Source organism: Trichogramma pretiosum, unplaced genomic scaffold (assembly GCF_000599845.2).
Source record: "Trichogramma pretiosum strain Unisexual culture from Peru unplaced genomic scaffold, Tpre_2.0 scaffold17, whole genome shotgun sequence".
In the NCBI taxonomy this organism is placed as follows: domain Eukaryota; kingdom Metazoa; phylum Arthropoda; class Insecta; order Hymenoptera; family Trichogrammatidae; genus Trichogramma; species Trichogramma pretiosum.
This window is the reverse complement of record NW_019641225.1, coordinates 820,851-892,939: the sequence shown is the minus strand read 5'-3', so window position 1 is coordinate 892,939 and position 72,089 is coordinate 820,851. Positions and strand designations below refer to the sequence as shown.

The following is a 72,089-nucleotide window of genomic DNA, read 5'->3' as shown; positions in this document are numbered from 1 at the left end:
ACTCGATTAGATTTCATCATTTATGTTCCTTTGGAAGTTTTTTTGCTTTACACTTACCTAGATTGTTCCAATCACTTTGGCATATTTTTTTTCTGAAAATTTGGACAATTTCCAACAAAAAAGTTGCTGGGCACTTTTACTTTTGAATCATTCTACTTTATTCCAGGAATTATTTTAATATTTGTGATTTTTCATGAATTTCAAAAAAACCCTAAAATGGCCAACTTCGGGCCCTTGAAAAAGAGTGATAGATGGTCCCAAAAATTCTAATAAAATTTGGGGACATTTCTGACATCGGAAACAGCAAGTTTTTCATATTTGCAGAAAAAAAAATTTTTTCCCCACTCTAACCTAAAATACGCAACTTTGCCGCTAATTTTAGGCTCTCGTAGGAAAAAATAGTATCTCAAACTGGTGCAGATATGGTTTTTTAACAAAACTCGTTACAGCACTCGCCTTCGGCTCGTGCTATAATCCCTCGTTTTGCTAAAAAACCATATGTGCACCCGTTGAGAAATATACTATTTGGCCATTCGATTTCACAGAGAATCGGCCATATATATAGTAAGAAATTTAATCTTACTCACTTTTTAATCAAATCGGTGATATTTTGTCACTACGCGCGTTGTTTTTGTTGAATCTGAAGCATTTCAGTGGAGCTAGACGCTCGTCTTCTGTCTTACGCTTGACCATGTTGAGCTGTTCACTGTACGAACATGTCTCGACATAGGGCCAAATTTATTTGCGAAATGCTGAACAAAAATCGAACGCGTGATTGCTTTAAATTAATTTATTAATTTAATAATTTAAAATTTAATAATTTATTTAACGCAGGATGTCGCTACTTCAGAAAAATTCAGAAAATTTCAGAAAAATAATCTTATCTATCGTCAAAGAGATACAAAGTTATTGTTAAGCTTTAAAGACTGAGACACGTTTTTTATGATGAGTGAAGCCAATAAAAGCAAGTTTTATCAATCAAAAGTTTGTTTACTGAAATAACATTGAAATTCGCTACTAAAATTAAATATCATTACAAGTAGGCGTGCTTGCACTCGTTCTCGATGCGGTAGGTATCATGAGAGTCGATTATGGCTGCTAATGATAGTTAACACCAAAAAAAAACTAGCGTCGGCTTCTAATAAAATGTTTTATAAAATTTAATCAATGGAGGATGTCGCGGCTTCGTCCATGCGTTCTATCAATGCATGTTGGCTATTTCTCGCGAATTCTTCTATCGAGGGTGGTGTACGAGTTATGTATCTTCGTGCACGTAGCCTTGGCATCGATATTCGGAGTTAGGCTCTAATTATAAGGATCTGACTGTCATACTTGCCTCTATTTATACTTTTGAAAAAAGTATTACCAAAGTTTTTAATTACTCATAATATAATGAGCGTCGGTCGGTTAATTCGAAATTTCAAATTTCGCTTCGTGTAGTGCGATACGTGTTTACATTATTGCTGAAAGTCTCTCAGCTCGACTGGTCTCGAGAATATAGTACCGCGACACACGTCGTTCGGATCGCTGCTCGATTTTTAAAGGCGCCGCTGAGTGAACAGTTCAGGACGATCGTATCGACCGGTGAAAATATTACATAAATTGATCGCGATGGGTGTAGACAACAGAATAAATGTTTATCTCTTGAGAATCATGCGGAATAAGATTGTTTGGGAGAACGAAGACAATCGACTCGAATTTATCGGGGCAATTGAAATTTTAATCCAAGATTGGTTCGATTCATTGCCAAATCTCCGAGATATCTTTCCAGGAGACGAAATCGAGCGTCTTCTCGTGGATGCCATAAATTACGCCGAACGAGATGCGAGTAAGAACGCATTGGTGCATAAATTCATACGGTTCGTGATAATCAGCGGTTACAGGGACGAGCCCAAACTCGACGCGAAAGGCAATGTGGTACTGCGTCGGAACACACCGGTGCACTTAGCGGGTAAAAAAGCGAGCACCTGGCTCTCCCTGTTGTTTCAAATCTACAACAAGTTCGACGTGAATTTGATCGACGAATCTGGATTCACGCATTTTCACGCGGCCTGCTTGTCCGGCTGCGCCGACGTCGTGAAGAAATTCCTCGAACTCGGCCAGGATCCCGATTGCCTTCCTGAAAAACCCAACGAGCACGATCCGCCGATACACTTGGCTCTGAAGCATCGCCGGAAGGCCGTGTGCGAGTTGCTGCTGAGCTACGGAGCCAATCCGAATTTTATCGGCCAGGATGGACTAACTCCTCTGCACAGGATTTGCCGATATCACTCCTACACCGACTGTTTGGAGCCATTTTTCAAGGTCAAGTGCAAGCAACCGCTGCAGATCGATGCTCGGGACAAGTTCGGCAACACTCCGCTGCACGTGGCCGTGCATCGGAAATTCCTGAAAATGATCGTTATCTTGCTGAGACGAGGCGCCGATCCGAGTTTGGCCAATAAGCTAGGAGTGACCCCGCTGCTCCTTATGGTCGAGGGCCGGGACGCTTCGGGCCGGACCCTGTTACACGTGGTCATGGAGCGAGGATCCCTGTACTTCATGGGATATCTACTGACGAGAGGCACCGATCCGAATGCAGCCGACAACGATGGAGATACTCCTCTGCACTTAGTTTCTAGGTATGCCTATTTGAATTACGTGGCGAAGAACTTCTTCGAGAGCTGCGAGGCGAGGAAGTTAACGTTGAAACTCGACGCGAAGAACAAGCGGGGCTGGACACCGTTGTATTTGGCCCTGAACAGCGGATCGAGATTCGTAGCCGAATTACTGCTCGCGAAGGGCGCCGATCCTAATCTGGCCAATGACGATGGAGAAACTCCTCTTCACTTGATTTGCAGCCAAGGCGACGACCAAACGGCGAAGATGTTCTTCGATATCTGCGACGAGAAGAAGCGAACCGTGCGACTCGACGCAAAAGACAAGTTGGGCCGTACACCGCTTGGATATGCCGTGTCGAAATTTGAAGTGCGTCTGGTCGATTTACTTTTGGAGCGTGGCGCCGATCTGTCCAGCTTAGTTTTCCCCGCCGTGCACGAGATCAGCGAGCAGTTGAATGACTTTCCCGCTGCTCTTCGAGTACTCTATCCCCCCGATTTTCAGGCCAAATGGAGACGAGGGTCTCGAGTTGCGACCGTAGTCGAGAGTCTGGCGAAAAGAGGATACGCGTTCGACGTAAGCCAAGTTCTGTCCATCATGAGAGCTTTTATTCGTCGCGGATTGTTGGGGATATCGGTGAGCCCCGTTAAACGTTCGCTTACCCTAAGATATTTGTACAGTAGCAGTGAGTTCACTGTAAAAGCGAAAGAAATCATGATGACATCGAGCCTGTCGATGTACGATCTGCTAAAGTTAAGACCCGCGGAGACGAGAAAATTACTCACGAGCGCGCACTACTTCAGAGTCGCGGACTCGGGTGATTTGGAACTGCTCGGTACAAAGAGATTAGTGCAGATTTGTGTTGTGTTGCTCTGCGAGATGATGATGGAAAGATTTTTTAAACTATTGGCCTTGGTGCCTTTCTTGGAACTGACTCGTTATCGACTGCCTATTTCCCACTGCGAAATCATCCTCGAGAAGCTTCCGAACACAGATTTGTTTAATTTATGCCTGCTTGCTGACCAATGGTCAGAATTGAGAAAAAGTATGTAAAAATTACTTTGACTGATGGTGAAAATGCGATTAACGACAGTGGAGTTATTGTAAATTGAAAATAATGTAAAAAACAAAATAATTGTAATGAATTATTTTCTGGTTGCCTTTTGAACGGCTTTTCAAAATCTCTGTACTTCCAAAATTTGAATTTAGATTTATTGAAATTAATTGAAATTAGTATGTAAAATCAAAGCTTAATTTACAAACAGCAATTTATTTATCTTGACAATACATATTTAAAAATCAAAAAATAAGACGTTTTCAACCCTTATTTCAACATTATATTGTTTAATTTAAAAACTGCAATGTAAGTGCTCACAGGTACAAGCGTAAAAGTAAGTTTGAATTACAGAGCTGTTGATCAACAAGAACTGTTGTGAAATAAACAAAGGTCCCCAGATCCGACTCCCCTGTACATAGTTAGAGATTATATAAAAATGTCTTTAGAAGTTAACGATCGCAAGTTTTACTACATAAAATCGATGAAAAATTTCAAAATAATATCAAGTTTTGGTAAGTAGGTCACTCTTCTTCTCATCTCGCTTTGTACCTGCGATATGTTTACGTTATTACTTATAGGCGCTTAGCTCGGCTCATCATGAGAATATGACAAGTGGGTGAACAGCTTTTATTTGGCAGTTTATCGTCCGCGGAGTCCAAATACGGTACTCGCAAGACAAACTAATTGAATCATAAATTCAACTGTGCACACAAACGAATGTACAACTTTCGTCAGTTCTATCGTATAAAAAGATTATATACTTATCGAACAATTTTTTACCATTTGCGAGTTTAAGATTCTCCATCTGTCGGTGGAATAAAAAAGCTCGCATTCAAAAGTTGTGCGACGCTGCATAGATATTACAACGGCTCGAGCGCCAATCTACCATATTCCTAAATGATTATCGCATTTTCAATGGGTTCACCCTACAAAGATTTTTTTCGATGTTTGACTGAAAATGACTTGTACTATTGTGTAAAAAGCGCAATATTAGATTTTTGAACCGGTGTACACGATTAACGAAAATCTTACTGATGAAAAAATATACCCTTCGTGTTGTTTACTGTTTTATCTCTTTTTCATAAAATTACATAACACGTCGCTCATTCCATCTCGAGAAAATTTTTACGCGAGACGCACCCTTGATTCAATTTCGAGCTTCTTCGCGTGCGAGCTTCGAGATACGCTCACATGTATCATCCTCGAATCGATCAAAGTCATCACTATTTTTTCTAAGGTAAATAAAAAAATAATTAAAGAGAGAGGAAAAAAAACAAAGAAGGGGGAACCATCGTTTGTGAGCGAAGACCTTCCTTAGACACATACACATTCTACGCATTTGGCGCGCATTTTGACACAATCGTTTCGGAGTGAGTTACGATTTATCGGCGCACGCGAGAATATGGGAAGAAAAAAAATCGCTTAACCAATAAACGAGAGGAGCTGCGAGTAAGAAGCTCTAAGCTGGCACCATCAGCAGCTTGGCAGAGTTTAATTAAAATCTCGTCTATATACGCCACGAGGTAAAACTTTCTACGGAATTTTAGAAAATATCGCGTCAAGGTGCAATACGTCCGCGCGTGAACTGCGTAAAGGATAATGTGCACGAGCACGAAGTTGAAATAAGATGCGCACAGCGACGTGTCGAGTGAGAGCTAATATACACAGGTCCGGGGCTGCTCGTGTCGAGTCATTTCGCTATTTTATCAATGAGAATATCCTCACACATGTACTTTTGACTCGCTCTGTGGTTATTATTACGCAAAGTCCGAGTGAAAAATGAGGAAAGCCACTGGTGTAGGCGGCAATCAAACTTTAAACTCTTAAATATTGGATGTGGGACATCGTTTAACGACTGCACGCACCGAGCTGATTAAGCCTTTTTTGTGTGTACGCGAGTTGTGGATATGTATTTTTGTGAGTGAAAATCGCGCCGAGTGCAATACGTCGTTGACAATCATCACTTTAGAAACTTTCTCGGTCATAAACGCGGTAACGAGAGTCACTGTGCGTGATTGATAATAGCGACGCAGAAAAAAATGACAATCGTCTCTCCTCTTCGGTGTACGAGCGGCTAAGTAAACGTCGTTATCAGTCTTTAGCACTTCCGTTTGTTTAGGTGCATTAACTCGAAAAACACAAAAGTCAACTTTTCGAGCTGCGAATCGTCAATTATCTTATGGCTATGGAGTACAGTGACTTTCTTGGATGATAGAGCCGAGATTGCACAGGTGTATAATACGTACGAGTACAGTAGCTCGTATAAACTGAGGTGAACTCGTCGAGCTAATGATTCAATCCGTTTGTTTTGTGACCGGCCGATCGGAGCCGGTATGTATCATTGGTATTCTCGATGCTTGAGCTGCGACTTTGCTCGAGCTAATTAGAAGCAAACTGGAAAAACGTATTATAAACGACTAGTACACAGACTCGTATTGATAAAAAAATAATTTCGCGTAGGAACCTGTCCTCGTGACGTTGACATTCAGCCGATAGTCACGCGTATAAACGGCTGTGTTGACGGTGCGCGAAGAAAGTTCAAAGTTGCGTGTGTGAGTCCGTGCACACGTGTATTATTCATTCACGCACTTTGATTTATGCTCGATGATTACAATGGGCGAATGTCGCGTTGCAGCCGCGAAGGTACATATACATTCGAGTTTCAGTTTCAAAGTCAAGGAGTGCCATTCGTGCACCGCATCGAAAACACATACACACATATTTACAGCCATCCCGCATGAAATACATCGATAAAGGATCGAATCGCAGTTTAATAGTTTCTGCGGCTGTATATAACTCCCTCCCCGCACGTATGGCTATTTTTGCACCCTCCCGAAAAAAAGAACAGCAGGCGATAATCAACCGTATATCAAGATACACAGGCTCCAATCCCCTCTTGTGTCTGTATTTGTGTCTATATACGCATAAAAAGCCACAGCTGATGTTGCTTCTCTCTTTCCACGAGTTGCCGCAAAAATTGAATTAGGAAACGATTATCCTCGCACTTGCGGGTCCTCTCTCTCGAGCGGTGCAGTTCAATTTTTCGTTCGAAAATGAAAAAAAGCTGTCGATTAGAGTTCACGGTAAATTTAATATCGCTGGTGCAAATCTTCAACATTAATAATGATCAGAAATTGATTTTCAGTATATTTTCAACTACGCATCAACTTGAAATCGTTTCTCAAACGTTTTAATATTAAAATTGTCTACGTAATGAACTACTTTAAATATGATAATACTTATAATTTATACCTTCAATTACCCTTAATTTATGCATTCACCACTAGATGGCGAGCACCTTGATTCGTAAACTTGCCAGTCGCAAAGTAGAAATATTTGTATAAGTCGAAGCACGGCAATCGATGTCGATGTCTGAATTCGTTCGCATCGCGCACATATAACACGTTCGAAACGAAGTCGATTAATGCACGCGATGCGCATCATTCATGTATTATACATCATCGTCGTCGTATACATATAAGCGACTGGAAAGAAAGAAAGAAAGAAAGGAAAACAGGAGAAGCGAACTTGCACAAGGATGCGACGCGCTGAGACGAACCGGGAGCTCGCTCTCCCGAGCCACTCGTAGGTATGTGTGTGTGTAAATGTGCGATTTAGGTCCCTAAGTTTCTCATGGTTAATTGAGAAGTCGGCAGCAGCAGTAGTGCACATCGTTACAGATTAAATTAACGCGCCGCCGCCGCTACCACCACAGAAGCTCCGCGCGACTCTCCGTAAATTTCATAACGATTCAAGAGTACACACGGCAGCAGCTGAGTAGTAGCTGTGCTATAGACTACCGTGTGCTCGCGCGCTTAATCACGCACTATCTCTTTTTTGCCAACACACACACACACACATACATACATACACTTGACTCGCGTTCGTTCGCTCGCTCGCGATCCATGGGAATGTGGGTTACATTAGAATTCATCGTTGCTCGAAATAAAAAAAAAAAAAAAAGATGAGCGTGACGAAAGATTCATAATATGTGTATATAAAGGTATACGCTGTACTACGTACACACACGCTCGTCGATGACTCGTTCGCGAGCATTAAGATTTTTTTTCTTTCTCTTCGCTTCATTTGCTTTGTATCGATAAGTACGTATACACGCGTGTGTACTGTGCGCATCTCGTAGCTGCTGCGGCTGCTGCTACCGATCGACGCGATGCATTATTTATTGGCGAATCGTTAATCCACGGCTTTTTCATAACCCATCCTCTCGCGGAGCGAGTATCGATTAACGAAATTAGACGCGCGAGTACGTATACGAATTCCTCCTGCGCGCCACGTTGGAGGATGAAATTTTCGTTCATAAAATCTGCTGCTCTGGAGCTTTTAATTCGAGGCGCACTCCGTGATGGAGTCTCGAATTATATTATGGTATACGCGCATGATTACACGTTCTGTGATACTCAACTTCGACATATATAATGCAGAGAATAATAATACGTACGATACGTAGTGCTCTCGTATAGTATACACGTGTATATAAACAAGCCAAAGATCCTTCGTGATTATCATCCAGCGTCGTTTTTCAACAACAACAACGACGACGACGACGCGTGTCTGAGTCTCGCGACTCTCTCATGCTGGCTCTGCAGCACGTGGTGATATACGTATATAGGCACCAATGTGATGTCATGTTTTACACACTTATATATATTTACAATCTGTTCTGCTGTATACATCACATTACTTTTATATTATATGACAATGCCACACGGACCGCGCACGATATGTATTATTTGCCCATAGGGTTTTTGTGCTGCGCGCGGCTCTTAACACGTTATAAATACGTCCGATCGTCGCGAGAGGCTGTTAGAGCGCAAAAAAAATTATCCTTTTGTATTGTAATTTCGTTCGCAATAATGGGAATTCGTGGAAAGATTTTGTTTTCTATATACATCCCCGCGTACATAATGTAATGAGACTCGCGCGCGCAGGGAGACGTGTACTGATGTCACTATAGTACACACACACACACGTAATGTAATAATATACACACATAATGTACGCGCGTATGGATACGTGAATGAATATACGGTGATAAATTTTTCAACGAGATTGAGTAGTTTTGCCGCGTATGCAGCGGAGATCGAGTAATACAACGGCGACGATTATAAATATATATCTTTGTTTCTATTTTTATATCGAAAAGATGCGATACGTGTTGCAATATAAAAAAAAATGTATATAAATACGGATCGCGTCATTGTGATTGACTAGAGTTTACGTGTGTGTGTATATAATGTGCCGAAGTGTGCGAATCGTGATGCTATGCTTTATACGAGACATCTTGGTATACAGTGATTTTTTGCAAGTGCGGAGTACTATATGCATATAATACACACACGAATATTATTATTTTTTTTTCTTTCTTTCAACCATCCACCGAGAGAGAAGAGCGCAGTTACCTAACATTTTTAATATACAATAATAATGTCGATCACGCGCGCACATGTGCGGATGGATACATTTCTGCGTTGGGTTTTATTGTTACCGTTGTTGTCTTTGCCCGTCGTTGTTATAATAATTTCTCGAGATTGATAATGATACACATAATAATAATGAGCTTCAGCTCGAGCAAAATCAGATTTTCGATCTGTACTCGTACATATTATATGCAGCGATCATTACCTCTCTCGCTGTCTGTCATTCGGTCTCGCAGTCGGCAGCGATATGAAGCTTCGACGATATATTGTACATATAAATGCGCCTCGCACAAACAATATAATTCTCGATATTAAACTCGTATTATTATATCGATGTATAACATCGCGTATCGCGTTCGTTTCTCAACATATTAGCGCGGAAGCAGGTACGTATCATACATAATATAGGATGACAAAAATCGCGTAGATAAGAAATAAAAGCTCGCTCGATGTCAAGATTAATTAGCTTACGCTCGATCGTTTCCCGTTATAACCCCGCTCGAGGCGAGCGCTAATTTCTTTTTGTATGCGAGTGATATTTTACATACATCGACATTTTTAACCTATATATCGAAGAAAAAAAAACGGATCTTCCCCATTGATTAACTTATATTATATAGTTTAGTGTGTCGAAGCGTATATAAAACTCCGATTGACGTTCGATTAGGTAATGAAGCGTCGTATGGAACATCGACGACACAATTAGGAGCAGCTATACGATGGAAAAGTACAAATTGTGACTTGGCAAATACATACAACATATAACTAGTGAGAAAAAAAGCTCGCGAAAGAAACGCGCGCAAATCGTGTGTCTCTTTGATCTTTTCTCAAACGATCACCTGCTCATTTGTACCTGCCTGACAGATAGGTCCCCCTTAAATATTCGTTATAAAAACACACTCGCGCGTACGTGACGTATATATTGCATCACTGTGTACTTGGCGTTCGCGACATCCACTCACAAATTACGAGCACACGAATACTTAACCCGGCGAACATCTCGAGAATTTTAATTTTTCCTCCTCGTTCGCTCGGTGTATTCTCTCAGGATCCGCCGATATATCATATATTGTACGGTATGTATACACGCGGAGGATCCACTGCTACGGCGCGCGATCTCTCGCTCGCGATAGATCGATTGTGCGGCGCGGGGCACGATTCATCCCGAGTGCAATGCGTTTTTCTCCCCCTCTCTTTGTACACACCGAAAAATCGGACAAATCGTGCAGTCTTTATGTGCTGCTGTGCGCTTGCATAAAATAAATTTCCATTTCGCTCCAGAAAACTTTGGCACTATATGTATGTATGTACGGTACGCAAAAGTTCGGCTTCGATACACATTTTAAATGTATATGCTTATCGGCAATACATTTTCTCAGGGTCGAGGAAGCACGCGGGCCGCATCTTCCAGGGCTTTTCTCTCTCTCTCTAAAAAAAACCGCGACTTTGAGACTCGGCCATACATAATACTCCGCACAAGTCTGTGTACGTGTGTATACGTATGTGTTTGGCTTCAAAGGCCTACTTTCTCTACAAAGAGAATTTTTGTGACGTGTGGCTGCGCTGCTCGGCGAGCACGCGAATCTCCTTTAGCTCTTTAGAGGCTCGAGCAGCCTTTCCCCTCTCCGGGGCCCAAAACGAGCTTCTTCGTCGTCGTCGTCGTCGTCGTCGCCGTCGTTGGCTTGGCTTCGCGGCAGCAGCAGCATCGAGAGGAGCTGTGCTCGCGCGCCGGCTTTAATACCTTTCGACTCTTAAAAACTTTTAGCTTAAAGAGGAAAGATTTCTCTTTTAACTCGTTTTCGCTTTACGGCCCGTATGCGCGAGTATGTGTGTGTGTTTATGTATTTAAACGGCTTCGATGTGTCTCCCGATTGCCCCTCGCGACGAGTATGTGTATGCACGATACTTGTGTATATATATTTTGATATTGGGATTTTTTCCCTTTCATTATATGAATTGACGTATCTAAGAGAGCAGCAGCTCCACATATTATATACACAAGAGAGACTCTGTGTGTGTATGCCGTGAGTGTTCCAGGTCACACTCGATCTCGATGTCCTGTCGTTTCGCGCGCGGCTTTTATAAATAATACGATGATCGATCGGCGTGTCGTATTATATACCGATTCACAGGTGGATCTGGCTACGCGGACACTTGTCGCGGTGTTGAAAGGTGACGTGAAATTTTTCGACCAAAAATTTCCTGTCCAGAGATTTTGAGATGAAAACACGAAATCGATATCACTCGACCAATACGATTTATATCCGATACAAAAATAAAGCTCGACGTCATTCCATTAGAAAAAATTTCAATTATCTCTCTCTCGCTTCATGCTCACCGAGCGATGAAAAATTGCCGTTTTAGGTAAATAATAAGAGCTGCCGCGCGTCGCCGTAGGCGTCGATATAATTTGCATAATCGATTCATAATACGATCTGCACGCATTGTAAAACCGCGCGGTGGAGCGGAATTAGCATCGTATGCGCAACGCCGATACATCGTTGTAACCTTCACCCTTCGTATAGGATCGTTATTAGTCATCGAGGAGCACGCGTTTGCATATTTTTAACATTCGCAGCGGCAATGATTCAAGCGCATACAATTTCGCTCGCACTTTCGATGCGAGTAGTAGTAGCCCAAGTATAGTGATTCAGCTGCCGATTCGGTAATAAAGTTACCGATTTTACGAACGCGTTCGTTTTGGAGGAAGTAGAGACGACGACGCAAGGAGGAATTACCGGGAGGGAAATTTTCTCTACCTCGTGACGCGTTATTTGTATTAATTAAATGCCGAATATTTATTATAATTGGATCTCGGCGACGAGGCTTTGACAGAAAAAATTTGCCAAGAATAAAGAAAGAAAAGAACTTGCATGGCCAAAAATTGCATCTTCATCTTGTTCAAAGGCCACCGGCAGTAGTAGCAGTGCGGCCCCTTCCAAAAAAGCATGCATCCCATCGCGAGTGTCGTAAATCGTCGACCGAGCGCTATACGCGGTTGCCGCACTTTCCGTGCTGGAATTCATCTCCTTATCAGAAATGCTTTTACTTCTCTCTGCATACACATGCTCCGCTCACACACATGCACACGCGCGTTCTCGACTCGGTGCCCTCTCCTTCGCGGCCCAAAGAGATTCACCTGGCGCCTCTCACGTGGAGACAGTAGCAGCATCAGCCGCCGCTGCCGCCGAGCGAGCCGGTGAGAGTACACCGACGTCGTAGTCTGCGTCGTCGTCGTCGAAGGAGGAGGTAGGAGAGAGTCTATAAAACCAGGCCCAGCACACCGTGGGCCCAACATTTTTGTACGGGAGTTCGCGTCGCGTCGTCGTCGCCGTGCGAACCCGCGACTTGTAAGAGAACCGATTCCGCGTAAACACGTGCGTGCGCGTGAGTGAGTGCTCGCGAGTGATAAAACGAAAGAAAAAAATTTTCTCTCCTTCATCCATCGGTGATAACATGACGTAAATTGGCCAGCAGTGTTTCATCAAGAGGAGGATCGAGACATTTTTTTTTGCTTGGTAATTCGTAGGATTTCCTCTACCGATTTGGAAAATTGTGCAGCGATTTTTTTTCTCGAATTTTGAGTTGAGCAGCAGAGGAGATCGGTGAACATGGCGTGTTTAAAGGTAGGTTTCAAGCCATCGTCGAGTGATATTGTTGCGAAGTTTAAGAAATAATGATACATAGTGAAGGATCGATTACGATCAGTGGTGCAGTGTGGTTTCTTTCTTTTTGTCTGATTGGTGGATAAATATACATGACCATACTTTGGTGTGATTCATCATCGAATTAGTGAAAATATTTTTTTTCCATGCACATGCTCTTCTGGGTCGATCGGAAAATTTTCGTGCGTGCGTTGCATCGTGTTTTTGGCGAATCAAAAGAAGCCGTATCTTTGAAATTCGCGCAAAAGAGACAAAATAAAAAAAATATGAATAAACGTCGTGTCGAAATCGTAAAAGTTCGCACACACGTGCGAGCAATAATTCAATTTTCCCCATTTAAATATCCATCGTAATTTTTCCGTGGCAAAATTTGCCTACCGCCACTCGTACGTACGTATTTACGTATAGTTGTGCAAAAGGCGCGCGCGCATTTATCCATCGACGTGAATGAGAGAGAAAGAGAGACATCACCGGGCGAATGCACATAGAGAGCCGCGCGCGCGCGTATCCTTTGCAATGGTCTTTCGAAACGCAGGTATATACCTACCTATCTGCCTCGGAGTCCGCATTTGCTCACGTACACACACACACACACGGGCTCTGCTTATAGTTTTCCATCTTTGTCTCGATAAACGTACGCGAGCTCGAATGAACGCCAAGAAAATATATTATATATGTTATGGCGTTTCAGGAGCACATAATAAATCGGTCAATCGGAGAGACGAGTGAACGTTGAAAAAAAAAAATATAAATAAAATAAAATAAAATAAAAAAAAATGCCGCGAACAAATGTATACAAGCGTCGATGGAGTCATCGACGATGCGGGCGAGAAAATGCGTGTTTCAATTTTTATCAGCAAAAAAAAATAAATAAAATTCGCGTTTTCACTCTCACTCTTCTCGCGTGCGCCCAGCCGCGTATAAACAGGCGCTTTTGCGAGGTGCTTATATACGGCATATCGATCCAATCTCTCGTATGTGTCGTGAGAATTACTGTCATAAAGTATTATAGCGTGTCAACACAAATCCAAGCGACGATCGACGCGTCGTCGTGCGTCGTTTTTAGAGAGAAATTTTTTTTCATACCGTATCGCGCGTTAGAACTGGTTCTCTTGATGAATCGGCTCGCGCGGACCGAATATATGTATAGTGTGTATTCGCTTTTCTCGGGAAAATAAAAAAAAATATAATAATAATAAACACGAGAATAAAAAAAGATAAATAACGCAATCGATCGGAAAGAAAGAGGAAAGCTTTGTACGTTTCAAAATTACTTTTTTTTTCCTCTAGCGAGTATAAATGAAAGACTGGTGCGATCGATGGTTTTCGGTCGTCTTATCGTTGCGAAACCGATGACGATTTAGGTCGTATTTTCGGAAGATTAGATTCTTCCTAAAAATCGAGAGCTGTCTCATGGATCGATCAATCCCACGTAGAATTCATGAATAAAAAACCAACAAAAAACTTTCGCTTTTTCATCCGGACCTCCAGGTATTATAAATCGTCGTCGTACTTTATATATACTACGGTGTTAAAATAAAAGAGGCATAATAAAGAAACAACTTTCGATTACGCGCGCGAGAGAGGAAGAAGACGCACCGCGCGGGTAATTCAAACGCCGCGCCGCGACTCGTATATTATTATATCTTTACGACGCTCGCGCTCGCGTGAACCGCACTCGCAGCTCGAAATGAAAAGTACCCGCAAATCTCGACTTTATATAAATTACACGTCATGGAGGTCGATCCGCACGAAAGCGGAAGACATTTTTCGCTATAACGCGTGTGAGATGTACGCAGGCATTGTGTCATTATTGCAACGAGCTGCTGCTGCTACTATAGGTGTCTATTAATTTTTCGGCGGGCGACGATGTATCAATCACGCGCGCGTACAACACTTCTCTCTTCCGGTGCAATAAACTCCGCCACGGCGGCAGGAGAGTTCATTGGCGCGAATTGTAAAAATGTTGCACGCGAAGAAATTGGCATTGGACCGTATATGATCGTTTCTCCGTCTCTCGAAAGTCGCGCACTTAAAAAATTCTCAAACGAGGCGAGTGCCACTGCTGTACGGATATTTTCTCGCGATTTACGGAATCGCAACTTTTTCAACTGTATATATAATATAACGCGAACTTTTTCACGAAATTAACATTACGAGAGAAAAGCAGCGCGCACCCACGAAATGAAGCGGTTTTCCCCCCATTTTTTTTTTGTTTTTCAGCGAGACTAGAGCTTGGCATTCGGACGTATAATGTATATACTTTTTTCGGTTCAGAGTATTATATGTGTGTGGGTCTCTACGAAGTAGGCCAAGTTTGTATTTTTCGCGCGCGCGCAAGAGAGAGAGAGAGAACATGCCACTGCAGTCGCGGGAGTTGCTGCTGCACACAGTTTCGCGGAATATTTAAAAATGGAAATTTTTCGCTCTTTAGCTGCTTTACAAAAGGTGGGGAAAGTTACGGGAAAAACGCGGTTAAGGATCTGCAAATGAGTTTGGAAAAAAAAAATAGAAGCAGAAGAAGAAGGAAGAAGCGTGTTTTATTGGGACGCTTTGCTCTTTTTTTAGCTATCGTTAACTCGAGCGAGAGAAAATTCACGCGCGCAAAGTATCAAGTGTGTGTGCGTGTAACATCGCGTTCGGAAAATTACATGATATTAAGTAATACGAGAGTAGGAAATATAATCAGGTGGCGAGCAAGCGAGCGAGTAAGCAAGCGAGCAGTCGACTGGAAACGGGTATTATAGAAAGTAAAATGCGAGTGTGTTTATATACGCAGTTTATTTGAATATTTGCCATCGTAAATAGCCTGTAAACGACCATAATAGCTACTTGCTCGCTCTCTCACTGGCGCGTGCCCGAGTAATTACTTAATTCGTTCGCGGCGTTCTATTATAAGGATATTATCAGTACGTTTGTGATAATTTGTTGCAATATACACGTGAATTTTTTTTGTTATTCAAAAAAATCTACGTATTAAATTACATACAGGCTCGTATGCGGCTATATCCTTTTGAGCCGGGCATATTAGCGAAGGAGTTCTCTCTCGTCGAGTCGAGTCGTCGACTCTTTTGCGCTCTGCATTTCATGAGGTGAAATCCTCTCTCGCTGCTGCGCACAGTCTATACGGCTCGCAGTGTACACAGCCGAGCATTAGGAGCGTAGTGCGATGACACCGGTGTGTACTCGCGATGTTTTCTCTTTTATATATAGTATAAACAAGGTACATCTCTTTCTCTCTCTCTCTTGCTGTTTTTCTCGGGACATCTCGACGAATACCAAGTGAAATCACTGACTGTATGCGCGCTGTCGATAAATAACCTTTTTTACTTTTTTGTTACCCGATTGATATCATTGTTTCGCGTGGATATATCGCGCTATAATCACCTCGGTAGTTTATTTATAAGACAAGAGGGGAGAAACCAAAATCGGAATTACGTGTTCGCAAAATCGAGATATTATAGAGGGTATATAATACGAGCTGCACGTGCACACGTGTGCGTGTTACACCGTTGGGGGCAAAAAAGTAATATTAATAATATAATCGACCAACGAAGACGATAAGAAAAGTTAAAAGGAGAGCAAGATGAAAGTATTTAAAATACCCGCCAGGCATTTTGAATTATGCGCGCGTGACGCTGTGTGTGCAGCACACATAGTTTTTTATGTTTTTTTTCTCCTTCGTTTACGTGTACGTACGTACGTACGTATATATAGCAGGGGTAGACGCGTGATTATCGCCGTATACGAGTGTATGACTATTCATGAGTTATATAGACCGCCAGACTGGCTGAGCTTTATACAAATATAAAATTATATACACACACGCGGCAAATACACACGTTTTGACCTACTACGTCCCAGACGACGCGAGGGTGGAGGAAGGAAAAAAAAATTTTTTTTACCCTACCCTCTCGTTTTTCATCTCTTTCCCTTTATTTTTTCAAAAAAAAAAAAAGGAAAAAGTGGGATAAGAATTTGCATAGAGCGGCGTGGCTCGCTTGCACACGTGCACTGCACTGCACCGCCACTGCACCGCTAGTAGTAGTATTGCACTGCTACCACACAGCCGGGTCAATATGTGCGCGTACATTTTCCGACTCGCGGGAGGGCGTGTACACGCGTGGCAGAGAAGTTCGGAGTTTATCAAAGTTATGTCGTACACGCGAAAAGTTTAATCGCACGAGAAAAAAATTACGCCGAAAAAAGGAGGAAAAAAACAACAACGAGATTGTCGAGAGGGGGAAATGAAAACCTATACATAGCCAATCGGACCCATATACCTTGGTAGAAATACTAAATATTAATAATGTATAATGCATAATTAATAATCATTTTCCATCCACTTTAATTACCATCATACTATTTTACGTCTCCGCCACTAGATGGCGAGTACCGTCATTTGTGAAATCTGCAAGTGGTAAATTCAAAATAATTGTATAAGTCACAGCACGGCTCTACTACCTGAGTCTGACCACTTCGTCAAAGTGTGAAATAAAATATTCTATGGCCAAAAATCTTCCCATAACATTAATAAAATATCGAGCATTTCTACCAGGGATACTACTCGATTAATTTCGCTCTTATTTTCAAATTATTTATTTATTTATTCGCGTCGATCGTTTCGCCGCGATAAATCATCGCCCTATTGATAATACCCCTGTTAATCGCATGAAATGAACGATATAATCATCGCGCATTAGCCGACTGTGTATTGCGCTAATAAATAACATAATTAATTGAGTCGTTTCAATCGCGGCAACGGTGGCGTCGTCGTCCGTCTCTATATCGGTGCTCGGCGCGGAATGGATGTACTCCGCTCTCGCGCGGCAGCATGCCTAGTTGAACACACAATGAGGTATTTAATAGTGCATCAGATATGCATAATAAACAATATAATATAATTTTTTAGATATCCCATTGTTTGCGCGACTGTTCCGCGCGCGCGTATTATTATTCGTAATGTATGTATGTATGTATGTGCGCGTCGCAATCAAAGCTCATCATCATCGGCGTCATCCGAGCGTCTCTCTCTCCCTCTCATTCCGCTGCTGCTCGGTAATATGTAACTCGTGATTTGGAAAGTGTATGTGTATGTGCGCAGCGTATAGCACTTCCTGTTATAATATCGGCTCGACACGCGAATTCGTGACTCTGTAATTGTTGATTTTTGTGCGAATTTATCTTGTGCCTTCCGCACACACACACACACACACACACACATACTCTCGCGTGTTTCACCTATATATATATATCTGTAGAGCTCCTTCTCTCCTTCTTTTTTATCCACGATTCGTTGGGATTTATGGAGGCAGATTTGTGTCGGCTAATTGGACTCTCCGCGATGCATCTTGCGCGAGTTATATATTTTCGTTTTCGCGCGTTGCATACACTGTGTGAGCCTGCCTGCCTGCCTACACGTGCGCGCGATGGCCAAATAGTTTCGGAATTTTTCTCTCTCTCGCGGTTTTTTCACTCGCGATCGTAAACGGAATCGTCGGACATAATGAGAAATAATAAAAGCAAAGGCCCGTAAGCCACAGCAGCAGCAGCGAGCGGTGTGGCTAAACGATGTAAAAATAAAAAATAAAGAATAATTGCCTCTTTCGACAATATCATCATATTTAAAACTATTTGAATGCTCGCGCGCGCAGTACGTTTCACAATGAATTTTCCATAACTTCTATTTTTTTCTATCTGTCTCTCTCTCTCTCTATTGCCTACGCCGATGCGGAGAGGATCTGGCCTGTACGTGTAATGCAATATCGTATCTGTACGAACGAAAAGAAAACTACAACGAGGTTGGGTTTTATGCTAATGTTAATTTCGTAAAGCGTAATAAAAATTTTATTATTATTAACATCCAGCCGAGCTGATTTAAATTACAAATTTGGGTCTCTCTCTCTGCGGGTAGTCGCGATTTTTTTGTTGTCGTCGTCGTCGTCAAGCATTTCTCAGCGAGTGTAACCGCGTTTATAACAATGTATCTATAAAGGTATTATACATACCACGTGTAAGTAGACTCTGTCTCACACACAAACACAACACAGACATGAGTCAAGCAGCAGCTTACATACCGATGTAGGAGATCTGATAGAATCGAAAAAGTAAGTAATCGGCCACCTTGTTAGGCAATTCAATGCTGAATTAGAACAGTAGCCTCGCGGCGCCTATGTACAGAGAGGCTCGAAGATTCACGTGGTGTGTATACGTATGTATACATATGGAAGTGCCACAATAGTGTGTCTGTGTTTTTGTGTATATATGTGTTGTATACACGTCTGGTACATTTCGCGAACTTGAGTGCTTCTTATTTCCAGCGCGAGTGTGTGTCTGTGTAAACGTCCCCGATTGAGTAATACTTATATTGCCACGGTCGTAAAGGCATTGTGGAATAACGTTTCGCAAGTTTTCGTCTCGAGCTGCTGCTGCTATTTCGCTCTGAATCATATATGTATATACGTGCATTATTATCGTATATATAATATATGTTTCTCTATCTCATCGTTTTGATGTCTCCGCGCGATGCGCTCGTGAAATGTTCATATCGCTCCTACGTTAGAAACGATTGTTCTATTTTTTGATTATTATTTTATTTATTAATTTTTGTCAACCAACAACAACTCGTTGTTGTTCTGTTCTGTCCTAGTTCTGAGTAATTAATGTAATAAGATTATACCAGGAGTCGCCTTGGAAAATGGTTTACGCCGGGGCGCGCATAATCGTTGGAAATATTAAATAATATGAATTTTGCAGTCGAACGCGTCTGTCGCGCACTTGGCTTTCACCGCATTAAGAGAGAGAGAGAGACAATGAATAAATCGCGTTTCGAGAATCTTGGAAATCGCGCGCGAGATTGTTTTTACCTCGTTTTCGCCGATATCTCATGTAAAATTCGTACACAACCGTACTCGGCGGATAAACTCTCTTCTCGCTCGTTGGCTGATTAGTGATTAATTAATCATTTGTAAAAGGAAGAAGAGAAAAACTTCAATCGGAGATACTTATAAATAGGTGACACACTGATTAAATTAAATTGTATACGCTGGACGCGTCGGTCGATAGTCGTGTCGCGATTTACAAAACAAAAAAAAGGAAGAAATAATCAATTTGACGAATTAGAATACAATGGGTCTGGCAGCTCGGCCGTAATTATCAGCGCTCGTGTGTACCACTGTTAACAGCGACGTGTAAGTCTGACAGAGAGACAGATAAAAAAAAAAGATGCAAGCGAGATCCATCGGTGAAAGATGCACAGACGCATACACACACATCTCTTCTCAGTCGTACGTCCGATTGAAAACTCACTCGCACATACACGTACATACACACGCAGACAATCGTCCTTTTTTACAATTCAGAGACGAGCGGAGAAAGTACGCGCGCCTCTATGATATACTCTCGCGAGTTATTATGTTATTCTTGCCACGGCTATCTTCTATACATAAATATTTCCGACTCTCTATAATAATAGCGTGCCTTTCTGCAGTGTGTGTGTGTGCGCCGATCGTCGTGCTCGGCTCTTCTTCTTTCGATGCGTTGACAAGTTCGTGTTTTTGCATTGTCGTCACAATATATTATGCCATGGCGCACATACACACACAGCTCGTCGTCGGTTTCTTTTTCCTTCGGGATATCATCGATAAATATGCTCAAGCGTTCGATGCTTTTGATCTAATACCCGTCGTAATTGTACTTTCTATATTTGCGCGCGGCTACGGTTTATTTTATTGGTTGTAATGTACGGAATTATGCCGATAAATCTGATCGCCGTAGCAAAAGTAAGAAATGCGCCGTATAAAAAAGACACGTGTTTTTGTACAATTATCGATGGTGAAAATGGCAAATTTTCTCGATACTTCAAATTTTTGCGCTGCGCGATGATCTGCGCACTGGAATAACATCTTGGCAGAATATCATAAAGCACGGGGATATGCATGCGAGAATTGGCCTGGGTGCACTCGAGCGATGCACATGCAAGTTTACATAATTTATCCGCGACTAGGAGCTTCTCTCTCGTTTCTCTCTCTCTTCATGCTATATATTTCGCCTCGCGTGCCTAAATATGCTCGCATACAGATGCTTAACATACTTTCTCACGGCCTTTGATAAAGTCGCACGTACCATAATTGGGGATGCATTTACACGCATTAGAATTTTGCACGAGTGAATTCGGCTCTTAACTTGTTGTATTTACTTCTTTTTAAAAAAACGTTATTGATATCCGATTTTAATATCTTATTTTTTCTTGTTACAGTTGTCGGTGACGCTACTATGCGTTCTCCTGTTGAATCAACAAATAGCCGCGGAAGCGAGCAACAAACAGTCGACCCAAGAGATCGACGACACAAAGGACGACTTGGTCGCGGCCGAGGACAGAATAAGCGACTCGTACCTGCCACCGCCCAGTTCCAGATACAGCGGTCCGAAGCCGGTCTACGGACCGCCCGAGCTGACGGGCGTCCAGCCGCAGCAGGTGTACGACGCGCCGCCGGCGGAGCAGCCGCCGCCGCGCAGCAACGCACCCATCCCGTTCTCGTCGTACGGACCGCCGAGCAAGCCCAAGCCGCAGTACGGTCCACCGAAACCGCAGTACGGACCGCCGAGCAAGCCCAAACCGCAGTACGGGCCGCCGAAACCGCAGTACGGTCCACCGCAGAGGCCGCCCAAGCCGCAGTACGGTCCGCCTAAGCCGCAATACGGCCCACCGTCCAGGCCCCAGAGGCCTCCCAAGCCCCAGTACGGGCCGCCGAAACCGCAGTACGGTCCTCCCAAGCCGGAGTACGGACCGCCCAAGGTGAGTTCTCCCGCGCCCCAGTACGACGTTCCGGTAAAGATACCCCTTACCGTCGAGACGTATGGGCCTCCAACAAAACAGTCTATCGTTGATTTCCAGCCGAAACCACACGACACGTATGGACCGCCACCGCAACAATCCCAACCGTCTCTTCCGCAACAGCAATACGGTGCACCGAACAACGATCTGTACGGTCCACCGCCTCCGCCACCACCCGGTGTAGCGGCTCCTCCGACTCCGCCGGAAATCAAGTACGACGGATGGCAACCGATCGCTGGTCAAGCCCAAAGACCATCCGATAGCTACGGTCCTCCACCGTCCGCTCCGTCCAACGAGTACGGACCCCCCGAATCTCAACCTCATCAGGAGTACGGACCACCGCCAGCACCATCACAGCCGGCACTGCCTCAACAGCAGTACGGCCCACCGAGTGACGAGTATGGTCCACCACCTCCACCGTCCCAGCCGTCGTTCCCTCCCAGGCAAAGTTTCAGGCCACCGACCGACGAGTACGGTCCACCGCCGCCACCGTCGCAGCCGTCGTTCCCTCCTAGACAACAGTACGGGCCACCCTCGAAACCGCAGCAAACTTACGGACCACCTCCGTCGAGACCGCATCAAGAATACGGTCCACCACCACCGCCACCCCAACAGCAGCCATCGCTTCCGCAACAACAATATGGTCCACCTGCTAATGAGTACGGTCCCCCTCCACCGCAACAACAACCATCGCTACCTCAACAGCAGTACGGTCCACCAGCCAACGAGTACGGCCCACCACCACCCCAACAGCAACCGTCACTACCTCAACAGCAATATGGTCCTCCGGCTAACGAGTATGGTCCACCACCGCCACAACAGCAGCCTCAACAACAGTACGGCCCACCAGCCAACGAATATGGTCCACCGCCACCACAGCAGCAGCCGTCGCTCCCACAGAACCAATACGGCCCACCAGCCAACGAGTACGGTCCACCACCGCCTCAACAGCAGCAACCGTCGTTCCCACCATCGACCATCATCACCGATAATTTCGCCGCACCGAAACAACAGTACATCCCCACACCGATTCAAATTATTTCCGATCCCAAGGTACCGAGCGATTCCTACGGCACTCCACTGAACAATCCAGAGGATCACAATTTGAAGTCCACCGTATCTCAAAGTACCAAGACGCACGACGGCGATGGACTGCCACCACCGGATCTACCTCAATTCGAGCCGCTGCACAACAATCAGGGACCGATCGACTCCAACAACATCGGTTTCGGTGAACAACTCGGCTTGCACACCGACAACTTGGCCGTAGTCAAGAGCGGCTATCACCTGGCCCCCAACGGCGGAAGACCGGGCAACTCTTACGCTCCACCCTCGTTCAACGACTTGTCGATTCAGCAGCTGCCAGCTCCATCGGGAGGTTACAACGCACCCGCCTTCGCTCAAGGAGGTGGCAACAACTACTTCAACCGATTCAATCGCAAAGGACTGCGTCGCGGACCGTTCCCACCGGCGCCGCACAGCGTGTTCACTCCACCTCGCCGCCCACCGACTCAATTCAGAGACTCCATTCCCAAGGGTATCTACAGCAATCCGCAAAACACGTACGCGCCACCATCAGCCAATCAGCAGGTCTACCCCGTCTCGCAGTCGTCCGTGGCGTTCTTCGGATCGCAGAACTTCCTCGCCGCTCATCCGGAATTCTTGGGCAAGTCGAACAGCAATTTCGGATCTCAGTCGGGCTTCGGTAATTACAATTCTCAGGCCGGAGGTGGCAACTCCTACAACTCGCTGGACTCGCATCTGGCTGCCTCCGTTGGCTCGGTGGCCGTCCAAGGTGTCAACGATTGCGACACCAACACCCCCTCGATTTATCATCAGCAGAGTAACAACGATCACGTGGGAGACTCGCAGAGCGCCTACTCGATGCCCAACGTCAGCGAGCTGGAATTGCAGCAGCATCCCCAGCAGCAGCAGAGCAGCGGCAGCCACGACCAGCCCAAAGACAGCTACGGCAATCCGATAGTTAGCGCAGACAACTTCGGAGCACCCGATCAATCTGGTGTCCAAGCCGTGACCGCTGACAATAATAATCAGCAGCAGCAACAACAACAATCGGAATTTTCCGACGTCAACAGTCAGAACTCGCTGTCGGGCAATTACGACGGTCTGACCGCCGAACAGCTCACGGCCGCCCTGACGGCTCAAGGTTACGGCGAGGCCAAGAACATCGTCAAGTCCAGCGAGATCGATTCCGCGCAGTATCTGTCCTCGCAAGAGGGCCAGCAGGCCCTGGCTCTGACGCAGCAAGCCAACAACGACGGTTTCCAGATTCAAGGATCGCAGGGCACCTACACCCTGCAGATTCAGGCCGCGGACGGTCACTTCAACGCCGACGGCTCCAACGGCAACGGCGACATCAGGCACGAGCAGATCCTATCCAATGGTCTGCTGCAGAACATCCTGGCGGCGATCGAGCAGCAGCCCGACGGCGCCCAGATCGAGCTGCAGGGCGTGCCCCAACAGTCGGGCTACGACTTGTCGCACGCCGCCAGCTCGTCGTCCGTCGTGACGAACCAGGGAGAGTCCGCCGAGCAGCAGCAGCAGCAGCAGAAATCGTCGACGTCCGACCAAGATTCGAGCGCGTCGAGCAGCAACGTCGATCAGGTTATGGTCTTTCTCGGCCAGGCAGGAACGAGCGGCGAGAAACAAGAGGAGATCGCGTCGAGCGATAAGGACAGCACGGAAAATATGAAATCATCGTAAAGCCGGGCAACACAATAGGAGCTAGTTTGTAGATTTTTTTTTACACAAAGTGCAATCAAAAGCGGGGATAACATCGAAAGATTCTAATCGTTATATAGGGGGAAGGTATCATCGAGCTTGACTCGATTGATCGATGCCCGGTAATAATAGTCTCTCGTAGAAAATTTTCAGTGAAAGTGCCATTGAAAAAAAAAAGAAGAAGAAAAATAAACGAATGATTTGTACGGATTTTAGCCATTTATATTCAGAGTATAATATATGTGTGTGTCTGTGTAGTATCAGCAATGAAAGAGATGAAAATCATCATCTCGCCAAGAGAGAGAGAGAGATCATTCAATTAATTGGAAGAAGCAAAATATTGATGTTATTAGTCGAATGCAAGAGAGGCCGTACGTATACTGCTGGCTATATGTATATATATACCCGCGCAGTTGGAGTGCTGATTTATTAGTGCATTTTCCCTTTGACATAAAACAATCGCCTCTAAGCAAAAGAGAGGTGAAAGTTGAAAGAGGGAATCTTCTCTTCTGCTTCGGGATGCTGCTGCCTGCGCACATTTCACTCTCACGATCTTACAGTAAATATTAAGGAGCTCGAAGATTGTTGAGAGTCACGTGAATGTGGATACACACACGCGCGAGCGCACGGAGTATACTTACTTTATATATACGCGAGAGAGGAGACTCTCTTTCTCTCGGCCAGAGGCACCGACTCGACGAAAGTGACGCTGACCTCTCGTGGGTTGCTGTCCTCCTCCTTCTCCTCCTCCTTTTTCTCTCTCGTATGTATGTATGTATACTTTCCATGAGCGCCGGTCGCGAGAAATCGTGTCGCGATCTTGACACAAATATCATCGATGGACCGAAGACAAATGGTACATTATGTGTGTGCCCACGTTCATATGCTAGTGCTAAAGCGTCGCATTATCCAAACTCGCGGGGGGAAAATTTACACCATCAGATTATATGCAGTGGTATATGTACGCCGTATACAGTAGAGTCGGGGCTTCGATTTTACATACGTAGATAGCATCTTTTTTCAGGTTCCATTGTGACTATGACTTTTAATTAATTTAAGTACTTATTAAGGTCATTTGGTTAAAAAGTGCTTTTCGCCGAAGTTGTTACATTGTTTTTTTTTTGTCTTTTTTCGCGTATGAGAATTTTCGTTCAACCATACGTAGCGTATCTTTAAAAAGTCTCTTTCTCTCTAACTCCCGCCTTGAATTTATTACTATCATTATTATTATTATTATTACTTTGTTATCATTGTATCGAGTGTTGGTGTTACTGAAAAATGTATTAAAAAAAAAAAGGTTTTTTTTGTATTACTTTTTTGTGTCGTGTAAAAGTGTGATGGATGAGTGGGAGAGCGCATAACCGTCCGTACATATAAAATATATTAATAAGGTTAATTTAATAAATGTAAATGGACCTCGGGCCGGGGGTGGAAACTCGGACCCGGGGACAGAGTCAAGAATTACAATTTAAATAATAATTACGATACATGTAGTACGTACGTCGCAGATCAATAGAATTACATGACATACAAATGCAACGTGTCGATGTCTGTGTTTTTCGCATCTTTTTTTGTTGTTTTTTTTTTGTTTTTGAGATATATATTGTAACTTCGATGGAAAAAATGTTTTTACTCCGTTTGTACATCTATCAATATAAACGTGTAAACGAATGCAATTATCACCACAATTGTACAGTGACTGCACACTCTTATAAGCCATAATAATGAAAGCGTTCGACGGTATATGTATTTTGTTTTTTCATGTTTAAAGAGACCATGTATTTTTTAACTAAGAAGAAGTAGGATGTACTGAAAAAAAAATTATTACCATTTTTTATAAAAATAAATAAATAAATAAATAATATCGTTATATCCAACGAGCGATCGATGTCGCCTCTCCCTGCGACGCGAATTTCTCTCGTTGGATATAAAGTATCGACGCGTAAATGTGTTGTGTAGCTGCGTATACGCTGCTCGAGCTGTAATACACATTGTGCGCCATCATACGCATGTAAATATATCATATATGACTGTATATATACATAAAGAGAAAAAAAAAGAAAGAAACATCTCTTTGCACTTTATTCGCACTACCATTCCCCACCTGCCGCGGAAAATCCGTATCGTTGTTTTTCCTCTTTAACCGGTACTTTTCGTTCGCGCAGGGACGAAATACGCGTGTATATTATTATAATTCAAGAGCTAAACGATCGACCTGTGTCAAGAGGACGCACTACAAGAGGGAGGGGGGCAGGTGATAATGATGATTGAGTTTAATAGTTAACCTAATGAGAGACTTCGCTGCTTAACACCGCGCTCGAATCAGCGCTTATTATTGCTCGCTCTCTGTCTCTCTCTCTCTCTCTAATTGTTGTACCGGAACGGGAGGGGAAACTGCTATATCTGACATAACTTTACACGTTCATTATGATAAACGATTTGGCATTATTACATTCGAGCAATTTCTGACGTATTAATTTTACAAGGAATAAAGCGGGGGGGAAGGGTAAAAAATAAACGACATAATTTACAAAGATAATGCGCACGGCGAGAAGTAAAGGCCCCGAATTCGAGCTCTCCGATAAATGCACTTTTGGATTGCTTCCGCGTCGCTCGAGTTTAACGCCCGCATCCTATGTACACATGCCCAGAGAAGGAATCGAAAGTTAACGGGCAAAAACTCGTTTAATCTGCTCGAGGTATAATTACGTATGTCCCAAAATGCGACCGCGTGGTACACGCAAATTTTCGTGAAACACGAGAAATATTTCGAATGCCGAGAGATGCGGGTGCGCGTTAATTTTTTTTTGTTGTAAAGAACGTACACTTGCGCGACTCGATTCGTGGAATTTTTCAATCAATTTATTTATAGAAAGCAAACAGCCTTATTACACCTGTGTGTTATACAGCCGGGGGGACTACGAACTTGACGTGTGAAATTATCGTCCCTCTCTCGTCGTTCACTTTCACGTTCGTAATTTTGATTGGTTCGTATCGGGGGGTCTTATCCGCGAACGAGAGAAATTCGCGCCTTCTTCAATTCTCTTGCAGTCGTCATAAATTCATAACTGGCCGTGTGTATATATATCTTACGTGTGCTTATTATACCGATCGTTCGCCGCACGGAACAATCGTAAAAGTTAGTAATTTTCAAGGTCAACGTATAAATTTTTTTCCTGCCAGCGAATTATGTTAATTAATATATCGGATATTGTATATTATATACGTTTCGATTCATTTTAATAACGAGAGAGAGAGAGACACCGACCGATTAGACGAAAATATACTCGCGCGCGAAAGCCACACGACTATTCGCATTGCGTACAAACTGTATAGGTAGTACCGCAAAACAAGCGAGCGCAGCAAAACTCTCACTCAATCAAGCACGCGTATAAATGGGGAATTGCTTTTTCTGCTCATCGCTTTCTCTCCAAATTTGAGCGAGGAAGCGGAGGAAAAAAAAAGGATCGGTGTATACGCGTGGGGAATGCCTATATATATTAGGGTGGTCCACTTTTTCAAAAATTTTTTGTATCTCGGGGGATCCATCGGAATCAGAAAGTTTGAGGTCTAAAATGAATTTTCCCGTAAACTAGAACTCAAAAAAATGATTTCAGATGGTGTCGATGGATTTTTGAAGTTTAAAAACGCGCTCTAAAAAAGAAGCAAAATCGGGCTATCATTCGATTTATTTCAAACTCTGTTTAGAGTGTAAAAATAATCTTGACAATACAATTTCTTATGTGTTTTTGTCTGCAGAATCGAATGCCGTAGTCAGTTTTGACCTAGGAGTACAATTTCATTCAAAAAAATACACTTTTTCGATCGTTCTTTTTCGCAAAGTTCATTTTCGAGCGAGTGGCAAATGAACAGAAAAAATCTAGAAAATTTTTTGACACCACCAAAATTTAGGATTTTTTATGACGAATCCAATGGTATAAATGAGTATACACTTTGAAATTATTTTAATGCAGAAAAATACAACTTTATCCCAAAAAACGACATTACGAAAAATTGAAAAATCGAAAAGTGTATTAGTTTTTTCCAGGAAATGGCTAAGTAGAATCAATTATGGAAAAAATTGCATGAAATTGTCTGATAGGTTTTTTTCTCACCTTTCCGACGCCGGTTTCAGAAGTTAAAAATTCGCAAGATTCGCTGAGATGCAGCTATTTTTGTAAGATGCATTTTTTTAGCTTAAATTCTGCTTCGCAGGTTTTTTAATGAATAGAGCTTGCTCAGAATTATTGAATTTTAAGCCTAAAAAATGCATCTTACAAAAATAGCTGTATGTCAGTGAATCTTACGAATTTTTAACTTATGAAACCGGCGTTGGAAAGGTGAGAAAAAAACCTATCAGATACTTGCATGCAATTTTTTTCATGAGTGATTATACTCAGCCATTTTCTTGAAGAAACGAATATAATTTTTCATTTTTCCATTTTCTTAATATCGTTTGTGGGATAAAGTTGTATTTTTCTGCATTAGAATAATTTCAAAGTGTATACTAATTTATACCATTGAATTCGTCATAAAAAATCCTAAATTTTGGTGGTGTCAAAAAATTTTCTAGATTTTTTCTGTTCATTTGCCACTCGCTCGAAAATGAACTTTGCGGAATTTGCGAAAAAGAACGATCGAAAAAGTGTATTTTTTTGAATGAAATTGTGCTCCTAGGTTAAAACTGACTACGGCATTCGATTCTGCAGACAAAAACACATAAGAAATTGTATTGTCAAGATTATTTTTACACTCTAAACAGAGTTTGAAATAAATCGAATGCTAACCCGATTGTGCTTCTTTTTTAGAAGGCGTTTTTAAACTTCAAAAATCTATCGACACCATCTAAAATCATTTTTTTGAGTTCTAGTTTACGGGAAAATTCATTTTAGACCTCAAACTTTCTGATTCCGATGGATCCCCCGAGATACAAAAAATTTTTGAAAAAGTGGACCACCCTAATATATATACGCACGAAAAAGAAAAAAAACTGCGAATGGATTGTAAAAAGCCTTATTGACTGCGTAAATTTGAATTGAGAAATAAAAAAAGGAAAGAAGAAGAAGAAGAAGTAAAAAATAAGTTTCTCGACTCGGCGCAGATGTCGCACTTTATTTCCATATATCGGAGCGCTCGGGTAAACGCAATCCGCGAGCGTAAGTATACGCATATAAGAAGGAGGAGCAAAGAAAAAGTCTATATTATTCGTTGTCCCTGCGGGCAAAAGTGCAGCGCGAGAGGCACTGATACGGTACGCGTATATACGGTATATACGCGTGTATTTTTGATGTAAGGCATACACACACACTTGCACGCACAGAGAGAGAGACACGCGTTGAAAAATATGCTGAAATAACCGAAAAAGTGAGCGAGCCCTGCGAAGTACTCGCACCGAGATCGCAGCCGATACAGAAATTCTTCGAGAAAGTTTCGCTGCGCTGCACTTGTACACGGTATATATTATTCGGGAAATGATTGATTCGAGCTGTATACGTAGCTGCGCACAACGGCACTTGTGCAAAATCGAAACAGGTTTTTATTTTTTTTTTAAGGCACGCAAAATTAAGTAATCAAGTTTTTCTTGAAAGACTTGCCCTGGCCGTTGGTTATGAAGCGTGCGTGCACCTGAAACAAAAAATTACGGATAATTTTACTTATCGTTGAAAAAACACGTTAAAAATTGAACAAAAGCTCGAGACGTGCACTGTAAGCAACTCTTTGAATTTATTGTAAAATTGGTCAATAGATGTAACCGGTATTGAATTTTATTCGAGTACTTTACATGAATATTATGACTATAAGTAAAAGTGTGATTTTTCTTTACTGCATTTTTAATGCAAGAATAAATTAAAATGATTTAATTCTAAACTTACATCGAAATATTTGGGTTTAAAATTAATGCTGTAATACGAATTTAATTTTTGGTTTAACTATACAAAAAATGTATGACAATTCAATGATAATTGAAGTCAGCTTCCACCGCTAGATGGCGAGTACCATGATCTGTGAATCTGCAAGTGGTAAAGTCAAAATATTTATTTAACTCAAATGGTTTTAAAAGAAATTTATCTCAGGCGTTCAGCAGGTTCAGTAGCTCCTATTAAAAAGTTTGTTAATGGACACAACGTCGCGCATGTCCTAAAACTTATTTTCGCAATGAAAAAGCCGAGAAAAATTTCATCAATATACATTTATAGTCTAACGCAAACGTGTCGTAATTAGATTTACATTTTTCATTACAAGTTTTACAATAACGTTATTAAATTCAAATTAACCAATCCAACCAAACGCGTTGATTGAAATGATTTTCCTCAAAATTGAATTCATCCGCCCGGAGGAAAAAGCTCTTACAATTATCTCAACGTTAATATTTTTAACATTGTAATCATAGATATAGGAGTTGCAAATATGCGATCTGCCGCTCGCGTACCGGTGTGACATTCAACGAGCTCGGGCGGTACGGAAGGACGAACATCGTCGAGGTGCATGTATAGGGCCGCACAATCAGGAGCTGCGATCTCGCCAAACTTTGAACATTATTTAAATAAACGCTCGCATGCCGTATTCCGAAATCCTGTGTAGGTAAAAGTGTACGTCGCTCTTATATGTATTATATACATATACAGCGTGCATATAGCGCAGCTGTGCAAACTGCACGTATATGCTGCATTGTAAAGCCCGAAGAGCCGAGACTTTAGTTGAGAGAGAGAGAATCCAGCGTCTCGGTAGCGCCTCGGAGGGGAAATTACGTCCTCCATTCCTGTCTCGCGTACATACACGCTACGGTTACTCTGGGTCAAGTCTATGTACCTTATTTCTTTACTCTCTTTCTCCGTGCACAGAGAAGGTCGTTTACGCAGCGCGTCTATTAAACGATCGGTGTCTCTTCTTCCACGTGCTCGAGACTATCATCATCGTCATCATCGTCGTGGTCGGCGCAAGTTATATTTTATACATACACGTCGAATGCTCGAGGGTAGAAAGTAATTTTTTGTCGTCGTCGTCGTCGTTGTTGTCTCGAATTTGGATTATGCATCGGAAACTTTCGCCCAAGCTCACGGCTCTGCGAGTGTTTATATAGATCCATGTTGTACATCATATTTTAAATGGCGACGGAATTGGTTCAAGCTAGATGGTCGCGATTTTATGCTAGATCGAAGATAGCTTTGGTGCTACAGTTCGGTGGTGTCAAAATGCACAGCACCTCGATGAAGAAAGGGAGCGAGATAAAAAATTAACCATTTCAATTCGAGTATATTCCGAAAGATTCGCGGTATAACATTCGCGTACGTTACGTGCGATGTACACGAGTAAACTTACTTGGTAGAAATGCTCCAAATTTGATGGCGACTTTTTAAACAGTTAACTAAACGATTTCAAAATTGAGCGCGGTGACTTATACAATCATCCTTACTCTGTCGCTTGCAGTTTTACAAATAACAGGGCACTCGCCATCTAGTGGTGGTAGCTTGAATCGGTATTATCGTACCAAAAGTGGTTGAAAAACAAACCCGATTGATGGTAATACTTTTTATAACATTTTAAATAGTAATTTTTTGGTTATTCGACTATATTTGACGTCGAGCATTTCTTACGGTTCGTGTAATAATAATAACGGAACGCGACCGCAGATTCAATTATTCGTCGTCATTCGGTGTAAACAAGCCGTGCGACACGACTCTTGATATATATTTCAAAGTGTATACATTCATTACGAACAAAGTGTATAATATAATGCGCCTCTCTGCCTTATAAGAAAGCAGCTCGGCCTCGTCGAGATTTAAATTTCTTTGCACTGCAACACATACACAAACACATGGGGAACTCTTTGAAATATTACGCCTCATTAAACGCCATTTTCCCTTGAAAATGTCACCTCATTTCGACTTGGCTCTCTTATATATATACGAGAACGAACGAGCGACATATACGTGCAAGTGTATACATATAACCCGTGAGTGATGCGCTCGAGTCGGGCATATTACAGGGTAAACGCGATGGTTTGCAGTCAGCTGGCGGCGCTTGTTTTTCATCATCGACCGATGCATCAGCAGCAGCACACCACCACGCGATAATCAAAGCAAATTAGAATTAGCGACCTCGCGGGAGAAAGTCATCGTCGTCGTCGTCGTCGTCATCGGTCGTCAGGTGTAGTATGTGTACAAGCGATTATCGTAATATATATTTTCGCATCTCGTCTATATTATACGCACTTGTATACGTATACGTTTACAGGACGAGCTCACTTTTATCGGGCAATAAGTAAAAGTGTATAAATTCGCTTCTCCCCCGGCGCAAAATTAATCCCCAACGACGTGTATGTATACGCGTAATTGATTGATCGCTAATACACAGATGCGATATTTAGAGGTATTAAAGGGGAAAGAGAGACAGAGAGAGAAACGTGACGGCAGATCAGACACGCTCGTGTCATGTTTGAAATTCCTTCGACTATACTCGACCTCCTCCTCCGTAAAGTGAAAATTTTCCTTCTCGCGCGCGCAACCGATTTCGAGGAAGATGCAGACAGACGTACGGCTACGCGTAAAGTAGAACGAAAAATGCCTGTGCATCGTGTGTGTGCCCATACACACATACACACACACACACGCACACAGCGAGTAAAGAGCAACGATATAATTGTTAAAGAGAAAGGACACATACACATACTGCGCGTCGGTGTATGTATGTGTGGATAATTCTCACGAGTGGTAATGACGACGATAATAACAATCAACACGACGCGATGAAGCGGATTCGTTAAAAAAGTGTATGCAGCCTTATAACGCGTCAATGAGCTTTTTTCAAGTGCCCGCGTGCGAGCATAGAATAACGATCGACGCGGATATATTAAAAGCTCGAAGATTACATTCAACAGCTCTGAGCTATGTGCATAGATCATCAGTGGTAATCGCGCGTAGGTGGCACGTGTAATTTGTTATAATGCAGGTATGCATTTCGAGAAAGAAGCAGCGAGAGTGAGAGTTTATTATAATATATAACTGCGCACACTTGCGTTATTAATTCAATATAATAGTAACTTCTATGTATTATGAGCAGCTCTGCGGTGCAGTGTCGTGTATGAGAATAGACCGAGTCTTTATATATACAAGGCGGCCAACGCTACACACGTTGATTTATTTAATTAAAGGGGACTCTTTAAATGTGCGATCGTCCGCGCCGTATGTCTGTGTGTGTGCGGCACGCGTTTAGTATATAATACTGCAATGTCGAGTATTTAAATTGAATGCGATGGTCGGTTAAAGGCTTTTATACCCGTTTGTGTGTGTGAATTTGCACGTTTTTGAGCCGAGTTATACAAAGGCGCGCGAAAATCTCTCTCTCTAGCTGCAAGTCCGTGTATATGTGATTGATTTCAATGTCACGAACTGTGAACTTGAAAGCGTAATATATATTCGCAGTTATGACGTTTTAGAAAGTCCTTCTGCCAGTTGTATAGGATCGTACCTAGGCACACACGGTTAAACAGTGGGGAAAAAAGGCGCGACAGTTTTTTGCTACTCTAATGAGTTATGAAACTTTAATTACGCGCGTTAATTGAAAATTTAGATTCAGATTAGTCGGGGAACATTCGGTGGAGAAGGGGGAATATGATTTTTTTTCTTCTAGGCTCTAAGAAAATGCTTGCTGCTGTGCACTCGAGGCATTTAAAGTGGATTAAAAGTAATGACTTTCTAAGGATTTACGCGCCTACGACACTGGATGCAAAATAATTTGCGAGCGCGCGGACTAATGCGTACTGATTATCGAACGAGCTTGAACAACAACGTATGATACATAAAAACACTTTCTTCGTACGCCGAGAATATAATGGTGAGAAATTATGAAACGTCTTAATCAATCTCAATCAAACGTTGAGATGGCGAATCGCTTGTGACTTTGATATAAATGGAGAGAAAAAAGAAACGAAAACAGGCAAGCGATACGTCGGAAATGACACGCTCACGTGTAAGCTGGATGATTTCTTCATTTTATCCGACATTATAAGCTGCGCTTATATGAGGAATTCTATGAAAAAATGCTTGTTATTGAAATGTTTGTCACTTGATTGGATAATAAACGTTAATACTTGCTGATTGAAATCGAATAAAAGGTGTGAAACGCGAGAAGCGTCAAAATTTTAATAGGTTATTTGTCCACAGGTATTTTTGTATTTCGCGTTTTTCTGCCTCACATTAATACTACGGAACGAAATTATTTGAAACTTTTCTTTGGTTTTCCTTCTGGATTTGGAATGCTGGATATTTTGGATTGCTTTAGTAATTTCGAAATTGCACCAGACTTTGAAAATCCAAAATTTAAAAAAGAAGTTCTTTAAAAATTCACGCGTATTCTTGAAATGATTTCAAACGCTCTAGCACCATTATCAGCAGTATAGAAAAATTACTTTTTGGAGAATAAATAATGGGAAAAATAAGGAGACGTAATTAGTGAAATCATTGACTCGTCTACCATGATTACTTCAGTAGCTCTAATGAATAATTGAACTTTAGTCAATTCTGTCAAGTCGTATGTACACTGGGTTAACATCGATTCTATCCGATAGAACGCCAGAATTTCCTATGCTTAAACACGTTTCACCACTCTGTTGGACCAGACTGAATCGATGTTAACCCAGTGTATAAGTTGACGGAGGAAGGGGAAATGTATCGCCATTAACGAGTTATCATAGACACGTGTGGCAAGATTATTTCCTTAACAGACATGTGTTGTAATCAGTCGACAAAGTCGTAGGCGAAAAATAGAAATCCTCAGTGATAAAGTGTTTCCAAATAATATCTGTAAAGTATCATATAGTATCTGTAATATAGTTCTCTACTTAAAATCGAGGTTCATTGTTGGCTACTCGAGGCACATAACCTCAAAAATTTTCTCAGTGCATATCGTGCAAATGCACAGTAATTTTATATTTTATATAATCAAGTGAGGGATGGAAAACAACGAGGTTCTAGCCAGGTATGACTTGCCTCGTTCGTACCATGATATTTTTTTTGCTCCTTCGTTTCATAGAATTCGATTATTTTTAGAGTGAAGGAGGAACCGAATCATGCGTGGCCAGATACGGGTGACGATAGCGTATTCGATTCGGTGGACTCTTGCGAAGTCAAAAACGTTAAAATGTTCCCACTCTATGAATTACAAGTGAGTTCAATAATTTTAAAATTATTTTCTAGTTTCCACTATCAAAAATTACAATACAAGTTTACTTTTATAGGTGAATCACGTTAATGAGGTTATTGGGTCACAGGAAATGTTGGACGAAAAAATATTCGTAGAGCTAGAGTGTAAAAATGTTAAACTTGAACCGACATCTCTATCGACAACCATAAGCAAAACTGAAGATCAAAGTTGTTTACCTATTATAAAAATAGAAAACAAAACTCAAACTAATTGTCATAAAACTCATAAAGGAAAAAAGAGTCTAAAAAGACAAGTCAATATAACACATAAAAGCATTAAATGTTATGAATGTGATATTTGTCACAAATCATTTGCACGCAAAGGCCATCTAAATGTTCACATAAATGCAGTACATTATAGGATTAAACCATTTGAGTGTGGTATTTGTCATAAATCATTTAAATACAAGTGTGAAATCAAAGTTCACATAAATGCAGTACATGATCGAATAAAACGTTTCGAATGTGATATTTGTCATAAATCATTTGGATACCAGAATGTACTAAAAAATCACATTAAGGCAATACATGATAAAAGCAAACCCTTTGAGTGTGATATTTGTCACAATTCATATAGATGCAGGTATAATCTCAGAAGTCACTTGGATAGAGTTCATTATGGTATCAAATCTTTTCAGTGTAATATTTGTCACAAATCATTTGCACGCAAAGGCACTCTGAATGTTCACTTTAATACAGTACATAATCGCATTAAACCATTTGAGTGTGGTATTTGTCACAAATCATTTAAATACAAGGGTGAAATTAAAGTTCACATAAATGCAGTACATGATCGTATAAAACGTTTCGAATGTGATATTTGTCATAAATCATTTGGATACCAGAATGTACTAAAAAATCACATTAAGGCAATACACGATAAAAGTGAACGCTTTGAATGTCATAATTGTCACAAATCATACGGTCGCAAGGGTGATCTCACAGTTCACGTAAATGCAGTTCATAATCAAAGCAAACCTTTTTGAGTGTGATATTTGTCATAATTCATATAGCTGCAGGTATAATCTCAAAAGTCACTTGGATAGAGTTCATTATGGTATCACATCTTTTCAGTGTAATATTGGTCATAAATCATTTGGATACAAGAGTGACCTTAAAAAGCACACCAAGGCAATACAAAATCATAGCAAACCTTTTGAGTGTGAAACTTGTCACAAAACATTTGGATTCAAAAATCACCTTGAATATCACATAAACGTACTACATAATCGAAGCGAACTGTTTGAAGACAAAAAATTACTCTCACAAGACACATAAATGATCGAAGCAAACCCTTTGAACATAAGATTTATCAAAAGGCATATGATCGCAAGGATCAGTTCAAAGAAGACACACTGCACTAACATTACACGATAAAAAATCCAAACATCTCACATGAAATGGAGTATACCCTAAGAGCTTGAAGTTTGTCCAAGACATTTGGATCCAATGCAAACTTTCACACTATAATTTGAAAAATCTTCCACACAAATATCTTTGAATTTCTGAATAATAAAATATTTTAAACTGTTAATAGTTTTATCGTAATTAAAAAAATCTTCTTGTCACCTTACTTATATTATACAAAATATAAACAATGTTTGCCAGTTACCTAATCCATATAATCGATAAGAAAATCCTGGTTTTGGACGAAAACGAAATGTTCGCGCTTACCTCTTCAACTTATTTCCGTGCGCATGGAAGATTAAATAATGAAAAAAGCTTTGCAATTAGTAACAATTCAGCTCTCTTAAATACAAAGTATATCATGTATCTCACGATAAAAATATATTATTTTGCAATCATCGATAAACTTCGATCAACTTAGGTAAGTATTACTTTATATGCTGCATATCCATATTCGTATATGATCTATGTATAATTTCATTTTCGCGAATGCAAATTCAGCTCTGTGTTGTGCAAAGAGTAATTTGCTGTATAACATCAAATCGATTTTTCATATCGGTATGTACGAGGTAAAAAAAATACCACTTAGAATCTCGAAAGCGACAAAGTCAACGCACTCGTGTGCAGTGAGGTAAAATTTATTATCACGTGAACGAGCCCTATCCGCTTTTCACGCAAATATCACTAACTCTGAGTACCAAAAATTATAATAATTATAAAATTATAAAAAGAGGAAATTTTATTTTATAAATTTTTTTTCGTCAAATTGTTGCTTGTTGAGTAACATATTGAATTTGCACATTTGTAGATCGAAAAAAAATATCCTAAAAAATGACTATGTTCATAGTAATTGTAAATTAAATTTGTTCATAGTAAAGTTCATCGTAAAGTGAATTCAATGCTGTCTGTTAGAAGTTTGTTGGTAAGAGCTTTATTTTAGATAGCCAAAAAATTCCTCTTAGAGATCTTTGCTAAGTTAGCATTTTAAATTGTTTCAAATACCGTTAAGAAAATCTACGACTGATATCGGTAGCTTAATTGTACACAATATGATCAGAAACAATTTAAGCAGTCCTTCGACACACTAATTATGTTTATAATGAAAACAAATTAGTTTGAATGTTGTCTTTACTGATGACACAACTACAAAATCAAAAAATAAATTTTACTTATTCAATTTCTGTGGCACTAGATAGAAAGTTCCATTGTTTAATTTGGGCAACAGAATGGATATAAGTAATCAGAAATCCAAAAAAGTTGTCTTTCAAGATAATTTAAGTGGAACCAACGTTGTTGTTTCAGACGACAAAAAATACGTTTGTGATATTTGCTGGGAGACATTTACACAAAAATCAAGCATGATAACACATCAAGACACGATTCACGATGATTCTACAGATTTCGCCTGCGACAAGTGCGCAAAGAAATTTGCGAAAAAATCAAGTTTGTTGAAGCACCAAAAATTAGTACACAAAGATCACAAAAATTTCATGTGCAATAAGTGCGAGAGAAATTTTGAAAATCAATCATCTTTACTCCAGCACAAAAGAATATTCCACGAAGTTTTCAATAATTACTTATGTAACAATTGCGGGAAGAGATTCGGAAATAAAAATAGTTTGCTCCTTCACATAAAAAATGTTCACGGGGGCCGCAAAGATTTCGCTTGCGGCAAGTGCGAGAAGAAGTTTAGAAACAAATCACATTTGCTCTTCCACCTAAAAACAGTACATGAAGGAGGTAAAGATCATTCATGCGACAAGTGCGATAAAATATTCGGGCTAAAATCAAGTTTGCTAATTCACATAAAGACAGTCCACGAAAATCGCAAAGATTACGCCTGTGACAAATGCGTAAAGAAATTTGGACGAAAAAGTCATTTGCTCTTCCACCAAAAAACAGTGCACTAAGGTCGCAAAGATTATGCATGTGATAAGTGTGAGAAGAAATACGTAAGTAAATCAGATCTGTTGAAACACCAAAAAACAGTCCACGAAAATCGCAGAGATTATGCATGTGACAAGTGCGAGAAAAAATTTGGACATAAATGTACTTTGATCTCCCATCAAAGAACAATACACGAAGGTCGGAAAGATTTTGCATGTGAAGTATGTGAGCAGAAATTTGGAGTAAAATCAAAGTTTTTAACCCACATAAAGTTAGTACACGAGTTTCGCAGAGATTATGCATGTGACAAATGCGAGAAGAAATTTGGATTGAAATGGACTTTGCTTTCGCACCAAAAGACAGTACATGAAGGTCGCAAGGATTTCGTTTGTGACAAATGTGAGATGAAATTCAGAAAAAAACAAAATTTGATCAATCACCAAAAAGTAGTCCATGAAGGTCTTAAAGATTTCCCATGCGACAAGTGCGAAAAGGTATTTGGATCCAAATCACAATTGCGCATTCACCAAAGAACAATCCATGACGGTCGGAAAGATCACGCATGTGACAAATGTGATAAGAAATTTGGAGAAAAAACAAATTTGAATAAGCATCAAAAGATAGTCCATGAAGGTCGTAAAGTTTTCGCTTGTGATAATTGTGAGAAGAAATTTGGACAAAAATCAAATTTGTTTAGACACCAGAAAACAGTCCACGAAGGTCGTAAAGATTTCGCGTGCAACAATTGCAAGAAAACATTTAAGCATCGAACAAATTTGACCAGGCATCAAAATTCAGTACATGAAGGTCGAAAAGATTTTGGTTCTGCCAAATGCGAGAAAAAAAGATAATTGACAGTTGTAAATATACATATGTATAGATATTTATGCAGATGATTTCTAAAATTGTAATAAAAATTGTGCTAAAAGGATTATGTAGTACACTATACGGCGTTTGATTCTGCAACAACCTCTAAAGTTGATTCCAGCGTAAGCAGGGAGATGGGAGGAGTGAATGCGCGCGCCGAAAAAAATATTATTACAATCAAAACATTGCTCTAAAGAGCAAGAGCAAAACAGAGACACTGTTCAAGGAATCGAGCACTCAATTTCGACGGCGGATGAAATTTTCTAGGAAACTCAGTCGTTGCAGAATTTCTCGGCTGCGAGTGTGCATCCGATTGACGCAGTCTGGTCCTCTCTCGATGATCCGCCTCGTCAAGGTCGAGTATGCCGCTCGCAGCTTGTCCCAAGTGGCCTTGGGTTCGTAGGGTGCTGGAACAGAAATGAAAAAAGGGAAAATTAGTAAGAGAGAGAGAGAGAGAGAGAGAGAGAGAGAGAGAGAGAGAGAGAGAGAGAGAGAGTAGAGTAGAGTAGAGTAGTATTTATTCGGCTAAGGGCTCAGACTGGCCCTCTGTAGCCTGGCTCAAAAAATTACACCAACAGGCATATACATAAACAGCGCACAATAACAAAAAAAAAACAAAATACGTGTGAACAGTGAACTCGTGTCAAGAAAGTAAAAGAAAACATAGAGCAAAGGAAGACAGAAAAAAAAAAGAAAACTTCACAATGGTAGTCAATAAAAGTCATCCGAGCATGTGGGCGAACAGGTACGTCCTGAAGGTCTCGCCGCGGTACCGAGCCTGCAAGTCCCGAGGCAGATCATTCCAGAGCTTCGAGGTGTGTATGAAAAACGCGTTCTGCAGGCAGCTGGTGGCAGCCCAAGGGATTTTCAGCTCCAGCTGAGACCGACGGAGCGATCCAGGGGCATCACGATGGACGAAACTCAAACGTCCGGCCAAGTAGGCAGGACCTCCCCGCCTTAGTGTTGACGCCAGTAAGCACAGAGCGAGGTAGTCGCGGCGTCTCCTGTACTTGAGGAGCCCGCACGCGACATAAGACGGCGTGATGTGGTCGAATCTAGATACTCCAGTGACGAAACGCAGCGCCGCATTCATGCATCTCTCCATCCTAGTGGTAAGCTCCCTAGGAGAGAGAGAGAGAGAGAGAGAGAGCGAGAGAGAGAGAGAGGCACAAGGACAGATTCGATTTCGATTCGAATCGCTTTAAAATTTGAACACTGTAAGGCAATATTTTTTTACCCCGAGAAAGAAAGAGAGAGAGAGAGAGAGAGAGATGTATCCGCCACCATGATAGATCTTAAAAACTAGGATAAGTCTTATAGCTAAGGTAGAGAGAGAGAGAAAGAAAGCGAAAGAGAATTACTCACCGTTCATTTCCCCGTGTTGCTCGATTAAAATATCCTCCATTCGCATAAAGGCTTCCCGGCAAATGCGCACCTTCAAGTTGCGGATATCCATTTGATTATACAAAAGTGGTTCGTCGTGAACCAGTCCAACGATTTGCAGTTCAATGGGCTCCATCTTCACGATCACGACTTAGTACTTAGCAGTTCGGTTGTTCGACGTAAAATGATTCGGAGTCGCGCGGCAAACCGAAGATCGGAGCTGACCGCAGCAGCGCTACCGAGCGAAAACGAATGTGATTAGAAGAACTTCGCAAATTTGACCGATAGCAGTAACAGCAGCTGCAGCAGCAGCAGCAGCCGCAAGCCTAGCAGAAAGACGGGGGATTTCGAGCCGCCGCGGAATCGTCCGCAAAGGCAGGCAGGCGCCGTTTGACGACAGCGAGACTCGAGAGCAGTGTTTCGAATGTGAAATTAGCTAATTCAATCACCAAGCGCAATTTTTTCTTTGACTACATCTGCATAGAAGAATCACCCAAGTCTAAACGTCAGTTGAATGTTCCATTTCCAACCACGAGTAACATTGCAACTGAATCAACAACGTTAAAGCAGAAATGTAAACATTTGGAATTTGAATCAAAAGAAAGGCTTACAAAGCATGTTTGATGCTATTTCAGGTAAAAGTAATAATAATTGCTTAAAATTATAATATTACAGTATTATTTATGATATTAATAATTTTTCATTTTCGTTTAGCAACTAGCAAAATCAATCCGGATCTTGTTATTCAAGCAGATGAACTTGATACGCCTTCAGAAACAACTGCTTTCACAAGTTTAACCTGTACAACATCAACTACGACTGTTAACACATCACCGATAAGGGCTGATATTGTTCCTATCTTTAAAAGTGATGTGGAAGTAAAATCACCTATCAGAAAAACCGTAACGTTCAACTTACCAACTTCAAGTGCCACAAGTGATTCACAAGCAAGTAGCACAACAACCACAACAAATACCAATACAGATTCAAAACCAACACTTGCTCAAGTACGTAAGACAAAAGGATGACATTATCATTGCTGGCTGTGGTAATTCTACTCTTGGAATGAATTCATACGATGCCAATTACAGGTTTGAATTGATACTTTGGTTTCTTACTTATACGATATAATCATGAAAAAATTTTCAAGTCGATAATATTTATGCAGGATTATTGTTAACATTGACATATCGCCAGTGGACATTAAACAAATGAAGGAGTTAAATAAAGTTAAAAGGCCAGATTTGGTCTTCCAACAAATGGATGCGACAAAACTTGAATATAACAATGAAAAATTCAGTGTTGTGATAGATAAAGGCACTTTCGATGCACTTATGACTGACAGTAAAGAAGAAACTGTTGCACTACTTACAAAATACTTTGAGGTACTTATCTTTTTTTTTATATGTCCCTGTTACATTGGCAATATTTATTTATTCTGATTTATCTTTCTTTACAGGAAATTAAAAGAGTGTTGAAAAGCAATGGTAGATACATATGTATTTCACTGTTGCAAGAACATATCCTTAAAACTGTAATTACCAATCTATCACAAAGTTGTGCAATTCGCATTATAAGATGTCACGATGTTGAATCTAAAGCTTTGGATCAGAAGGAAAGTTCCATGCCTGTATTTATGGTCGTTGCTACAAAATTTAGCAAATTACATGCACCTGTAAGATTGAATGATGAATACAATTTTGAATATTTAAATGAAAAGTAAAAGTATACATTTCAATTAAATCTGAATTTTTAGGTTTTAGTGACAATAATGTCAGGTTTTTATTGGCCACGGATGTATATATGAAAATATTTATATGAAAATTGATCTCTGCCATAAATGCTGGTGGAGATGCACATATTGACATTCATGGCATACGCTATGCAAGAGATCCACTGATGGGAAAAGTGGGCACTGCTTCTGACTATGGCAAACAATTGATCATAGGTCGAGTTGATCCTGCTGCAATCAAATACTTTATCGAACTGAGAGATATCATCATAGCACATTTGGCTATGACATACCTGTAAGTGAAGATGGAGACTATGTATTGATTCTTAAGTTTTCAGAAGTTTATTTTAACTCGACGAACATGAAGGTAATTAGATCATTAAAACTTTCATTCTGATTGCATCTGATTTATTTACTTTTTATTTTATAGGTATTTGATATTGTTCTTAATGGAGATCATTTTTGTAACTGAACTAGATATATTTGAAAGAGTTGGTCGAGGTATTGCACATGATGTATATGTACCAATTAAATGGTGCAAAATGGAAAACTGATTTATAATGAAGAAGAATCAGATATTCTAGGTGGTAAAATAAGAGTTGAATTTATCAAGGTATTTTGAGAAAACAACAATTTTAATCTATTCATTTATCAAAAAGTTAAAAATCAAAATTTTATAGAGCTATCAAGATAATCCTAAAATCAATGCTATTGCTGTGATCAAAGAAACTCTTGATGGTAAATTTTTAGCATTCAATGAATGAATATTTTTGATCAAACAAATTAATAATTAGCCATTTAATTATATGTCAAAATATTTCTAGATGATCCACTTCTGGTGCCAATGCCTCAAGAGCCCGATGAAGACCAAGGAACTCAAGAAGAAGAAGAGGAACCAGTAACAAGACACACAAGTGGACCTCGCACACCAGATCCATATGAATCTGTAGATTCATCATTTCTATTGCAATCATTACCTATATGTGATGCAATTGGAGCTTTTATACCTTTATTATTTTGCTTATGCAAGTTATAAAATGTTTCAAGTGAAACATTTTTGTTGAGTTGTACTTAAGTACAAGAACTTGCACAAACTCAAAGTAATCTGTTTCACTTTATTTAAGTTGAGTTGGCAGATGTATTATTCTTGAATTTGTCTGATTTTGATAGTCTATGTAGTAACAAGTTATATATATTTTACTAAATTTACGCTATGTATGTGTATTCCCATGTAATATATGTAACAGTTGTTTCATGTGCAATTTCTGTTTAATTATAAGCTTATATAAAGACTTACTGGCCTTTCTCTGTAAATTTTTATGTAACTAAATAATCTAAAGACTAGATATTAAGAAGATATTAAGCTTCAGCTCTTTTTCTTATCCTCCATTGACTGTGAACTATAAATTAATGATATATCATTGAAAAAAAAATTAGATGAGATACATAATACCATTTCTTAGCTGTTCTCGTTCTGTTGTTTACATCGTGTAGTGAGTATAGCATGAGCATGACCTCTCCTGTATGTAGTTTTGCCGCACATGCCACGATAGCGCTACGCAACGTAGAGGACTATGATGAGCTGGTCGAGCATAAGCTGGTGTTTTTCGCAAAGACACAGTTTTTCAAAATACAGCGAATTCATCGCAGCAGTCTTAGCCAGTCTTTCCATGTTTCACTTGATACGTATTACGTTTTATTATTGCAGACAGGTTAATTGACAGTGAGAACGATGGAATCCAGTGATACAAGAGATTGTGCCATCAGGTATTTTTTATTTTATGAGGATAAAATAGTAAAAATATTTTGACAAAATACTTCATCTGATTGAGGTTATTTCAGGGTGAAAGAGGAGCCTCGTGACGAGTCACCTATTTATAATGATTCCGAGACAGTTGAGGAAAAACCCGATCTGAAAAACTTCCAACTCTTATCATTTCCTCGAAAAAATTCAGTAAGTTTTGATAAATTCGCAACACATATTTTTAGTTTTTTCAATCAAAATTCTTACGTAACTTTAATGTTTCTACAGATTGATACCCTTCGAAATTGTGACATTAAACTTGAAAGTGAACTTGATAAAGATATGGAAATAGTTTTTGAATGTGAAGATGTGAAGCCCAAAATCAATTCTCCAGTAGTCAAGAAAATTGATGATGATTCACAAAATTGCGATCTGAAACAAGATATTGTCGGTGACGTGGCAGAAGGAATGAAACTGAATTTTGATTGCGAACTTAGTGAAAAAAATAAAAAAAGAAGAATTGCAAAAACGGTGAACAAAGAACATAAAAACAAATCAAATATCAATGCAAATCATAATGATACAATACATGCATGTGAAACACGGGGAAAGAAATTTTCACATGAGACCAGACTGAGTAGGCATGTCAAATCATTACATCATTGTTTTACTTACTTTTGTGATATATGCAGTAAGGCATTCACACAAAAATATAATCTCAAAACCCACATTGACTCGTTGCACAATGGTGTCACATACACGTGTCATATATGTGGAAAAACGTTTACTCGGAAAGGTAGTCTTAAACTCCACATCGATTCGGTACACAAGGGTTTTACTCACCCATGTAATATTTGCGGAAAGTCATTTAGGCACAAAATTAGTCTTAAAATCCACATCGACTCGTTGCACAATACTGTCACACATACGTGTCGTACATGTGAAAAAACGTTTACTCGGAAAGATAGTCTCAAACTCCACATCGATTCGGTACATAAGGGTTTTACTCACCCATGTAATATTTGCGGAAAGTCATTTACGCTCAAAATTAATCTTAGAACCCACATCAACTCGTTGCATAATACTGTTACACATACGTGTCATACATGTGGAAAAACATTTACTCGGAAAAGTAGTCTCAAAAGACACATCGGTTCAGTATGTAATCACCCACACCTGTGATACATGTGGTAAAACATTTATACAAAAAAGTAATCTCAAAAGTTGCACATAAATTCGAAGCGTAGTATTATTACACATAATACTATTTAAGCGATAAAAATTTTCACAGAAGAATTATTCTAAAATTTACATCGATAGAATTCACAATTGTCATTAAGCGTGAATGTAATATTTGCGTAAAATCATTTTAATAAAAATGTTATCTTAAAAGCCATGTCGATGTGGTACAAATTCATATCAAATTAATATCTACATCTAAAATTAAATGTATTTCATTTATACGATTTTTTTTATTTCCTTCAATGTTATCTTATTATGTAAAAACTATCTTTAAGATTTGAAAAAATCAATAAATTTTTTAAAGAAAATAAAGCATACTCTTTGAGTCCTTTTTTTTTTAAAAACAAAATTTTTCATCCCCTAGAACGCAAAAGTTGCTATAGACAAATAACTTTGAAAAATTTCTCTTAACCAAACTTGAACCAAGCGTACTTTAAATGCCCATTACACGCATAAAATAAGAAGAAAAAATTTTCGATCGCGATTTTAGCCTCGAATGTCGAGAAATTTTCACAGAATCGCTCATATGCACAATTATCTCAATCGCCTGCTGAAATCAATCAGTGAAAATTAGCTACGTATATTTTAATCCTGACGTACACGCTTTAAAAGCCTTTGGCACGCGGCTTTACTACGTACTCGTTTCTCTCATCCTATTGCTCGAGTTATGCAGCTTTTTTTTCTTTTTTTTTTTTTTATCTTTTTTTTTACCTCCTCTCGACTCGAAAAGTCTGATCTACGATTCCATACGCGGGGTGGTAGGTTAATCGCGAATCCCCCATGGTAATCTGGCATTTCGTATACGTACATCCGCGATCCGCGCGCACACATACACATTATATACTTTCGTTTTGGAGTTACGCAAAAAAAAACAACAGAAGAATAAGAAGAAGAAGAGATGGAGAATAAAATAAAAGAAGAGGAGCCCTCCACCCGCTGGCAGTAGCAGCAGCTGCGGGAAGCACAAGCCGGCGAAAGAATATGCGCGAAAACGCGAGCGACACGAGAATAAAAGTAGCTCTTCTCGCCGCGCAGGCATGACACATACACACACACGCGCGCGTAACATTCCGTGCACGCGTGGAAAATCGGTAAAATATGCATACCGCGAGGCAGTTGAAACGTCGCCGAGGAGTAAGCCCTCGCGGGACGCGCGCGCGCATTGGTATATCGTATATATAAGTACGTCGTGTGTGTAGAGAGAAAAAAATCTCGTGTATGTATACGCGCACACACATATACACAAGTAACATCGCAGAATAAGCAAAAGCTCGGGCCGCCAAAGAAAGAATAAAGCACGAGTATGGGTATTTATTATATGCGCTATATATGACGTACACAGAAAATACGTTTCTTCGTTTGGCGACGCGCACTTGCCATGCATGGGCTCTCGAGAGCGGCAGCGTACAGCACATATAGGTATGTATAGCAAAACATTATTATGTATTTCGAAGGATATTTCCCTTTCTATTTTATGGACTAGTACAATATGTAATATACATGTAGACGATTTTTTTTCTTTCTCTCCAGCCGCTCGCTCGCTCACTCGCTCGTCGCTTGTAACTGCAAGCTGCTACGTACGTATGTCTCATATATATGCCTTGTTGTACATTCGTGCTTAGGATGGACATTTTTATCCTTTTTTCTTCCTCGAGTGCTATACATATTTTGTTTATACGACGGTACGAGTGACTTTGTACGCTCGACGACGAGACTTTCGGACTTTTGGATGGATTTTCCCTTTCTTGATTTCTTTACTTCATTCTCGAGTGCAGCACGGAGCAGCACACTCGGCTGAATATAGAAAACTTACTCGATGAAGAACAACAAATTTTGTCTCCTCGACCATTCGACAAGTCGATGCGCGTTCGCCGAAATCAAAACGTAAAGTGCACCAAATTGAAGGTACTCCCCACAAGTCTCGGTAGGTATACTTTTATCGTCGGGCATTTCAGAAAATCAAGCTTTAAATCGCCCGCCTTGGTAGGCGCGCATACAACTCAATCTATCCTTGTAGAATACCGTCTATCTACACTTAAAAATCCACCACCACCGGTAGCAGTGGGGAAATTCACTTTAGCCGTCGTCGTCGGCGAAGAACATAAAAACAGTGCCAGTTACTTAAGGCCTCGAGTAGTTATACAGGGCAAAGGAAGACTTTTGCCTCCTTCTACCACTGTCGCTGCTGCTGCTGCTGCGCGCCCCTATCTCATAATTAAGCCCAATGCTGTCATTTGATGGCCACTAAAAATGTCGCCAGGGCGCCGCTCGCCGCCCTCTATATTATTCGAGGCAATACTCCAACGACCGAGTCGTAAAGTACCGACAGACTCGCGAGAGAACCCTTTATGCCTTCTATATATACATACACACACACACATACACACATTCCTCCATATATCTCACTCTCTCTCACTTCCTCGTTTTCCGTATACTATACTTCCACTGCAATGTGGGTTATTCGGCGGGAGCGAGAGAGAGAGAGGATATTAACAAGACGAAAAAATTCCGCGCAGCTACGGTAGGAGGAAGAGATTCGCCCTGCGAATTATGACGTTGAACGAATCCGAAATGAAGGGCCGCGCGCGCTTGCGTATATATACTAGCGATGTTATATTAACTTACGGCGCAACCAGCAGCAGCAGTAGCAGCAGCAGCAGCGACAGCGTAGTATATAAATATACCCGAGCGCGCCCCGCGAGCAGCAGCCCTTCGGCGAGCGTATATTTTTATAATGCAGGCGACGATGCCGCGTTCGCGCGCGTGTACATCGGTGTATTATATACAGTACATCTTGTAAAATATTTTTTAATATCCTCGTACTTTTTTATTCGCCGCTCGCGCGCGACGATATAAACTAATACACGAGCTACGCGCTGGTACACATTCCAGCGTATAGCGAAGCTCTTTTGCTATGTGTATAACGACGTTAAACGAAGGCAGCCGTAAGTATGCTCATGAATATGAAGTTTGAGAAAGAAAAACACCGCAGCAGCAGTGGTTGTATAATAATTGTAAAAAAAAAAGAACTAGCGCGTTCCTTACTAATTTAAAGAGCAAGAATATATAGAATATCTCCGTCGTATATTTCATGTACGATTTAACGATAGCAATCAAACTTTTTCACAATGTCTTTAGCCAACTATACGCTTGGTCTATACGATACAAGTGAGAGAGTAGGTGTATTTAGCGTTATTACAGGCGCCGAGCGAGCTCGATCGCGCGCGCGCAGAGGAATAAATAATTTTCGCCGCGCGCAGGCGTTGCGGCGCAGGTGTTACGAGCCTCCGCGATTTAATAAGTTCATTACCTAATAATGAACAGATGTACCGAGCCCGAGCTTGCTGCACCACTGCGAGCCTGTGTGTAACGGTATATACGAGCGCGCATATGTAGCGAGAGCAGCGAGGTCCTGTGGATATATACGAGTAAGAGAGAGACTCGATAATCGATACTTTTAATTATACACCTGCATCTTTATGCGATTTTGAGGGTCGCGCGTGGATGGGGTATAGCTGGGACACACACAACGTTTATAGTTCGCTGCCACGCGTTAAAGTTTGATTAAACTTATAACTCGTGCTCGCGCGAGCTAGCTAGCTAGCTAATATTCGTTTGTTTTCGGAGCTTGTAAATTTTCGATTCGGGTGCAAATAGAACTATCTTTACTGTTTCCAAACAACATGTGGTACATAGCTCGTAAATTTAGCTTATGATGAATTGGTTTTCACTTGTGGGTATGACAATGACATCTAGCGATAGAACTTGTGCTATACTTACATCGCAATCGCAACAAGCGAAGTTCAATTGTTCAATCGATATTTGTATGTACTTAATTATTTTTCAGTCAAGAATCTAGATCGTCAAAAAGGATATGTTGCGTTGGTGTATGTTTGATTTGAATAAATCAATGACAATTAGTCCAGGTAAACGTTTAAACGATAGATTTTTTCTGTCATTTCAACTCAAATATGACTTGTGACACGGCGTACTTTTCCTCGGCTCCCCGGCCGTGTACACCAGATAGGTCGCAGGCTCGAGATGGGGAGATGGGTTCGCGAATGGATACAAACAAAGAACAAGGCAATGATTGATGAAACGCAGGTTTTAATTATGAAATAGATTTATTTATTATAGTTCACGGCGCAATTTTCTTTCACACTCACCCACACTCACTCTTTACACGTCGCTATCACTTACAATTACTTTATTCTCCCAGATCTTTCTCTCCGTACCTCGCCTTTCACAATAGTACTCACACTCGCCTTCTAACTCACACACTTTATATATATATTTCACACTCTACACTCACACTCGACTCTCCTCTACAACACGTTATTTTCTTTCTCTATACTCGCTCTTTTCACACTCTTCTCTCTCTTCAAAATTGATTGGAGATCACGCTCTCGTGAAGGGCAATCAATCACTGCCGCTCTCGCCGTTCCTTCCCGGCTCCCGCGCGCCTCTCCACGCGAGCAGTTTCGATATGTCGGCGCGGCGCGACGGTCAGTTGCGCGCGACATTCAAAGTCGTCGATATCGGCGGCGGCGATGTATGATCTAAAATAAAAAGAAAAAAATGTGATTACTCGTTCCATACTCAACTTGATGGTCTCGCCCAGTGATGATAGGCCTACACCACTTGTTCACCATGTCACAGACTCAATACTATTGAAAATATATGTGTCTTTGAATTAGGAAAACAATTTTCAAGGAAACTAAAAAGAATTCATCTGTAAACGATCAAAATGAACTTAAATACATCACCAATTCAACGTTCTTTACAACGTGCTTATACTTATACAATTGTGAGCACTTTGATACATTCAGATTTACACACAAAGGTACTCGCCATCTATTGGTCGAGACTTGAAGTATTTTTATCGCACTCAAAGCCGCTAAAATTGTAATTATAAAAAATAATATAGCCAAAAGCTAGTTAATCATCGTGAGCTTTGAAACATTTTAAATAGTTTACATAACTGAAGCATAACTGAAGAGTAAACAAGAGCCAGACTAAAATAGAAAATTTTTAAGCTTGTATTTTTCAACTTGGGTAACCCACGCACATGCATGCAGCTATAATGCGCGCGATTGTGCATAAACATTAACGAAATGACGAACGGATACGTACTTAATACAGACACTGCAGCTTCCGTACTCGCTGCTACGCTCCCGCGAGCTCTCGCGTACATGTAATATATGAAAATTACAGCCGCCCGACGATATTATTATTGCCGCTGAAAGCTTCGAACAATAGCGATCGCAAATCGTCAAATTTACACTACACCCTTCCCCCATTACATAACTATACCGACGAGCGAGTATATGTGCGTGTGTGTGCGTGCAGCACGAGCGAGCGAGATGGAGCAGAGAAAGAGGAGAGTTTCAAGAGTTAAAAGGGAGGGTGAGAGAGAGACACACACAAGAAGGGTTCGCAACACCAGCGCGACAGCAAAATCTCGTATTACATGCTAAATAATGTATAGAGGCTAGAGCGAGAGAGACAGAGAGAAAGGCAGATATAGAAGATCGTTAGATATTATATAGTGGGTGGTATTAAACTTGCTGCTTTCGGGGATGCTTAGGGGATGTTCGTTGGGCGAAGTTGTTTTTGTTGTCCCCGATAGAGAGAGAGAGAGACTCGACTATTATATATAATAATGTATACGCGTGTGTGTCTGTGTGTGATGTAGCAGCAGCAATACAGATATATCGAGGGCAAAGCCTCCGCTGCCAGGCCATGAGCTCGCCAGGCCGACGTCAAAAGCTTACGGCTACATAATGTCGAAGATGAAAACTTTTGAATTATTTACCATGTTTCTATGTACCAAGCGCCGCCGCCTTATTGGACAAAGGATATAAACACAACGGCGACGCCGACGCGATGTACGTTGTATTTTTTTTTGTCGCCCGGACTCTCGAGTTTCATATTTATAAGCCTTACTCTTAAACGGATTACCACCCAGTGTTCAATTGTCTCGATAAAAGTCCACAAATTGATTTCTATAGTTTTATACCGCACTCGTGTTATGGAAATATGCTCCAGCACTGTGTCTTAGATAGGATTTTAATCTAGCGTTATATCATCTATACGCGCGTCTTGACTTTTGGCTTAATTACTCTCGCGCGCGTAAGCTCCAATCACTAAAAAAGCTTTTACAAATGAAGTAGACACTCTCTCTCTCTCGCGCGCGCGCGATATATATATTGCGCGTATCACGAAGACGAAAAGCCTCTTGAAATATTCAGCCGTACATACGTACCGTATGGATGTGTGTGTACGCGTCTGTTTTACTTAGGAGCGTGTATACAGATCTATTTGACACTCCGAACCATTCATAATACATCGCACTCGTACAAACGCACACCTACTCGTATGTATTTGTGTATGTAGAGATGGAGAGAAAAGCCTCGAGTATAAACAACTTCTGCGTAAGGGAGAGAGAGAGGGACTTTGCTCATCAGGTAAATGAGTACAAATCTAGTCTTATATACCTCCTCCGCAAGCGAGAGAGATAGAACTGTATTCAGGCAAGACTAAGTGAGAGAGAGAGGGAAGAAATCTAGCTACACCCAGCAGCAGCAGCAGCGCATCATCGTGCAGCTCGCAACGGCATCGCAAATGTGAAAGGATCGTTGCGCCGCGCGTCGCGCACTGTATACTATATATACATATACAGATAGTACACGGAGGAGCTCGCGATCCGAGTAAGTGCTGTATACCTGTATATGCCTCACGGTGCATTAGTGCGTTCGAGGCTGCCACTGCTGCTGCTACTGCTTCCGCAAACTCAAATTCATCTCGCATTACTTTGTTCTTATCCTCTCCTTATATATACCTTCGCGAGGTTTATAGCACGCCAGGAAGAGAGAGACAACTTCGTCTTCGTCCTACATACACACGTATGCACAGAGTCTCAGAAGCAACGAAAATGTATTATCTCGACGCTCTCAGGCGGTGGCGACGACGCAGCAGCAGCAGCAGCAGCAGCAGCAAAAGCTCACACCTTTTACGAAAGCTCGCCGATGTATAATACAGCGCGGGGACGGTGCAGGGGGGTCCTCGTTCTCTCTCTCTACTCGCAGCTTTGGCAATATATACGGTAGGTAAAATTCATGCAGCTGCCGAACGATTCATTAAAAGTGCCAAAAACTCGCCGCTGCCGTGCGTATAACTCTGTACTACTATGTATGCATATGTGTGTGTAAAACCCAGGGCAGAGAGCAGAGAGCGAGAGAGAGAGTATACAGGAGCTAACAGCAGCAACAGCACACGCAAAACCTCAAAACTCTAGCGAGCGTGAAAAATTTCGTTATATAATCTCTGCCGCTGTGTTACTGCGCCTGGGTTACAGTACATACACCCACACGCATACAGACTCCGCGCTGATGATAATCCGAGGGTGTTCCGTACGTAGGTATAGTATATACGCGTGTGCACGCTGTATAGAGTGTGGCGTAGTTTCTCCCTTGTGCGCGCGCCCGCGCGAGTGTAAACACAGCAGCGGCAGTTCGCCCTTTTACACGAATGTGTGTGTGTACTATAGGTGGTACGCTGCGCTGCTGCAACTCGCAGTCGCAGCCGAGGTTACTCTTCGGTCGACTGATTCGGTTCGCTCTCGATTCCTCGCGCAGTTTGCGCACACACACATACGGATACCCACGCACACACCCACGCATCTGTCGCCAAATTATTTTGCCCATGGGGCCGTGAAAAATTTGCCGCTCTGTCTCTCTCTCGTTCCCTGCACCCCTCGTGTAGCTATGTATATAATATGCTGCGTCGCGCACTCTGTGCTCTCTAACGCTGCTGCTGCTGCTGCTGCTGCGCCAGAGAGTTGACTGCCTATTATATCGTTTCATGCTTATACGTACGTATGTGTGGATGGGTGGGTGGGTATGTGCGAACACCGAACGACAGAGAAAAAGAGGCAGAGAGAGAGAGACGAAAGTACTTAGTTATTTGCTTATTGTGCCAACGTTCCTACGTAGAGAAAAAGAGAGAGTTTCATATATATATGCGTAGCGTTTCAGCCGGTGCGCTGTGTCACCGAGGCACCACTCGTAGCGCACCCTGCACCGACCACGATATACGTCAGCGTATTTATGTCTCTATACGCGTAGAGATTCGCCTTCTCTTCTTCTTTATTTTTTTTTCTGTCTCTCGGATGTGCATACCGCGTGCGGAGCGAGCAAAATAAAGCTGGCCTGGGCTGCTGCTGTATATATTTTAATATGCGTATAATATAACTAAATGTTGCGAGCACGAAGATATTCGCAAATCGTCGCCCCAGCGCAGGAAGGTATCTATTTCCAAGCTGTAGCAAGAAGGATACTTACTCGCGCGCAGAGGCAAAAAGGTATCTAACTCGAGCGCAGCGGCAAAAAGGTATCTAATTCGAGCGAGAAGCAAAAAAGTAGCTTATTCAAACGAAGTGGCAAGAAAGTTTTGACGCGCTGAATTTAGGTTGGCAACGGAGCCGTAAATGATAAAATTTTGTTTTGTATTAGAGCAAAAAAGAGGAAAAACATTTGAGCTAGTGTAATGAGTTTCATCTATTTGAAATGCGAGCAAACAAATCAATCTCGCCGCGATTTCGACTCAATATGCCTCTTATGGAGAACTTTCTATGTTCTGAGAGGAGTAGAAGTTATCGGCTTTACATATAGCTTTGAATTAAACGTTCAATGTTGAATGTTGAAACAAAATTTTATCATTTACGGCTCCGTTGCCAACCTAAATTCGGCGCGTCAAAACTTTCTTGCCACTTCGTTTGAATAAGCTACTTTTTTGCTTCTCGCTCGAATTAGATACCTTTTTGCCGCTGCGCTCGAGTTAGATACCTTTTTGCCTCTGCGCGCGAGGAAGTATCCTTCTTGCTGCAGCTTGGAAATAGATACCTTCCTGCGCTGGGGCGACGAAATAAGGAAAGCAGAATCAAGGAAAACAATATAAAAATAATTAAGAGCGGATCATCGCGACTTTTCAAAAGCCAAAAATTTACGTGAGAGACTGTTAGAATTGAGCAAGCTTTTATCCCGTGGTCGCGAACATATGGAAGCAAACAATTGTAAACCCTCGTAGACTTTCAACAATCAATAGTGGCCCAATGTATGACCAAAAAATTACGAATAAGAATATTTTAAATCTCATTAATCACTATCTGTGACAAGCCACTTTGAGCTTGTTTCGGTATGAGTTCTTCACACTATACTTTTTTAAGGGTGGTTTTAGTAGGATGGATGGAAAGTGTCATCAACAACAATCATTCCTATAACTGCTAACTTTGCATCTTGTCTCAAAAAATTTACAACAATTTTCAACAACTTTAATGATTCTACTGTAAACCTCCGCCGCTAGATGGCGAGTAACTATGTATATGTAAATCTGCAAGTGGAAACGTCAAAATAGGCTTATTTCTAAGCACGTACAAGCATTTAAAAGTTGACCCACCACATGTGGGTACCGTCCTTTTAATATGTCGGTAATCCTTGACCATTGCTTCTACTTCGGCAAAAGCCAGGCCATGATTAATATATTGACAGTAATTGTTTTGAAGCCCCAATCACTGCGGCGCTTTTCGGAATAATTATCTTTCCAGTGCCATATGGCCAATTCAACTTGGGCCATTAAGAAAATTTTGTTTTTCCATTTTTCTTCCGAAATAGGAGAAATAAATAGCCTGTACAAAAATTAATTTATTACATATTTTATCCATTTGTTAGTGATGAATCTTTACGTATAACTCAAAACAGGTGAAAAGTACTATATTTCTCTTTTAATATTGAAAAATGGACTTCAAGAACGCATCTAAGGATACAGAAGTCGAATATCGATGTTATAACTATGATTTATACAGTTATTTTGACTTTAATGCTTGCAGATTTTCAGAAAAAGATACTCGCCATCTATTGGCAAATACTGGATTTACTTATGATTACATTTCCATGAATTCATTTAGCATTTTCAATCAACATATTTGTATTGAAGTATAAAACGATCATATTTTCATTTATCTTTTGTACAGTTGGAATTAATTTTTACAAAGTAATTTCCAACTAAGATTTCATGTAGAAATACTTTCAAGAAAATTCTATATTAAATTTTAGTGTCCAATTGTTCATTAGACCTGCATCAAATTAAAAGGTTTCTCAACTGTCTTCAATTACCGAACTAAATGTCCAAAATGATTCTTTTTCCAAGGATCTTACAACGTACATTCTATATAATTCAAAGACCGGAGCTTGTTTGGTTCTTACGACTCTATTACATACATATTTGATTCTTATATTGTAGGAATATATTATCAGGGACCTAATAATTACATCAAATAGAAATCGTGTTGCAAATAGTATCCTTACTACTATCCAAAAAACTTCCCAAATGCTGGAATGATAAATTTCTTGGGGAACTTTCGTGTAAACTTTCACGCTGTATCCGTCAGGTTTTGTTATTACAATAAAATTCATTGACGCGCGAGTGTGCGTCTTTTCATGCTCAAATTTACACACGTACACACAATTTCAAGCTGGATATAGCGTCGGCGTGGCAGCAGCGGAGTAGACAAATTTGCGTATAAGAAGAAGAAAAAGAAAAAGAAGAAGAAGAAAAAGGCGTCGAGGGTACAATATATACGGGCGATCCAATCGTTCGGCTTATCTGCAGAGTTTACCTTATCCGCGCGCGACGCGCCCTTACCTACGTGGGAAGCTCTCGCCCGCTTGTGTCTTAAACGAAAATAAAATCCAATTGGAATCAGAGAGTAAAAGAGGTGAGCTCGCTCATTTCAGCGCAGTGAAATTACGCTACGGTATAGCTAGCTCTTAAGGCAAAAAAAAAAGAAGAAGAGAGGGAGAGGATAGTGTTTATTCGTATATATCTATATCTATGTATGCATTGGTGCTGGGTATAGGAACGAGATAGAGAAAGAGAGCAAGAGAGAGAGAAGGCAAAGACAAAGATAAGGGCCGCTACGTGAGCGACTCATTAAGGGATGCAAATTAAGGGTAGAAAAGACAGGAGAAACGTGTACGCTATATTATACGCGTATACATTCGCGTTGCTGCTGCAAGTCGCAATGGCGCGTATCTACACGTACATGTATACCAGTTTGACTTTGCTTTAAGGTAAGCTGCATGTGTGAGAGAGAGAGAGAGAGAGAGAGCTCAAGGACCTATACGCGCTACGCACATTATGCCGCATTTACGCGAAGACGAAATTTCGCCCTGCAAGCTCCGTCGCAAGCTCTATCTAGCGTCGATCGAAATATGTGCGTGTGCGTGTGCGATATAACATCGGTCGCTGGTAATACTCGCGCCTCTCGGATATATGTTTACGATGACATCGTGCCTTCTATCGCGCGCACTAAGTGAATTCAGAAAAGGGAGATCCACCCCACACTCGGAGGTGCCGTACCGCGCGATACGACAAAGCCCGCGCGCCAACTCCAGAAAAAGGAAATCGATGTCACCGCGCGGCTACATATGTTAACGGTATGTCTAAATGTAAGAAAAGAGAAAAGCCGAGATCTATCGTAATCCCCTCGAGTTATCGGTGGGCGCCGTATTATATGCAGCGCGGATCGCGATCGAAAAGTCAATCCGAATGTATATGCGCCCCTGACTGCGCGAATACACAAAAAGTGTACGTAAGAAAGTAAAAAAAGATGACGCGCAGTTATACATTATATTTTTGCTTTCGTCGCAGAGTAGTATAGCCTATACAGTACGGCACGCGAGCATATTTGAGAAAAAGTCGTGGGTGGCGCACTATACTCTCTCTCTCTCCCTCTCTTACAAGCTAAAAGCCCTTATAAATCAGAAGCGGCGATAGTCGAGCGCGGCACGAGGCAGCAACGTAAGTATAGTTACCCAACAGTCGCCTAGTAGCTAGTATCGTCGCGCCGAAGAAAAGCTTTCAGAGTGGCTCTCTCTGTGAGCGCGACGCATTTTTTGCCGCTTATGATATGCAAGTACGCGAGCTTGCCGGGGGTAGTAGTAGTACCAGCCAGGCGCGATATAACGTATAGGGAGACGTGACCATTCGAATATATATAAATCCGCGACGCGAAACTGCGCGCACGTATACAGAGAGAGATATACACGCTGTAAACGTATAACGCAACAAAAAACTTCGTCTTTAATTAATTAACTCTCGGAGTTTTATCTCCGTTCGTTCGTTCGCTCGTCCTTTTTTTTGCTGCTGCAACTGAAAAGGCGATAACACTATATACGTTTATAGGGGGGGTTGGCGTTTTTCCTACGGAATATATGTATTAAACGTGTGATTGCCTCGCGCATATACACGGTTAAATATTATGACGTGTATCCTCTTTTGAGTCGTTGTTAGAAGGAAGCGCTGTAAAAAAAAAGGAGGAGGGAGGAGAAGCCAGGAGTAGCAGGAGTATATATAGGAGCTGGCGAAATAAAGGCAAAAACTTGTTTATCTTTGCGACTGTGCTAATTAAAATTTTAATTAAATGTCCGGTTTGTCTACTATTACTCTCCACGCGTACACATACATATACTCTTAGATTCGCTCTCTCTGTCTCACTGGGTGCTCGCGCGCGTATATACACACGCGTGGATTTACCTGCGCCTCGAGCTCGCGCGCTTGCAAGCTCAACCAAGGCTAAGAGAGTTGGGAAATTAAATGGAGTTCATCATGTGCATTATTATATATTCCGTTACGTACGTACGTGGGTGGGTGGATCTGCATCGCTGATTGTTGCTTCAGCGCGCCAAAAGTATATAATGCACGAGTACATAGCGCCTGGAGAGCATAATTTTTTAAATAAACCTCGAGCTCGGTGTTGTTGCGCGATCCTTGTATTTTTCTTAGGCGAAATATATTTATTTTTTGGCGGAGGAGCTTGCGGAAGCTAAAAGAGTCGAAAAAAGTTTAGAGCTGCAACAACAACGGCAGCGCGGGAGCTTTGGTTAGCATAAATACGCGATTATAAGGAAGATCAACGGTAGATGCCGGAGCGTATATATTTTTTGCGCTACGCTTCTTCTTCTTCTTCTTCTTCTTGCGCAGTTAAAGCGCTTCAAGGAGAGGAAAGGGGGAAGGGGGCGAAGGTTAATTAACGCGAAAACGGCTGAAAGAGAAGCTCAGCCGCGACGTCAAATAAATTTCGGTTAGAACGTGAGAAGCAACAAATCTGAGTCAGACCGGGTGTCAACTACTCTCTCGCTCGCTCGCTCTCTCTCTCTAGTCTACATCGGGGCAGAAAGAGAGAGACAGAGGGAGAAAATTCGAGATAGATAGTTATATCCAAGGAAAAGGGGGGTTATAAAACATCCCCGCGTCAAGGCCCGTGGAGAGAGGAATAGGCCGAAGACAAATCAGTTAGTGCCAGTCGTGAGCCCTGATTATTTTTTGTCCTGAGCGCGTTTCGTGCTTGTAAGCGCGCGCAAAAAATAAAGCTCCGAAACGACGACGCGCCGGCATAACGCAAGGGTGTCGGTGGAGAGCCTTCGACACAAAAAAGTCGCAGTCCTATACGTGGATGTGAGCGTCCTCTCCACTCAACGTAACTGTCATAACGCATGCGGGTGCGCCGGTAATTAGCGAAATTCTAAATTCATGACGATCATTACGGAAAATTTTCGTACGCGCTTGTAACAGGCGCGTCGCAATTCCTTTTTAATTAAATCCTCGTACGGTTGATATCCCGTTGAAAATAATAATTTTGCAAACTACCTCGCCCCTTTTTTTTGGGCTTTTCCCACGAGATGTGCTCGAAAAATAATTTGCGAAACAGACGTCGTTGGATATTTTGATCTATCAATTTTGAAACTAGATTGAATTCCTATCAAATATCTGTATTTTATGTATTCTCATGTCCTTTCTGCCTACTGAATAAAATCCAACTGTAGTATGGGCATTCTTTAATTTCGATCTTTTTACTTCGTTCAGGCCATTTAGTTTAAAAAATGTGTGTATATAGGTATCCATCCAGAGATATATTTTATCTTTTTTTTTTGTGTTAATTTTTCTTTGCACGTGTCGCATGTGTCCGTAAGCAAATAGTGCGCCTGAATGACCGACATTTTCTTAACGACTTCGCTGTAAATGGTCGATGGTAGAGGGAGAACGTATCGTCAAGAAGATATCATGATAGCAACGTTCATTCAAGGCTAATGTACGTGTAGCGCGTTCAGTCGCTACTGAGGAGCTGCATTCCTATGTACAGGATAAGCCAGTGTTTACAAATTAGCTAAATAGAAATACAGTGTTGGCTACTCTAGGTATATATAACCTCAAATATTTTCTCCGTGAAAAATTGATAGTGAATCGTTTAATCAAGTGAACGATGGAAAGCACAAAGGACCCAGTTAGGTACGACATTTTTTGAACATTTCATATATTTTTTAAGCGATTGCTTCATCAAAGTTCACTATTATTCAGGGTGAAGCAAGAACTGAATGATACTTGGCCGGATGCAAGCGACGATTATAATTTGGATGTGGTGGACTCTCGCGAAGCCAAAACCGTTGAAACATTTACGCATTGTGAATCATCAGTGAGTTTAATGATATTAATGCGGTTCCGTTTTTCTTATATCCGACAAATAATCCACAAAATTTAACTTGTTTCAGGCAGATCATATGAATAACGTTATTACGTTGCATAAAGAGTTGAACGAAAAAATATTTAATGATTTCGAGTGCAAAGATGTAAAAACTGAACTGACTTCTCTATCAACGACCATTTGTAAATCCGAGCATCCAAATTTTCAATCTATTATAAAAGTAAAAAACGAAAATCAGACTAATGACACAAATGAAAAAATTTTCATAGATTTTGAGTGCAAAGATGTTAAACCTAAATTGAAGTCTTTCTCAACAACCAGCTGCAAAATTGAGCATCAGATTCACCCACAAATGGTGAAAGCAGAGAATCAAATTCAGACCAATTTATTAAACGAAAAATTACTCGAATCTAAGAAAATAAGAATTTTCGAGAAGAGAACTCATACTAAATTATCTTTCGAGGGCAATATGTGGCCGAAAACTGATGAACGAGGAGAAAGTTTTAAAATACATATCAATACCATCCACAGTAGCAAACCCTTTGAATGTGAGATTTGTCAAAAACCATTTGGACAAAAAAGTAATCTTGAAATTCACTTAAATACAGTTCATAATCAAAGCCAACCCTTAGAATGTGAGATTTGCCATAAATCATTTGGAGCCAAGAGTAATCTCAATAAACACGTAAGAATAGTACATAATCCTATCAAACCCTTTGAATGTGAGATTTGTCATACATCATTTGGAGAAAAGAGTAAACTCAATAGGCACATAATGACAGTACATAATCGTAGCAAACCCTTTGAGTGTGAAATTTGTCATAAATCTTTTGGACTAAAAAGTACCCTCAATAAACACATCAACGGAGTACATAATCGGAACAAGCCCTTTGAATGTCAGATTTGCCACAAATCATTTGGATACAAACCTCATCTTAAAATTCAGGTTAAAGCAGTACATAATCGTTGCAAACCCTTTGAATGTGAGATTTGTCATTCATCGTTTGGAGAAAAGAGTAAACTCAATAGGCACATAATAACAGTACATGATCAGAACAAACCCTATGAATGTGAGATTTGTCATAAAACATTTGGACTAAAAGGTCTCCTCAATAGGCACATAATAACAGTACATGATCAGAACAAACCCTATGAATGTAACATTTGTCAAAAATCATTTGGATACCAAAGCATTTTAAAAAATCACATTACAGTAGTACATGATCGTTACAAACCCTTTGAATGTGAGATTTGTCATGCATCGTTTGGAGACAAGAGTAAACTCAATAGGCACATAATAACAGTACATGATCAGAACAAACCCTATGAATGTGAGATTTGTCATTCATCGTTTGGAGAAAAGAGTAAACTCAATAGGCACATAATAACAGTACATGATCAGAACAAACCCTATGAATGTGAGATTTGTCATAAAACATTTGGACTAAAAGGTCTCCTCAATATGCACATAATGACAGTACATGATCGGAAGAAACCCTTTGAATGTAAAATTTGTCAAAAATCATTTGGATACCAAAGCATTTTAAAAAATCACATTAAAGTAGTACATGATCGTTACAAACCCTTTGAATGTGAGATTTGTCATGCATCATTTGGAGAAAAGAGTAAGCTCAATAGGCACACAATGACAGTACATGATCAGAACAAACCCTTTAAATGTGAGATTTGTTACAAATCATTTAGAGAAATAGACGAGATCAAAATTCACATAATGAAAGTACATTATTAAATTAAAGCATACCGTGGGATCATGAGCTTTGTCTGGATGTATTTGGACGCAATGAAGACTTTTAAAATTACATATGTACACTACATAATTATAGATAATCTTTTACATAATTATATTTTTGTTTTTTGAAGAAAAATAAGGCATTTCAAATTGTTATTAATTTCGCCGTGATTTTAAGAAACCTTTTTTTCCAAATGCTTACTCCTTATTATATATCCTTGCCTTGAACCAATAATAATTTTTAAACATCGCACTTCTCGCTTTTTTTCCAAAAATCCCCTGAATATTTTCCGGTTGAAAATCAAGTTCCCAGCTGCAAGTCGTTTTTGTACTCTTCTCTCCCGGCGCGCATAATTTCAATCGGGCATGTTGATTTTAATCAAACAAAGCTCCACGACTCGCGTCAAATTGAACAAGCCCAAAGAGGCTCGTAATACACAGTAGAGCAGAACTCGCATGCACACAGTGTGTATTCTAATGGAAAACATTATCTCTCCCCGCCTTCCTCCTTCCCTCTCGGTATCAGGCAACAAGAGTAGCAGTGGTATAAGCATTGCGCGCTGCGCTCGAGACCATCGTCATCATACCTCTGAGAATTAAGCCGCGCGCCCGCGCAACTATCGTATATATTACGTATACCGCAGGCAACACGGCGTAAGGTAAAGAGAGCCGAGAGAGAGAGAGAGAAGCCAATGCGTGAAATTAGTTCGGACACGATGTGTACATCCTATGTACAGGAGTAGCTGCTCCCCGAGGCTGGCTGGCTGCTTTACCTTTGGACCCCCTCCTAGACTCTATAAGTGGTCACCTAATGCCGCTTAAGAAGCTACGAGAGACTGGAATTTGTTCAGGTACGACGACGACGACGACGACGACGACGACGAGTTAGAGCCAAGAAAGACCGCATTCCGGTATACGGTATATACGAACGACGAGGACGCCGAGCTGCAGTGGCTACTTCTCTCTCTCTCGCCCTCTTCGGAAAATGACGATTTCCTTCGATGACGATGCCACGCTATACTACTGTGCCGTAGACCGAGCGAGCTCGAGGAGCTCGAATTTGCCTTGGAATATTCAAAGCCACTTAAGGACGTACGAGAAGCGGTTTATCCTCGCCCGAGTGCGAATATATACAGAGAGTAACAGACCAAGAGAGAGAGAAAGAGAGGGCCGAACTGAATAATCTCTGCTCGAGACGTTGTGTGTATGTGTGTGTGTGTGTGCTCCTCCTCGACGGGGCGCCGAAGGTATTGTTCGTTTATGGATGTGCGGTTTTTCGGCTAGGTACATAAGACAAGAGAGAGAGAGAGAGAGGTGCATCTCCGTCTCTACACAGTTAGCTCTATATAGAGGACTGCGGGATGGTAGTAGCAGTAGTCTCAGTGATTGGAGTGTTTCTACACTGCACCCCTGGATATTTATAGGATGTTCTGCGGACAATTGTGCTCTACTACCGACTACCGAGCCCCTCCTCCTCTACTTTCGAACCCGGCAGCTCGGCTCTAAACGCGTTTCGGGATACGCCCGAATTAGCTCGAATAAAGGAATCGTTATCGAGGCTTCGGCCAAAGGCTTATCAAAGTCTCTCTCTCTCTCTTTCTCTTTCTCTGTCTCTCTCTCTTGCTCCGAGACGTCGAGCGAAGCCGATTGTCGCAGGCCCGGGAGAGGGAAAGACAGCGGGAGGATGTGTTTATCTTTTCCTTCCTTCCTTCGAATGAGCGCGCCGCGCGACACCCTTGTAATGCCAATGACGCGATTACGCTATGTTTATGTCGAGTCGTTGATTTTTTTTTTTTTTTTTTTGCTTTCATTCGTTCGTTACGACTGCGAGCATTTAAAAATGTTAATTTTACTCGAGTTAATTGTAAAGTGTAAAGGCAAACTGAGAATAAGAAGAAAAATTTTACTTACTTACTCCGCGAAAAACGTTACATGAAAAGCTGTATTTTTCTTTTGTTCCGCATTGTAGTTGTTGTTCGTTGTTACTGCAAGCCGCGGAAGCGGCCAAAGTAATGCAAATATCAAAAAGACTCCTTTAAATTGTAAACGACTCCGTTGAATGGATTAATGTAATAAAATCGTATTGTTAAGCTCGGCGCTCGTGCCAATTCGGCTAATTTGCTTACCTTAATTAGTCACGTTTTCGGATGCGATAACAGAAAAGAGAGATCGATACGGATGCGCGACGCGAGGGTAAGCAAGGAAAAATTGCGTCCTTTACTCCACACGTTCGATCGGTGGTAAAATAAAAAAAAAGGGGGGAAAGAAAGGGAAACGGGGGAGAAGAAAATAATCTGGCTCAAAGATACGCCTCTACTGGCCGTCATCTACCAAGACAAACCGAGCTAGAGGCTGGTGAGAGGGCGATGGAAAAAATGCATATATACATTAGTCGTAAAATTACACTCTCTCTCTCTCTCGCAGAGACCGCCTCGACGATCCTAATTCCTTCGTTTTCTCTCTTTCGTTATCTCTTTTAGCTAATTCAAAAAAAGATATATCTATATATATTGCTTGGAGCATGGTGCACAAGCTTTATTATATAGCTATACGGGAGAAGCGGCACATAGAGAGAATAAGAAAAGGATGTTAAGTCGGTAGGTACGACATTTTTCGACGCCTTTTGTTTCAAGAGATTAAATAAATTAAAGGCTTCAAGCGGCTACGAGGCCTCCGAAGCTCACACACACACACACTCACACACACGTAATATATTCTCGAGGAAGCAAAGAAAGGCTCCCTTTGTATAGCGAGCTAATGTACTTTCAACCGACGCACATAACAGACCCGTACGTTTACTTTTATTAATTTTTGCTGCTTCTTTGCACATTCGACGCGAGAAAATTTAGTTGGATTTTCGATTGTAAATTAATTAGCTCCATTGTTCCGAGTGCATTATCGATTTTCCGGCTGACTATGACACCCTTTTGACTGTAGGTGTAAGTTAAAATGAACTGCGGCATAACTGGAATAATTCATAAATAAGAGGCCAGTAAACCATTTCAAAGTATTTATATTATAGACTATAGCTACTGGGAGGCATGCACGTTATAAAAAAACGCCGCCGCAATACTTCGATGCTGCACGCGAGCTATGTGTAAGTACGAGGCGAGAAAAAGACGCGCGAAAAGGACCGAGGCACGTTTTAGGGAAAATCGCGCCGCGTCGGCACGTACCGACACACACACATGCGATAAAAGTCACGTCCGTATAGACTTGCCTGCGAGCCTTCCGCACAACCCTCCCTATAAGCTCTATCGAAATCTCGATCTTTTCCTACAGCCACACGCGCACATTCGAAAAGATTACGCGTACGCAGTGCATCGAAAATTTGTCACTTACGCGTAATGTACAGGTCGCGAATGACAAAAGCAATCTAATTACCGCAGTGTACGCACGGCGCTCGAGAGCTCTGGGCTGAAAACAATTCAAGGTCAATTAATGTACCGGGGCCCGCGCGCATGGTTATCGTTCAATTTCACGTTTGATTGCTCGAACCGTGCCGGAGCGTTGTGCATACCTATAGGCATCTATAATACTCGCGCGTCGGCGGCGGCGGCAGCGCATCTTCTCGCTCCCTTAGACTCGCTCGAGGGAGCAGCAGCAGCAGCAGCACTCGAACTCCCTAATATATATCTATAGATATAAATAATAGGCAGCAAAGCTTCTATAACCTACTTCTCTCTTTCTAGCTCATCATCGTCATCAGGCATCGTAGCACCAGCAGCAGCAGTAGTAGTAGTGGTACTACGCGAGCATCGCACCGCAAATTTTCGTTAAATTATTCCATCTTACACGCTCGAGAGGAACGACTCTGTCTCTCTCTCTCTCTCTCGCTGGCTCGGAGAGCAGAGAAAGAGGAAGTTTGTTACATTATCATCGAGTCTTTGAGAGCGAGTATTACGGGGTATAGGTATACGCAGTGCCTCTCGCGCGTATATGATAAAAGAGACACGCTCAAGGGCGTGCCGAACACATAGTACCTACTACCTATTGCGATGCATCCGAGGGTATATATACCAAGGTACCTTATAGCTCTCGGGCCTTACGGCGTCGAAAATCGAGTTACACATTTTTTTATATATAATATATATACGTATACGCGCGGAAGCAATTTCTCGAGTACTCTGCAACGATGACGACGGTATGGTAGTAGTAGTTGCAGGCGCGCACCTCGCGAGCTACGTAGGTATATATAGGTGTGGTTCGATACCTGTGCTATACGTGCACCTTATACACAAGCGCGTACAGCCTCGAGGCACGTTTTCAGGATGCTACCGCCGAGACACCTGTGCGGCTTCTGCTTCGTCTTTTTCCGTCGTCTTCTTCTTCTTCTTCCTCGCCTTCTCGCAGCTTTTGTGCAGTCGTGCAGGTGCTGCTACGTACGAGCACACTTTGTGCAGGATACCAATTTCGTTCGTTTCGCGAAACTTCCTTATACACCGGTCGTTTAAAGGGTCGCGTTGTGTCTTTTGACGGCGCGCAGCTCGTTATATCGTTATTAACGCCGACGAAATTCTCTCTTTCTCTTTATTACACTTCGATACGTAATGTGTCTAAGATTTTCGCACCTGAATATACATAAAGGCGAGATTTCAGTGGATAAGACGATCCGCGAGAACGAGGCAGAAATTTTCTCATGCGCGATATAGGTGCCGAGCGAATAATTTAATACGGGTTTACCCACGAAAAAAAACAAGAAGAAGCGCCTTAGCCTTTCGCAAACTGTGCACGTTTCGTCGTCGTTGTTGTTGCCGTTGTTGCTCGTGCCCGCGTTGTGTTGTGTCTCAGCTGATCCACGAGTATATATAGCTTTTGCGTAAGCTTCCCGTTTCGGCATGCTCAAACACACACTGCATTACTTTTGGCGCTCGAGCGCAAAGTATATACGTGTATATTTGTAACAACACGGCTGTGCGCATCGCTGCACGAATTTGTGTGCGCGCATTAGTTTCGAGTTCCGATTCCTATACAGCATTGCGCGAATTACGCTATACACTGGTCTTTGAAAAGTAGCGTATCCCGGACGACGATTGCGACGCTGGGCCCTAATTTTATTTTTATTTTTCCGTGCCGCTCTGTACAGCTATAGTTTCGCTTCGTTTGCTCCATTTACAAGTTAAATGCCGCGCGAGCGCGTATATATACACTCGCGCATTTCTTAATTGTGGAAAGCCCGTGCGAGCTATTATAAAATATTTCCCCGCCCGCCGTGTTGCCAGATTCATCAACTACTGTATAATATATAAGCCGAGCGCGCGGGAGTAATTAACTCGCGCGAGAGAGAGCACGAAACACGATTGCATTCCTCGCGGGAGAAAAAAATTTCGAAAAACTCGGCCAGCCCGCATCATCGTCGTCAACGCGTACGGAAAATTTTTTTGCCGTCATCCCCGCGGCCCCCGATAAATCGTTCGTTTATAATTAAGCCTAGTTTACAATAGACCAGTGCGAATTACTGCACTTTTTCTGTCAGCTACATACGATCCAAACTCTAGCACTGCAGCTCCTATACGTACGTGTGCGCGCGTGCGTGCGTGTCCCTCTAAATAAATCAAATTCTTTTTCTGCCCGCGACTACTATTACTCTTATTCAATGCTTCGGCTCTCCCGCTCGCTCGCTCGCTAGCTGGTCGCGCGCAGATTGACAAAAACCAAATGAAATACGATCGCGCGAAAAACGTATACACGCGCGCGCGCGAATGAAAAATATTTAGCTTTATAACGCTCGGCGCGCAGCTCGGTCGTGTTATCGATACGACTGTACTGCGCTGCGACGCGTCGATACTTCTTTTTTTTTCGTTAGATAACAAGAAAAATGTATATGTTTATCACACTTTAGTGGATGCCTGTAAGTGAAGCAGAAATCAGGGCGATGCAGGATGCGGAGGACGAGATGAAAATTTCGAACAATATCGCGATGAAATATACATGCGCAATTACCGAGTTGTATAAATTTTCTCTCTCTTTCTCGAGCGCTAGACTACAATATAAGCACGCAGAGGCGCGGGGGGAGAGAGAGGCTAATGCAAACGTCATAAAAATTCCAAATTATCGAATACATAAATGTGTATACTTGCGAAGCATATTGGATATTATACACCCGGCTATATATGCTATAACCCAGCTATTCGCTCGGAGCAGCAGCAGCAGCAGCAGAGAGTCCTCGACAAGTATAGCCTCCGGGCTACTTCCATAGTAATATCCTTCAAACACTTTTGCAATATTCAGCAGCTTGCGAAAAAATACCAAAGCCCAGAGAGAAAACGTAGCTAGAGCGAGAGAGAGAGAGAGAATAAACTCAAAGATAAGCAGAAGGAAGAACTTGATGAGGATGAAAGAAGATAGCGCCGAGCGCGAGAGGGAGAGAAGCGTGACGAGATTTCAAGGCCTTTTGTTTGACTAGCCCTGCAGGGCCGAAAAAGGAGCGATGGCGGTGGCAGCGTCAAGAGAGAGAGAGAGAGAGAGGGAAGATTGTAATTTTGACAATATAAGCGCCGAAGGGTTGAATGTAGCTTCGTTTGGCAAAATAGTCTCTCGCTCTCTCTCTCGTCGGGCTAGCATATAGGCTGCTACGCGCGAGAAAAGGGGTTGTATATATAATGGGTGGAAAGTATGCTTAAATAATATTATAGTTGAGTGTTTTCTGGAACTGAATTGTGCCGCCGCCGCGCTAACGTACGAAATTTAGTCTCGCGTCGATTCTGCACATACCATTTTTATACTCGCTATAATAATTTCTGATGATTTTGCTAATTTTTTCCCGCGCGCGAGAGCTAGCTTCGATATATAAATTTACCTTACTCTGCGCGAGACAGACCCAGAGAACGCGTGTATATGTACCAGCTCTCTCTCTGTTTCTCTCTGCGATCGCGCGTGTCTGCGAGTGTCATACCTCTTGGCCATGTACGAGCGCAGCAGCAGCACCCTTTTTACGTGCCACGGAGGAGAAAAAGAAAGAAGAAAAAAAATAATAAATACTATATCTCTATCTCTTTCTCGTGCCCCCCGAATAAGAGAAAGGTTGCTGCTGCTGCTGCCGCACAGACGGCACACGAAGAGGAGGAGAAGGAGGATGAGAAAAAAAAGTATAGAAAATGAGAGATATCGAAAAGGAGGAATGCACGCGCGCGCCTCGTTTCAATATGGAAAATTGCTGAATACGGGCCGTAAAATGCAGGCGGCGCTCGGCGCTTATTATTATTATAAACGTGCTGCTGCTTCTGCTGCTGCTGTCGATACGCGACATAGAGCTAAATGCCTCTCGCTTATATGGAATACGTAGGTATGGACGACAATGTGTGTGTGTGTGCAGATGGGTGAGAATTGAGACGTTAATGTCCTGTTTAGCTTCGGCTTCTCTTACTGGCGTAAGGTCTTTTTTAACTTCGGCTGCCATCATCGGCAAGACTTTTGCTTTCTCTATACCTTTTTTTATATATTCCAAGACGACGACGAGTACGAGGACGAGTGTTTTTGATTGTTCTCCGCGTATATAATTTTCCACCCTTTTTTTTCACTATCGCAGTGATTTTCAAACGAAAAAATTGAATTTATATTTGGCATATCCTTTTACGTACGTACGTATATACCAAACGCGGAATCGTAACGAGAACATCGATCATCCGAGCTTTTAAAAACTTTCATTAACGATCCTCGCTGAAGAAAAAAAAATAATAATAAACGCGTGCGTCTCGTGATTGCCTACACTTTTTTACCCGAAAAAGTAAAAACTCGAGAGATCGTAAATCATAAAGCCGTACAAGAAAGAGGGCCCCGCGAAGATGTGTGAATTCTTTCGCGTGCGCGCGGTCAATTCATCCCCCTCCACCCACCCACCCTACTCGCGAAGGATATACATAATATACAAAAACAATTTGGTTCTTGCATAATGCGTCGTATACGTCAAAAGAGGCCTACTACTGCTACTAGCTGCTACTACTAATCGGCCGGTCACGCGAGCCTCCGATAAAACACGTATAATACGTTATATAAAGTAAAAAGCGCGTAATGTACATCCTCTCTCTCTCCTATCTTTCGTTACTCGACTTGCGAACTCTCTCTCTCTCTCTCTCTTGGGTGCCCTCGCCCGAATTTTTCGACCTTCCCGCATAGCCACAAAAATTTGAATTTAAACAGCAATTAACGGGGGCCACGGAATATTCATCGCCGAATGTAACGAAAAGTTTTGGCGGTTTCACCCTCTCTTTCTCTCGTCTTGTCCCTTATTTTTTCGGTGTACTGCATGCGTGGGTTTGCCAGTGAATTTATAACCCCACGCAATCCTCGTCTTGGTTGCTCGGATAATCGTACTCAAGCGCCGCGAGTCGTAGAAACGTCACTATGGCTTGTGCGTATGCTTTTTTTCACGAATGAGGCATTTATATTAAAAAGTTAGCACCAGATGACCTAATTCCTTAATATTCACTTGTTTTGACTTATACCATCATTTTCACTTTGTCACTTGCAGATTTACCGAAATACAGGTACTCGCCATCTGGTGGTGAAAGCTCATAGTTGTATCATCGTATTCAAAATAGTTGACAACTAGGATCTAAATTTTTTAAAACAATGTTAAACATTTTTAACATAAGAACAGTAAAAATGCAAGCCAATCAATGGCGATGTACATTAAACGGTCATTTTTTGTTCATTAGGTCATTATTCACTCGGACGATTTCTTCAACAACAGCGGCTCGAACAAAGTCAGCTCGGCGAGTCGAGGTAAACTTCCTACACTCTAAGGCTGTAAAGCCAGTTTTTCACGTCGAAATTCGTATACACACTGCACAGAGAGATATACATCACCACGACGGCATCGGTCAGTTCCGCGAGCGGCTTTGAATCATCGCGTTTATATGCGTATATTATAATACGCTTCTCGGCGTGTGCGGCAGCGGCACTTGTAAGCGGGCAGTAAAGGTCACAGACACACAAGTACAAACTAGAACTGCGAGAATATCTCTCTCTCTCTCTAGTTTCTATATACGCAGGCGTAAGATATGTATATAACAATAAATACGCGCAACGCGAGAGAGAGAGAGAGAAGCAGTAAAGAGAACCATCCCTGCTGCTGCTGCTGCGGCCGGGCTAGCTGTGCTGCCTTGACAATAGGCGCATTGTACACCCGCCATAAGCAGGCGGCAGATCCCATTGTCCATTGCAGAGAGAGAGAGTGAGCTCATATATGTATGAGTGTGTGTGTGTGTGTACCAGTAGAGATCTCTCTCTTGGTATATAATGTGCCCACGTCTAGCTCGCAAGCCCGCGCGCGCGCGGCTTGTAAGCTGTCCTTCGTGTAGACCCCCGGACTTATCGTGTCGTGGAGTATGGAAATTCATTTGTGGAAAATGTTTAAACGAGGTTTATAATTAGGAATTTTTTCATCGACTTGTATAGAAAAAGCGTTTGGAGAGAGAAATTGTGCACAATTGGAGCTCGATTGGCTATTAATAGATATAATAAGCTTATTTTAATATATAGATAAATAGTTTAAAAAAATTTAATTTACCAACAAAGAACAATGACGTGTCGTTTGAGAGAAATTTAATTAGATCTAATGCATAGTTTAAATCGACACGGAAACGAAGCTCGCCAATGTCGCCGCGTGTGTGACTGTTCGTTGTCACCTTGTTTATTTTCTCGCGTGCATATCATGGTAATGACGATTTGACCAAGTATAGAATTCGTTCATTACTTTTGGGTAAAAAAAACACTATGATTGGTTTGAAGAGTTTTTGAGTCTATAAAAGAAACTCGATCGCACACAGCGCGAAACAGTCGAATCGAATTAGATCAAAAGTCTGCACACACGTACAAACACAGCCGATTAACGTCTCGAGTATGAAAGGTACGTATCTCGTCGCGCATCTCGTTTTTGTGTGAATTTTCCTTCGATCTCAACGATCATCACCTCCCCAATACAGCCACTACGATCGTCCTCTGTCTATTCGGCCTCTCGTCGGCTGTCGTCCTCGTCACTGCCGCGCCTCAGATTACCC

General features: G+C 41.5%; 4 protein-coding genes and 1 pseudogene across 5 annotated transcripts; all 5 read left to right on the top strand.

The window, feature by feature from the left end:
* The first annotated feature begins 20,509 nt into the window (after positions 1-20,509).
* On the top strand, positions 20,510-26,100 carry LOC106649057 (proline-rich extensin-like protein EPR1). The gene is made up of 3 exons (XM_023458151.1): positions 20,510-20,539; positions 21,016-21,555; positions 21,655-26,100. The coding sequence occupies exons 1-3, from the start codon at positions 20,510-20,512 to the stop codon at positions 24,316-24,318; spliced, it is 3,234 nt and encodes a 1,077-aa protein (XP_023313919.1). The 3' UTR covers positions 24,319-26,100.
* Positions 26,101-35,042: 8,942 nt separating this feature from the next.
* LOC106649056 (zinc finger protein 510-like) lies at positions 35,043-36,815 on the top strand. Its single transcript, XM_014366323.2, has 4 exons — positions 35,043-35,313; positions 35,385-35,499; positions 35,573-35,974; positions 36,612-36,815. The coding sequence occupies exons 1-4, from the start codon at positions 35,288-35,290 to the stop codon at positions 36,813-36,815; spliced, it is 747 nt and encodes a 248-aa protein (XP_014221809.1). The 5' UTR covers positions 35,043-35,287.
* Positions 36,816-41,471: 4,656 nt separating this feature from the next.
* On the top strand, positions 41,472-42,150 carry LOC106649261 (mucin-5AC-like). 2 transcript variants are annotated; one of them, XM_023458199.1, is made up of 2 exons: positions 41,472-41,716; positions 41,796-42,150. In XM_023458199.1, the coding sequence occupies exons 1-2, from the start codon at positions 41,698-41,700 to the stop codon at positions 42,107-42,109; spliced, it is 333 nt and encodes a 110-aa protein (XP_023313967.1). In that variant the 5' UTR covers positions 41,472-41,697; the 3' UTR covers positions 42,110-42,150. The 2 variants fall into 2 exon arrangements, with proteins under 2 accessions (XP_023313967.1, XP_023313966.1); XM_023458198.1 differs by having other exon boundaries at positions 41,472-41,722.
* LOC106649055 lies at positions 42,147-43,849 on the top strand (annotated as a pseudogene).
* A 605-nt stretch (positions 43,850-44,454) lies between these two features.
* LOC106649054 (zinc finger and BTB domain-containing protein 41-like) lies at positions 44,455-45,739 on the top strand. Its single transcript, XM_014366322.2, has 3 exons — positions 44,455-44,580; positions 44,656-44,767; positions 44,846-45,739. Exons 1-3 carry the CDS (start codon positions 44,546-44,548, stop codon positions 45,737-45,739), a joined length of 1,041 nt encoding a protein of 346 aa, XP_014221808.2. The 5' UTR covers positions 44,455-44,545.
* Positions 45,740-72,089: the final 26,350 nt, after the last annotated feature.

What these genes read in the sequence shown, in the direction of transcription:
- LOC106649057 (XM_023458151.1), top strand. Translation starts at nt 20,510, where the DNA reads ATGCCGATAAATCTGATCGCCGTAGCAAAA. An exon ending in ATCTGATCGCCGTAGCAAAA is followed by an intron (nt 20,540 to 21,015) that starts GTAAGAAATGCG and finishes TTCTTGTTACAG; the next exon opens with TTGTCGGTGACGCTACTATG. An exon ending in CGGAGTACGGACCGCCCAAG is followed by an intron (nt 21,556 to 21,654) that starts GTGAGTTCTCCC and finishes GTTGATTTCCAG; the next exon opens with CCGAAACCACACGACACGTA.
- LOC106649054 (XM_014366322.2), top strand. Translation starts at nt 44,546, where the DNA reads ATGGAATCCAGTGATACAAGAGATTGTGCCATCAG. An exon ending in ACAAGAGATTGTGCCATCAG is followed by an intron (nt 44,581 to 44,655) that starts GTATTTTTTATT and finishes AGGTTATTTCAG; the next exon opens with GGTGAAAGAGGAGCCTCGTG. An exon ending in CATTTCCTCGAAAAAATTCA is followed by an intron (nt 44,768 to 44,845) that starts GTAAGTTTTGAT and finishes ATGTTTCTACAG; the next exon opens with ATTGATACCCTTCGAAATTG.
- LOC106649261 (XM_023458198.1), top strand. Translation starts at nt 41,698, where the DNA reads ATGTTTGATGCTATTTCAGGTAAAA. An exon ending in TGATGCTATTTCAGGTAAAA is followed by an intron (nt 41,723 to 41,795) that starts GTAATAATAATT and finishes ATTTTCGTTTAG; the next exon opens with CAACTAGCAAAATCAATCCG.
- LOC106649056 (XM_014366323.2), top strand. Translation starts at nt 35,288, where the DNA reads ATGGAAAACAACGAGGTTCTAGCCAG. An exon ending in AACAACGAGGTTCTAGCCAG is followed by an intron (nt 35,314 to 35,384) that starts GTATGACTTGCC and finishes GATTATTTTTAG; the next exon opens with AGTGAAGGAGGAACCGAATC. An exon ending in TCAAAGTTCACATAAATGCA is followed by an intron (nt 35,975 to 36,611) that starts GTACATGATCGA and finishes ACATCTTTTCAG; the next exon opens with TGTAATATTGGTCATAAATC.